Source organism: Chiloscyllium plagiosum, unplaced genomic scaffold (genome assembly GCF_037043375.1).
Source record: "Chiloscyllium plagiosum isolate Xiang-an unplaced genomic scaffold, Cpla_swu_hap1 HiC_scaffold_12, whole genome shotgun sequence".
In the NCBI taxonomy this organism is placed as follows: domain Eukaryota; kingdom Metazoa; phylum Chordata; class Chondrichthyes; order Orectolobiformes; family Hemiscylliidae; genus Chiloscyllium; species Chiloscyllium plagiosum.
Window position 1 is genome coordinate 34,249,661 of NW_028270150.1, and position 72,089 is coordinate 34,321,749.

Below are 72,089 nucleotides of genomic sequence, written 5' to 3' on the forward strand. Positions count from 1 at the left end.
AAGCAAGGAAGTCTGTTTCATTCGTTCCTTTTCATCTTAATGAATATGACCACCCACCATTCCCAACTACCACAAAGCTACTTGCTCGTCACTTGCCTGAGTGCAGAGTATGCAGGTATTCTGTGGGGTACTGTACTGCCAACATCATTTGGAGAACAGTTCCAGGGCCTGGGCTGCAACCTTTCAAAATCATACCATGAAGCGGGCAATACTAGTATGAGGAGTGAGAGCCCTTTTGCCAATATACCTGGATGTCAGACAGTACAATTGACTGTTCTAAGCCAAACTCTGTTGTCTGCTTTGGTTCAATCACCAATCACACTTTCCTCCCACAGGTGTGGTAGAAATGGTGTGACCAAAGTTGTGACATAGTTAGCATCCCAATCAATGAACTGTTTTTTTTTCGGTAGCCAATAGTGTCGTGTTTAGGAAGTGGCACATTTACAATCTGTACATTAACGGTATGGACAACCTCTCCAGTTTGAATTAGATCCAAATGTTATTGTAGCACAATTAGCAGTACAACATGTATATTTCTCTCCTACTATTTTCTTTGAACAGGTACTTATCAACTGTATTGATGACCAGAATAGTTTTTTTTTAAATTCACTTCTGGGATGCAGGTTTTGCTGACAAGGCCAGTTATCTGTTGGCAATCCATAATGTGGGAAGGTATTGACCCGCCACACTCTGTATGGACTATCACAGTTTGACCCAGTGATAATGAAGGAACAGCAAAATATCTCCAAGTCAAGATATGCGTGACCTGCATAGAAACCTGCAAATGAAATGCTTTCATGTGAGCATAAGAGGTATAATTAGTAAGTTTGCAGATGACACCAAAATTGGAGGTGTAGTGTACAGCAAAGTGGGTTACTTCAGATTACAACAGGATCTGGACCAGATGGGCCAATGGCTGAGAAGTGGCAATGGAGTTTAATTCAGATAAATGTGAGGTGCTGCATTTTGGGAAAGCAAATCTTAGCAGGACTTATACACTTAATGGTAACGTCCTAGGGAGTGTTGCTGAACAAAGAGAACTTGGAGTGCAGGTTCATAGCTCCTTGAAAGTGGAGTCACAGGTAGATAGGATAAGGAAGAAGGTGTTTGGTATGCTTTCCTTTATTGGTCAGAGTATTGAGTACAGGAGTTGGGAGGTCATGTCACGGCTGTACAGGACATTGGTTAGGCCACTGTTGGAATATTGTGTGCAGTTCTGGTCTCCTTCCTATCGGAAAGATGTTGTGAAACTTGAAAGGGTTCAGAAAAGATTTACAAGGATGTTGCCAGGGTTGAAGGATTTAAGCTATAGGGAGAGGCTAAACAGGCTGGAGTTGTTTTCCCTGGAGCGTCGGAGGCTGAGGGGTGACCTTATAGAGGTTTACAAAATCATGAGGGGCATGGATAGGATAAATAGACAAAGTCTTGTCCCTGGGATTGGGGAGTCCAGAACTAGAGGGCATAGATTTAAGGTGAGAGGGCAAAGATATAAAAGAGACCTAAGGGGCAACTTTTTCACGCAGAGGGTGGTACGTGTATGGAATGAGCTGCCAGAGGATGTGGTGGAGGCTGATACAACTGCAACATTTTAAGAGGCATTTGGATGGGTTTATGAATAGGAAGGGTTTGGAGGGATATGGGCCAGGTGCTGGCAGGTAGGACTACATTGGGTTGGGATATCTGGTTGGCGTAGACAGGTTGGACCGAAGGGTCTGTTTCCATGCTGTACATCTCTATGACTCTATGTGTTTGCTGAAGGTGGTAGAAAACTTTGTTTGGAATGTGCTGTCATGGACAATTGGTGAGTTGCTGCAGTGCATTTCGTTAATGGTACACACTGTTGTCACCATCCATTGGTGAAGAGACAGAAGATTTATATTAGTCGATGGGATACCAATCAAGCAAATGTTTTCTTCGATGGTGCCAAGCTTCTTAGAGTCATAAAGATGTACAGCATGGAAACAGACCCTTCGGTCCAACCCGTCCATGCCGACTAGATATCCCAACCCAATCTAGTCCCACCTGCCAGCACCTGGCCCATATCCCTCCAAACCCTTCCTATTCATATACCCATCCAAATGCCTCTTAAATGTTGCAATTGTAACAGCCTCCACCACTTCCTCTGGCAGCTTGAGTGTTTTTGGAGCTGCACTCAGCCAGGCAAGTGTTTCACCACACTCTTGCTTTGCAGATATGCAAAGACTTTTGGAAATCACAAACTGAACTACTTCCCGCAGAATGCTCAGCATCTGACCTGTACCCATAATATATATATGGCTGGTGCCATAAATGTTTGGTCACTGGTGATCTTCAGTACGTTGATGATGGGTGATTCAACCACATTACTTTTTGTGAAGGAAGTGGTTAGCTTCTTTACTTTTACTGGAGTTGGTCATAGCCTGGCACCCAGCTAGAAAATAGCATTACACTACACACCAGCCCAAGCGTGAATGTTGCCTAACTCTTGCTGCAAACAGGCACTCACTACTTCAGTAACTGAGGAGTTACAAACAAGCTGTGCAATGTGCAATTGTTAGTGAATATCCTTGGTTCTGACCTGATGAAGAAATGTTGCTGAAGGAGCAGAATGTGTTGTGGCTATCACACTACCCTAAGGAGGTCCTGTAACATTATTCTGGAGAAGGATAAAAATCACACAACACCAGGTTAGAGTCCAACAGGTTTATTTGGAAGCACTAGCTTTCAGAGCGCTAGTCATAGAGTCATAGAGATGTACCACACAGAAACAGACCCTTTGGTCCAACCCGTCCATGCTGACTAGATATCCCAACCAAACCTAGTCCCACCTGCCAGCACCCAGCCCATATCCTTCCAAACCCTTCCTATTCATATACCCATCTAATAAACCTGTTGGACAATAACCTGATGCTGTGTGATTTTTTAACTTTGTAGTTAACACCGGCACCTTCAAATCTGGAGAAGGAATGATTGACTCCAACAATTACAACATCTACCTTTGCACTAGATTTGTGAATAGTGAATAACACTGTGATTTTCATTGAGTTGAAATTTGCTTGGGTTCCTTAATGCTTCTGTAACTCAGAATGCTGGCTATGTAAAGAGGTTATTCTTCAGCTGAAATTCAGCTCTTTCATCCATATTGACCCCAAGTTTGTAGTAAGACTTGCCACTGTATTTTTGGCAGAAGCTAAATTGAGCATTGCTGAGGTTATTGTGGAGTATCAATAAAAACATACTCTGTCACTTTGGTGATGAGTGAGGGTGTACTGAAAGGGTGATCACTGGTCAAATTAAATTAGTTTGTTTTTCATGGACAGGCCTTGGCCATACAAATTTCCACATTGTTGTGTCAGTGCTATTGTGGTGGTTGTACTATAACAACTTGGCTGGAAATGTAAATAGTTCTGAAGAACAAGTTTTCAATCTTATATTCTGATAATATTCAATAATATACAGCACATGGACTGCAGCAGTTCAAGAAGGCAACTCACCATGACCTTCTCAAGGTCAACCAGTGATGCCCAAATCCTACAAGTGAATTAAAAAAAACATTGGATTATGAGTCCAGAGGGTTAGGCTAATACGTTGGGGCTATTGTAGGAAAATTGTTGTGAAAATCCATTTGGTTCACTTGTGGTCTTTACGGAAGAATCTGACCCAGTCACCATGTGTCCAAAGTAGACTACACCTCTCAACTGCCTCCTGAAATGACCTAGCAAACCACTCCAGGGCAAGAATTGTTGGCCTTGATAGTGATGCCCACATCCCATTAAAGAATAAAGACAAAAAGTGTTTTGGAATCCACAGGCATTGCCATTTCTGATGCTCTCAACTCTTGTTATCCCATGGGGTGAAATAAATTGGCTGAAGAATGAGGTTGAGATTGATGATCCATTCAACATCCTCCAAACACAGACATTAACGTGCTTGGGTTACTCTGTTGAACAAACTTGCACCCACATTACTGATTGTCTTTTCATTGATGGGATGCGGACATCACTGGCGAGGTCAGATATCATTGCTTATTGCTGCTTACCCTTCAGAAGGTCACAGTGAGCCATCATTTTGCATTGTTGTAGTCGATCAGTTTGGACAACACAAATTACTAGAAGGATGATCTTGCCAAATATACAATGTTAGAAGAAACTGAACATTATATATAAAAAAAGTTGTGTGTAGAAATAATCAAATGTAGCTGAGAACAGCAGCAGATGAAAAACAAGTTGACCAGATAAAACTATATGATGACATTCTTTTAAAGTTGTCTTAACATTTATAGACATTTTCTAACTGCTGGTTATGTCACACCTCTGGACTAGGTTAATTTGAATCCAGACCTCCTGGCCCAGGGGGGAGGGATACTACCACTGTGTCAAACAGGCCGTGTCTTAATTTTTTTGTATTCAAATTACCATTTTGGTACCTTATTAAACCAATAGAGCTTTTGACATTTCTTACTTGAGTGGAGTCAAAACCATCGTTTTATTTGCATTTTTTTCCACGGAGTCAGTAGTGTTCTTTGATTTGGGAAATGTAGTGACTTTTATGGGGTTTTTTTTCCCCTGAAGTGTTTATATTCAACTGATCGAACCCCAAAACTGTACATAACCTCAGCCCCTCTAAAACTCTGTGGAAGCTATACGGCCGCTTTGGAATATATTCGTTACCTTTAAGGCCTGAGTTTTAGCACTATCCATGTGCAGTCCGGTGCACGCAGTACTTGCCATTAATCATATGCCTTTAACAGTCTGCAGTAATGCCTCTATATGCACAGATGGGTTGGCTCCATGTTTGTACAAACTGCCTGACCACACGCTGAGTACGTCCTCGTGTCCTCTGGGTCATGGATTTGCCCCGATTCATCAGTCGGTCCTAAGCGAAGAATCTATCGTCATCGACCTCAAGCAGGAGTTCCGAAAAAAGAATAAAACAATTGAGGAGCCAGTTAGTCTGGATTCTCCAGAAATCAAAGAGTTGGAGCTGTTTGCGAATCAATTTAAAGTGAGAAGAATAAAGCTAGGTAAATGCTGGATTCAATGTCTTCATTGTTTGCGATATCTGTTACAAACTTAACAATTGAGAACATGAAGGATCAGAAATACTTTCCAAAACTTCTCAAAGGCTGGATTTGGATAGTAGACTGAGGTGGTCATTGATAGTGGTGTTTAAGATGGGGTTTCTAGAGGGAGAAAAATATTGGGGAATACATGAAGCGCTAATCGAACACCTCTTTGGTAATAAACGTAACGGGATTTAACGATGCGGTCTCCTCTACATTGGGGAGACTGGACGCCTACTTGCAGAGCGCTTTAGGGAACATCTCCGGGACACCCGCACTGATCAACCCCTTCGCCCGTTGCCCAACATTTTAACTCCTCCTCCCACGTGCAGGTCCTGAGCCTCTTCCACCGCCGCTCCCTCACCACCCGATGCCCGGAGGAAGAATGCCTCATCTTCCACCTTGGAACACTCCAACCCCAGGGCATCAATGTGGACTTCACTAGTTTCCTCATTTCCCCTCCCCCCACCTCACCCCAGTTCCAACTTTCCAGCTCAGCACCATCCTCATGTCCTGTCCTACCTGCCAATCTCCCTTCCCACCTATCTGCTCCACCCTCCTCTCTGACCTATCACCTTCATCCTACCCACATCCACCTATTGTACTCTTTGCTACCTACTCCCCACCCCCACCTCCCTCCCATTTATCTCTCTACCCTGCATGCTCCCTAACTCCAGTTCTGATGAAGGGCTTTTGCCCAAAATGTTGATTTTCCTACTCCTCGGATGTTGCCTGACCTGCTGTGCTTTTCCAGCACCACTCTAATCTAGACTCTGATTTCCAGCATCTGCAGTCCTCACTTTTGCCGAGTACCGTCAGAGCCAGCTCTGAAGGAAATGCATACTATCTTGATCCAGGAGATCTGAATCCTTCTGGAGTGAGGGCGTAAATTGATTCAGCAAATCCAACCTTTCTTGGGGACAGTATAGATTTTACTTCCAATTCATGTGCTAATTTGGAGAATAGTTTTTAAGTGTATCAATGATATCAATTAGAAATACACAGCAATCATGATTTGGAGGGAGAGGAAGGCGGCAGTTGTAGTTAAAATGTTCTGGTAACCGTATTTGTGCCGACCAAGTCATTAGAGCCATTGAAATCCCACTCCACTGCGAATGAATCTCTGCCAAACCCCCCTCACCTCCCCCCCTCCCCCAAATGTAACCTGGAGAGGTAGCAAAATCTCGACAGGAATAACTGTACCACACAATCATTTAATGCGAAGGGATATGTAGACTCCAACACACCCCAGCATCCCCAGTTCTTTGGGGGTTTGTTTTTTTAAGAAAAAAAATATTCTCACAAAGTGAAAAGGGGGCATTAGATTTAAACTGAAGTACATATTTTGCTCACTGCAAAATTGTTAGTGAAATTGTTAGCAATTCTAGTCATTTCAATTCGTTTAACATCAGAACACAGGACAAAACAAATGAAGCAATGTGGAACTGCAGTAATTCATCAAAAAAAGGTAGTTTATAATACAAGTACTCTCCCAGAAGCTCAGAACTTGCATCAGATGGATCTACAGCACTAAAAAAGATCCTTAGGTTCATCCAGTCTACTGTGAGTCAAAACAACCATTTATTCTCGGCCCATAATCCAGCATTTGGTCTATAGTCTCATACACCTTGGCATCACAAATATACATCTAAATACTTACTAAATGCTCTGAGGGTTTTTGCCTTTAGCAACATTACAGTTCCAGACTCTGTCCATCCTCTACATGAAAATTTTTTTTCTGATATCTCTAAATCCTCTGCCCCTTACCTTAGATCTACGCTCCCTAATCCCTCCATCAGGGAGAAACAAATCCTTCCTGTCTGCCCTATCTATGCCCCTCATAATTTCACACATCTCAATCATATCCCTTCTCAATCTCCTCTGCTCTAAGGAAAACCTATCCTCCTCATGTCATAGGTTGTGAAGAGCCTATATTGAATGTATTCATTTTTCAATAATCTTTAACTTCGTTCATGTGGTTCTGCAACACAACCCTGTCCACAAGTTGGTACCTACTGATGTTGAGGACGTGAGATGGAAAGTGGAATAATGAGGGCAGTCCTGAATTTGGAAATGACATGGCTGCAAAGCTGCATTGGCTAGAATAAAGGGGAAGGATTGATACAAACTTTGGATACAAAAAGTGGGCAACTGCTGTAGTTATCGGCACTGGTACATCATGGGAATTTACTTAAAAGTTCTTTCAATATAACATATTCCCAATTATTTCATTGCATAGCCCCGAGTTTTACTCCTGTAATCATTGATATAGCCAACCAATAGGAGGCTTTGCATTGCTCTAACGTAGGTAAGAATTTGAATAATATTTGTACTTTACCTCCTCCTACCTTGACTGGATTATACTGAGTAATGAAATCCAGATTCCATTGCAATTTACAGTGTAATTGTCACTGGCATTTAGCTGTGGGCTCCACAGTTTGAACCACTTATTTCTCAATGGTTATATTTGGCTCTGTTTATAAATAAAGAGGCAATAGAGTGTACAAAATTAAAAATTTGTGTAATGAAACAATGTCATTTCATTTCCAAAATGGATACCTTCTGAGTTAATTAAAAATTAAGCAGTTATTATGGTTTGTAAGAATAACCAGAATCAATTTCGACTGAACAAACCTCATAGTTCTGAAAGGATTACCAAGACCTTTTAAAATTGCTTTAAATGGCAGAACAGGCTTGAGGGGGTTGAATGGCCTTCACCTGTTTCCTACGTTCCTACATTCCTATGTATACACACCTTTTTTTTCTCTTTCCCTCTTTCTCATTACAGGTTATACTCAAACAAATGTTGGTGAGGCTCTTGCTGCTGTGCATGGCTCAGAGTTTAGTCAAACAACTATTTGTCGCTTTGAAAATTTACAGCTCAGTTTTAAAAATGCTTGTAAACTTAAATCAATCCTTTCCAAGTGGATAGATGAAGCAGAACAAGCAGGAGGTATGTAGCTATCAATCTTTACCAAAATTAATACTCCATCCAACATTTATGGACAGGTTCATCATATTCAATTTTATGGAAGACTTAAATTTCTATGTTGTATTTTGTAAACTAATTTCAGATAATCTTTACATTTTAAAACATTTGTTATAGAATCATTGAATCCCTACAGTGCAGAAAGTGGCCATTCAGCCCATTGAGTCTGCACCTCCAAAGAGCACCCCACCCAGACCCAAGACCTCTATATATCCCTACAGCCCCATATTTGCCATGGCGATCCCACCTAATCTGCATATCCCTGCGCACTGCAGGGCAATTTAACACAGTCAATCCATGTAAACTTTTATAGGAGCATCTGGAGGAAACTCCCAAGCTATGGGGAGAATATGCAAACTTCACACAGATGTTTGTTTATGGCTTTTGACAAGTCTTGAGTCTGTGGAAGTTATTGTATACTAACTTCTGTTCTTACCTTCATATTTGATTTCATTTATACTGTAGTATTTAGAGCGCAGAACCTGTCATGTGTGTTTATTTTCCACAGGAGGTTCCTTCTTCATCTAAACTTTTAAAAATATCATCCATTCCATTTCTCTTCACTTACTATTCTGGCTTCCTCTTAAATACATCCACATTATTCACCAATCTAGGCTCCTATCAAGGTTAGGAGTGCAACTGATACTTCAAATGTAAAATGGAGAAGTAGCAAAATACTAGATTTTTACCCAGATCAACAAATCACTCAATTTTTTTGAATTGAAATTTTCTCCCTATTGCCCTTATGACATCCTTTATTATTTGAGCTACTAGTCGGTTTTACTACAACATACATTTCTTCAGCGCAAATTAGTATAACGCAATTGAAGAATTTAGACCATTATTTGTAGAACATGAACTTTCCTTACCTGTATTGGTTATAACGTGATTCCAGTCCCATTAGTTTAAATAGTGCTGCTATTACATGATTTTCTTATAACACGAGGTTGCACAGGAACAGACCTTTATATCAGAACCGTTATATCAGAACCGACTGTATCTTGCTTCTTCCTCCATTTTGCCTATGCTTCCGAAAGTACAACAGATAGAAATAATGGGTTTCCAACCTTGTCACCATCCAACCACTACTCAGCAATGACTATTAGGCCAAACCCATTCATCATCTTTTGTGCCATTAATTTATCTTGTCACAGACTTTAAATTTGCAAAGTGACTTACTCAGAGCACACTAATAAATGGTCTGGAAGAGTAAAAAGGATATAAAATGGTGCATGTGCGGTTTTGCACTGGGGACAGAAAGATGGCCAATTTTGCACTTTATTTATGCAGAGTGATAAACTTTGCATTTAACCTATGCTGTATTGACATGGAGGTATTCTATGTAAATAACAGCAGCCAAAAGCAACAATATTAATATTTGAGTATTGCAGAGCATGAAGCAACGTTCTTTGTCTTGTACTCATTAGAACAGACATAAGAATATCAAATCTTAAAGGGAGAAACAGTTAATACTGCATGATAAAACAATACTGATTGTTTGAAATTCAACTCTGCTTGAGATTTTTGCATGGAGAATGCACAAATGGATCAAATCGAAAAAACTAAATAAATTTACACATCTCAGATCAAGCACAGTAGATTCATAAACATATTACCAATCTGTTCAATATCACCCTGCATTAACACTCACTCATTAATGAAATTGTGTCTCACTTGAACATTATTAATACACATGAAAATGAACACTGTCACAATCTTGGGCCTAATGTGCTCTTGGAGAAATTGAATAGATAACATATCTGTTCATACATAATGTGTGAATCAAACCATTTCTTAATATGCATGATCAAGTTCAAGCATTCATGCAGGATAAAATTGAACAGATGAGTTGTTGATGACAAATTTATGCCCTGACCTATATTCTGTTCTATCTGAGATGCACAAATTTCTTTCATTTCCTTTTATTTGAACAACCTGTACATTCACCATGGCAATGCCTTAAACAATCAGAATCAATGCCAACCAATCAACATCTTTTTTTCTCTTAAAGCACAAATTGTTCCTTCCATTCATATTTGGCATTCTTGCTTCTGTCCTGATAAGGACAAAACATAAAATTTCAATATCCTGTGTCTTTGTTTTCAGCAATACCACATTAATGCTTCTGCTTGCAAATAAAACCTTTCATTTCTATGCCCCAAAATTCCTGAGAAAACAAAGGACTAAACAGTGGTGCATTCTAATTAAGACAGCCTACATGGTCAAGCAGAAGATTCGTGTATAAACAGAAGTAGGTAAATTATCCCCTACTGTCTGCTCTGCCACTCTATTAGATCAGCCTCGGGCGACTGTGTGAAGTTTGCATGTTCTCCCCATGTCTGTGTGGGTTTCCTTCCACAGTTCAAAGATGTGCAGGTCAGGTGAATTGGCCATACTAAATTGCCCATAGTGTAAGGTGTATTAGTCAGATGGAAATGGGTCTGGGTGGGTTACTCTCTGGAGAGTTGGTGTGGACTGGTTGAGCTGAAGGTCCAATTTCCACACTGTAGGGGGGGAAAAAAAAAATTTAAAAAGTGGGCAGCACGGTGGCACAGTGGTTAGCATTGCTGCCTCACAGTACCAGAGACGTGGGTTCAATTCCCACCTCAGGCAACTGTCTGTGTGAAGTTTGCACATTCTCCCCGTGTCTGCATGGGTTTCCTCCGGGTGCTCTGGTTTCTTCCCACAGTCCAAAACCGTGTCATGCTAAATTGCCCATAGTGTTAGGTGAAGGGGTTAATGTAGGGGAATGGGTCTGGGTGGGTGTGGCCTTGTTGGGTTGAAGGACCTGTTTCCACACTAAGAAATGTAATCTAATCATCACTTCTTTCTACCTTCCTCCTTAACTTACAGTATTTTGCCTAACAATAATCTATTAATCTCAGTTTTGAAATTTTCATTTGACATTGTTTCAACAGTTTTCTTCAGGAAGAAAGTTCCACCGTTTGTGTGCAGAAGTCTTTATAACATTACCTGCTAAATGGCCTAATTCTAATTTTAATGCCTTGTCCACTTATTTTGGACTTCCTCACCAAAGGAAATTGTCTCTATCCACCCTATAAATGCTTTGATTATCTTAGAAAACGTCAATGAAATCATACTTGATTTTCTTCACTTAAGGTATTACAAAACCTGGTCAATGCAACCTGTCTTCATTGAACCCTTTTAGTTCCAGTATCGTTCTGCAGAATTTACAGTGCCCTCCTCCAAAACCAATCTATCCTTCTGAAGGTACAATACCTGAACTTAAAATTGAGGTTAAACCACAGCTTTATCTAACATTAATAATATTTGAACATATAGTAATTAAAAGTAAAAATATATGCTCTACAGCATTCTTGCAAGTTTGTTCCCTTATAGTGAAATAGATGACTAACTCAGGTAAATCCTTACTTAATTAAATACTTTTTAATGCAAAACACTAACTGAGGAACTGGAAAAAATTGCCATTTCATATGATGCATGTGATTTATATTTTGTAACTGCGTATTTCCTTGCAGCTTTAAATAATGAAAGAACTGGAACAAATGAAAGAAAAAGAAAGCGAAGAACTACAATCAGGTGTGTATGACAACAGCAGCTAAAAAATTAACATGGAAGGAAAGTGCCCATGTTCCAAGTAGTGAGAATAAAAGGATCTCCGTTGCAAGATTAGGGTCTTGCCAACTCTTGGTCCTAAATGGAACTCTTGCTGTGACAAGACAGTAATAATATTTTAGTCTTTACATGTGGGACAAGATAGATTAAACTTATGAATTCTGCAAACATACAAATTCAGAGCAAATATAGACAATCCAGTCCCTTGAGTCTGCTCCAGTATTTGATGGGCTGAGCTGATTATTGTCGAAACTCTACCTTCCTGTCCTACCCCCTATCCTTTGACTCCCTTGTCAATCAGAATCTAACTTATCCTTCAAAATATTTGATTGCCCTGTTTTCATTGCTCTTTGAGGAAGAAAACTCCAGATTCATGAATCCTCCAAGAAAAATAAAGTCTTCTCAGCTGCACTTTAAATGGAAGATCCTTTACTCTATCTGTTCTGTAAGGGGAAACATCCTCTCAGCTATTATCCTGACAAGTCCCTTCAAGGTCTTTTTTGTTTCAAAAAGATCACTTCTCATTTTTCTGAATTCCAACAGATGCAAGTTCAATCTGTCCAGTTTACCCTCCTAAGCCAACCTCTTCATTCCAGGAATCAATGGGTGAACCTGCCTTGCACTGCTTCTAATATAATCATATACATTTTTTCCTAAGTAAGGAGCCTAAACTTCTTTATAGGACCCCAGATATTGTCTAACTAAGGTCCTGAATGACTTTACTGAAACTTTACTAATTTTTTTTACTCCATTCTCCTTGCAATATGCAATAACATTTCATTTGTATTCCTAACCATTTGCTGTAGTTAAATATTTTTTATCTGTTATTCATGCACAAGGCTACCCAAATCCTCCTGCACAACTGAGTTCAGCAATCTCTCCGTCTCCATTTAAATAATATGCTGCCCTTTTAAAATTTTTCTTTCAAAGTGGACAAACTCACAATTTCCAGCATTGTACTTCATCAGCCAATTGTTTGATCAACTCACTTAACCTATCTAAATCCCTTTAAAGGCTTTATACCCTTTAACAACTTACTCCAACTTTGTATCAGCAAATTTAACAAACATACATTCAGTCCCTTCATTCAAGTCATTAATATATATTGTATTACAATCAATTCATTCCCCAACACGGATCCCTGTGGCATTACACAGATTATAGCTTACCAACCTAAAAATTACCTATTTATCCTCTCTGCAAGCTGTTAGACAACCAACTCTCTATCCATTCTGATATACTACCCCACACATCATTTGCCTATTTAATGTTGTAATCTTTGATATGGCTTTTTTGTTGTTGATGAGATTATGACAAAAAACATGCAAGTTTTCAATACAGTCTGGCACCTGACAAGACCAACACTGTATTGTCAGAGTGCTGTAGAAAACAGAAATGGTATTGCAGAGTCTTAGAGATGCAGAGCACGGAAACAGACCCTTCAGTCCAACTCTGACATATCTACTAGATAGGTAAAAACAATGACTGCTGATGCTGGAAACCAACAGATTTTACTGCTCCTCGGATGCTGCCTGAACTGCTGTGCTTTTCCAGCACCACTAATCCAGATATCTACCAGATATCCCAACCTAATCTAGTCCCATTTGCACCTGGCCCATATCCCTCTAAACTCTTCCTGTTCATTTACCCATCCAGATGCCTTTTAAATCTTGCAATTGCACCAGCCTGCGCTGCACCACTTCCTCTGGCAGGTTATTCCATACAAGCACGACTCTGCATGAAAATGCTGCCCCTTTGGTCCCTTTTATATCTTTCCCCTCTCACCCTAAACCTATGCCCTCCAGTTCATGACTCCCCCACCCCAAGGAAAAGACTTTGTCTATTCATCCTATCCATGCTCCTCATGAATTTATAAAACTCTATGACGTCACCCCTCAGCTTTCGATGCTCCATATAGCTCAAATCCTCCAACCCTGGCAATACCCTTGTAAACCTTGTCAAAATCCATATAGATCACATCTACTGCTCTGCCCTCATCAATCTTCTTTGTTACTTCATCAAAAAACTCAATCAAGTTTGTGAGATATGATTTCCCACACACAAAGCCATGTTGACTATCCCGAATCAGTCCTTGCCTTTCCAAATACATGTACATCCTGTCCCTCAGGATTCCCTCCAACAACTTGCCCACCATCGAGGTCAGGCTCACCAGTCTATAGTTCCCTGACTTGTCTTTACTGCCCTTCTTAAACAGTGGCACCACGTTTGCCAACCTCCAGTCTTCCAGCACCTCACCTGTGACTATCGATGATACAAATATCTCAGCAAGAGGCCCAGCAATCACTTCTCTAGCTTCCCACAGAGTTCTCGGATGCACCTGATCATGAAGGCTTCCACATTATCCAGCCGTCCCTTTACCTGCAAACATCTACCCCCCCCCCCCCTTCAGCTTTTGAAAGTTTTTGCTTAATACTATCAAAATTAGCCTTCCTTCAAATTTGAACTTTAACTGTTAGATCTTGTCTACCCTTTTCCATCACTATTTTAAAACTAATAGAATTATGGTCACTGGCCCCAAAATGCTCGCCCACTGACACCTCAGTCACCTGCCCTGCCTTATTTCCCAAGAGTAGGTCAAGCTTTGAACCTTCTCTCGTAGGTACATCCACATACTGAATCAGAAAATTTTCTTGCACACTCTTAACAAATTCCTGTCCTTCTAAACCCTTAACACAATGGCAGTCCCAGTCCATGTTTGGAAAGTTGAAAACCCTGCCATAACTACCCTATTATTCTTACAGATAACTGAAAATTTGTTTCTCAACTTCCTGCTGACTATTTGGGGGTCAATAATACAATCCCAATAAGGTGATCATCCCTTTCTTATTTCTCAGTTCCATTCAAATAACTTCCCTGGATGTATTTTTGGGAATATCCTCCCTAAGTACAGCTGTAATGCTATTGCTTCTCAAAAACACCACTCCCCCTCCCCTTCTTGCCTCCCTTTCTATCCTTCCTGTATCCTGGAAAATTAGGCTGCCAATCCTGTCCATCTCTGAACCACATTTCTGTAATTGCTATGATATCGCAGTCCTATGTTCCTAAACATGCCCCGAGTCCATCTGCCTTCCCTGTTAGGCCTTTTGCATTGAAATAAATGCAGTTTAATTTATCAGTCCTATCTTGTTCTCTGCTTTGTCCCTGCCTGGCCTGTTTGACTTGCTTCTTTTCTCAACTATACCAGTCTCAGATTGATCTCTTTCCCCACTATCTCCCTTGGTCCCAACCCACCTTCTTACTAGTTTAAATCCTCCTGAACAGCTTGAGCAAATCTCCCTGCCAATGTATTAGTCCCCTTCCAAGTCAGATGCAATCTGTCCTTGTACAGGTCACTTCTATCTCAGAAGAGATTCCAATTATCCAAAAATGTGAATCCTTCTCCCATACACCAGCTCTTCAGCAACGCATTCATCTGCTCTATCCTCCTATTCCTAAGTTCACTAGCTCGTGGCACCAGGAGTAATCAAGATAGTACTACCCTCAAGGACCTCTTTTTAAAAATATCCTGCTGAACTTTCTATATTTCCCTTTAGAATCTCATCCTTTTCCCTTCTGATGTCGTTGGTGTACAATGACCTCCTGCTGGTCACTCTCCCCTTTGAGAACATTCTGCACCCTCTCTGAGACATCCTTGATCCTGACACCAGGGAGGAAACACACCATTCTGATATTTCACTGCTAACACAATTGATCGCTTGGAACCCATGTACCCCTCATTACATTAGAGCCAGTCTTGATACCAAAAACTTGGCTGTTCATGCTACATTCCCCTGAAAGTCTATCACCCCTACATTTTCCAAAACAATATACTTGTTTGAAATGGCAATAACCACAGAAGACTCCTTTTCTAACCGCCTATCTCTAAACTTTCTTGGAGTTAACCCATCTACTGTACCTGTGGCTTTTCTCCCATCTTATAACTGCCATCCATCACACACCCCAGCTCTTGTAAATTTCTCATTGCCTTTAACTGTAACTCCAACTGATCCATTCGATCTGATAGGATTCATAACCAACATTTATTGAAGATATAATCTTCAGTAACCCTTAAACTCTCTTGAAACGCCCACATTCAACAAGAAGAGCATATCTTTCTACTAAAGGCCATTTTGCTCCTTCCAAACTACAGACCCAGAAAATAGCACTGTCTTACTGCTATACAAAACACTGCTCCAGGCTAACTTAATACTTATGGCTTATATTTTTAAAATTTAAATCACGAGACAGATCCCAATAAAAACATATAATCAAGAAAGAACTCTACGCATTATTGTAGATTTACAGCAAGGCTATACTTAAAAGTATTCACTTATCTGTTTCTGTGCTGCGTCCTCTCCCAAACAGGTTCCTTCAAGAATTTCACTGTTTGTTAAGTTTTCCTAGCCACACTCCAATGTCCAGCGATACATGAATTCAAACAGCAAAGGCTGTAACTGCGCAGATTCACTGCTGTGTCAGTTAGCAATGTGGGTTTCTTTCTCTCTCCCTTAAAGACCATGTGTTTGCTGCCTTTGTCTGTCTTTCTCCCTTTTAAAAAAGTGCTGTTGTTTTGACTTTTTTTCCAAAATTCGAAAACAATTGCAACAGCATAAAAAAAAAGTAATTGCTGCTCCTGGAATTCAAGGAAATCACCTCCAACACTTATAATACCTCAAAAAAATAAGCAGCCTGTTACAGCCAGAAATTTTTCCCGTCCTCCATCTTGGATTACCCGCGTAGTACATTGAAGTTAACAACTTGATGACATTAATTTTCTACAAAATATTAATAATTCAATATGAAATACCAATTAGCACAAAAACCTATTAATTCACCTCACCTCAACTAACACCACTACTCCATCTCCCTGTGCAGCAACCTTACCCTTGTGCTTTGCTCTTTTTGGTTACTTAAGAAATGCAACCTAGACAAATGGTGCAGAAAGAGCAACATGTGAGTAATGTTGAAGACTGCATGCAAGTAGTAGGCAACTCCATGAGCATAGTTTTGGCCCCAACCATGACGTAGCATTTAATGGCCAATGTCTCAGCTACCACTGCTGAAGCAGAAGCCATTCACACTCTGCATAATGAAACAGAAGCTCAAATGTCTGTCATGAAAGCTCAAATTGTTACCATCATGATTTTGGGTTACAGTATGCAAACGAGTGTGTAGGATATCACAGTGGTCTGACAATCACTAAGTGGCATATTATAGGGACTCTGAGAGGTGTCGATGATCTGCATGTGGTTCTTTGCTAAAGTGTTTTTTGTTCACAAGATGCAGTTGTTGCTGGCAATGCCAGCATTTACTGTCCATCACTAATTGTCTAGATAACATTGTGGGAACCACCTTCTTGAACTGCTGCAATGCATGGAGCAGGGAGGATTAACAGGTGCTCCTTTCCAGGATCATGAACCAGCAATAGTGATATAGTTCCAAGTCATGTGGCTTCTAAGCGATAGAAGCCGTGGGTTTGAAAGGTACAGTCAAAGAGCCTTTGGCAAATTGCTGCAGTGCAACTTGGTGTACACTGCTGCCACTGTGCATCAGAAGTGAAGGAAATGAACATTAAAGATGGTGAATAGGCTATGAATAAAGTTACTTGGTCTGTTCTGGATGATGTCAAGCTTCTCAAACATTATTGCAACTGCACTCATCAAGCAGGTGGAGACCATTCTCTTATGACGTATGCCTTCTAGATGATAGGCACATTGTGCAAAGTCAGAATGACTTACTCATTTCAGAGCTGCTAGTCCCACCTGGAGATCACATTTTGTTTCTGTTCAAAGGCAACCCCCAGGTTAAGAGAAATGCTTCCTGAACAGCACATCTTTCTCCAGAGACACCTTTCAACCCCTTTCCACTTCAAGCAGCTAGTCCTATTTGCATGCCTTCTGCTCACTCTCCAAGTCATACTCTATGCCAAGGAGAGTACGTAGCTTATCTAAAAGCAACTAGTTTGTGCAGAAGTTTTAAGTCAGCCACACCACTTCTTGTAGACTTTTGTAACATAATATTTCATAATTGCAGACAACATTCAGTGCTAGTGGGAACCAAAGCCATGTCAGAAGTAGTAAACCTACAACTAACTTGCAAATAGTGGGTGATCTTTTTAAAATAACACTGGCAATAGGTCCTACTTGATGAACATGGGTTCAAACCCTTGTGATTAAGAGACGTCAACTTGAACATTTAGCTCTGAAATGACTGCACTACTGATCAGCCTACTCTGCATACTTCAGTAGGCACAAATTGTGTGCCATGACTCATTTCATAAGTGTGTGTAGACCTCAAATGCTACTGTCATCATGAAATAGAGCCGAGATACTGCAGTTCAATTTTGTGCCACACTACAAAGTTGAGCAGAATTGCAAAGTTAAGCAATTGCTACAGAAACCTGGAGAATACCTACTTAAATATGTATCTCTCTCCTGTTGTACATTGCATTTTAAAATTAATATCATTTACAATCTGAAAAACTCATCCCATCAAAAAAAATATGCAAATTCACTTGATTCACAGATAATTGCTAAGAACAAACTAATTGTAGGTACTAGCTTAATTTAGTAAATAACAAATTAATTTAGTGTTGCACTTGTTTTGCATCATTAGCCTGCTTGCTAAAGAAGCGCTGGAGACACATTTCGGACATCAAAATAAACCTTCCTCACAGGAGATCATACAGATGGCAGATAATCTAAATCTGGAAAAAGAAGTTGTCAGAGTCTGGTTCTGTAACCGTCGGCAGAGAGAGAAACGAGTGAAGACAAACCTGCATCACAATTCATTTCAATATCCTTTCAAAGGACATCACGATTGCAGATAGCTATTAACTGAAGTATTGAAAACATCCAAAAACTTGTGAATCAGAATGTATTTATATTAAAAAAATAATTATTGCTCATTTCAGTCAAATGATGTTTCTTCCTTGGAGGAATTAGGTCACAAGATTTTGATGATTAATTTTTGGAGATTTTCAATGTTTATTTCAAGTACCTTGCCAAAGTGACATTAGCATGCGAGCATCTAAACAGAGTGCTGCTGAAACCTTCGCACGAAAGTTGGTGGTGAGAGCAGTGATGTTTTATTCTAGAGGTTAATCTTCTTTCATTCAGCAAAAACACCAAAGTTTCTAGAGTGGAGTTCCTGGCATAAAACACAAAAACCACTTGTGGCAGTTTTGTTGCCATTAGTTAACTCAATACTAAACAATTGTTCTGATCTGTGCATCTCAGCTATTCACCAACCAAGCCAGCTATGTTTTAGTCAATTTATCTTTAACCTGTTAGTTACTTGGTCACTTTCTCCTCATTTTAGAATTGTAAAGTTCATGTTATGAAAATCAATCGACAAAATCATGATTTCCCTAAATTATTCAAGGCAGTCATTTGAGTTTGATGGCAGTATTATTTATTGACTTGATGGTGAACGCATCAGAAGTGTGAATATTTTATTGTAAACTTCAAATATTAGTGACGAACAATGAATATTAATCTCTCTCAAATTGGGATCAAGGGAAAATAAAATACTCAGTGAAAATGAAAGAACTCCAAAAGAATGAATAATAGCGGTAAAGTTGATGAAATGTGCCCAGTTACTTATGATGTCTGCACAGTAATAGGAAAACAAAATATTAATTTACCTACAGAAGATAGGAAATATTAATTGTAATTTTTATATTACAGCTGAATGCTATATTGATATCTTAATTAATAATGTTCTATAACAATCCCCTTTTATGAGTCTTATTTAATTTTGATGAAATAAAATGTCAAATTTTACATTTTGTCAATTGATTAATAGCACCAATATTTGGACATGCAAATAAAAAGAAAGAGTGAACAAATGGAATAAGATAAGAGGAGCAGTACAGAGGAAATTAAAAAATCACAGAGAGACAAAAGAAACAAAAAGGAAGAATATCACTATGAACAGGAGTAGGCAATTCGGCCCTTGAGTCTACTGTGCCATTTGATACAATCGTGGTTAATCTTACCTAGGCCTCAACTTCACTTTCCTGCCTGCTCTCTATAACTCTCAAATCCATTATTGATTAAAGATCTGTCTCCTCCTCAAATTTACTCAAGGTCCCAGCACTCACTGCACTCGGGAATAGAAAATTCCACAAATTCATCACTCTTTGTGAGAAGCTATTTCTCATCTATTTTAAAGTTGCTACTCTTTATCCAAAAACTATGATCTATTGTTCTAGATTACCCCATATGAGGAAACTTTGTAAATCCTCTTTAGCATCTTATATACCTCAATTTGATCTCCTCTCATTCTTCTAAGCTCCAGAGAGTATCCCTGTTCGCAAGACAAATGTCTCAAAACTCTGCAATCAATCAAGTAAACCTCCTCTGAACTGATTCCAGTGCAACTACGTCCCTCCCCGAAAGGGATGCAATACTCCAGGTTCGATACTGTATAGCTGCAGCAGCAAGGTCCTATGTTTACACTCTATTTACTTAGCAATTAATGCCAAAATTCCATTTGTCTTAGTTCTTACCTGATGTACCTATATTCCAGTTTTAATTATACTAATATAGCACCTTTAACAATGAAACATCCCCAGGTGCTTCACAGGAGCATTTTTAACAAGAAGAAATTGTCAAGCTACTCAGAACATCAGGCAGGTGATCAAAAGTTCAGTTAGAGACAGGGTATAGCAAGATGGCAAGGAGAGAAGGCATAACAGCTAAGTAAATGGTGAATGAGATTGTGTGAAAGGGAAGAAAAAGTTGCAATTATAACAGCACTTTACATGACCACTGGACATCAAAATATTTTACAGCTAACATACTTCCAAAGTGCAATCACCAAGTGTGATAGCCAAGTTGCACTCAAGACAAAGCAATAATGAGGTTTTTTTGAGATGCTGATGAAGGGGAAAAAAGAAAATTGACTAAGACACCAGGGATAACTCCCATAGTCTTCCTCAAAATAATGTCCTGAGATTAATGTCTTATCTGGAAGGCTAAATCTTCAAAAAGGCAGAACCTCCTCAGTATTGAACTGGAGTGTCAACATTGGTATCTGCGTTCAAGCATTGAAGTTAGGGTGTGAACCTGGAATCATAGCTCAGGCAAGAGACTGCTATAAACTGAGCCACTGCTTATAAGTTTAAAATAAAACAAATGAAGAGAAATGAAGGAGTGAAAGGTACAATGCAAATTGTAAGTACAACACGATTGTGCAGGTTTCAAGATCTCTCACACTTTATTTTTGCAAATGAACCAGTGCACTAATTTTTAAGTTATGTACCTTTTGTCTAAATACAAAACTTCTGTTCCTTCTCTTGATCTTTGAAAACAGTTTTAAACAATCAGTAAATCAAGAGCCAAAAGAAAGGAAAACATTCCAACAGTACAAATGTATCATAATCCTTAAATACTGCTTTGAATGCTCCAATTATTGTATTACTGACGATGCATTTGTCAGTACTAGGAGAACAGTGCAGTATATGTTTAAAAACTCCATTATTTAAAGTTAAGCTGGAAATCATACAAATGTATGGTAATAAATGTTAACCTTTGCATAAAAGCGACAAAATCAGAATTATAAATTACTTTTCAAATACCCAATTTCATATATCTAAAAAATAGTTTAGTTAAACCTATTAGCTACCATTATCTCAAAAAAAACTTTTTGAATCACTTGAGAAAAATGCACAATTAATAAGAATACACCAAACACCACCTGCACAATCTTAAAACAAAATGTCTAAGGCTATAACTGAGAGTATTTGCTTTCTCCACTTCCCAATAGTTGTGACATATAATTTGCAGTAGTCTTCACTATGTTCAACTTTTAGTTTGAATGAACTTGAAAAATGCATCAGCACAGATTATCTCTATGCTCCCTTAAATGTTACAAAATATTGGCCATTGTTCTTGTATTAAGTTAGTTGGTAACTGAAATAAGCCACGGAGAAATCTATTAATTCTACTATACCTCTCAAAGAAAAAGTTGGTATTGTTGCTGTAATGTCATAAAACAACTACCTATACATGTATTAGTAGGCACTTGAGTAATCATATTGTTCTGAATTATATTCATCTGATCAGTATAATAGGTTATAGAATTAGGGCACCAGTTATCTTCTATACAAGTAAAGGTATCTGTAAAACTTAATATAGCACAATTGTTATCCTCCTTAAAAGGATACTCTACAATTCATCATAATGGCAAAAGGAAAAACTTAAGGGATTTCAGTTAAGTGAAAGTTAATGCCAGTTCAATTACTTATATTGAAATAACTTTAAATTAATCAAGTTTCAAATGACTTCCAAGAACAAATCCAAAAGTGAAAATAACTTAAAACCTGGGAATAAAAATTTGTGTTCACAAATATTTCATTATTCCAATGACTTCAACTAAGTTAGTTTTTTTTTCAAATGACAACTAAAACCTTTGAGGCAAGAATTTGCTAGAAGCTCTTTTGCAGCAGGCAAAAAAAAAAGCACAATTAATAGTGAATACAATATTGACATATTTACAGATCTATACAATAGACAAGTTTTGAATTCAGTGAAAATACAAGCCTAGAGAGTCAAAGATTTTTAAAAGCCATGAAGGAGATGTGGGTATTGCATTTATTGATCAGAGACAGTTAAGTTTCAACCACATTGCTGTGGGTCTGGAAGTCATACGTAGGCCAAACCAGGGGAGGCTGACAGATTTCCTTCCCTAAAGCTCATCAATAAACCAGATAGTTTAAAAAAATGGCAGTGGTGATGTGGTTGTCATTAGTTTAGCTTTTATTTTAAAAAAAAATCAAATTTCACCATTTGCCATGGTGGGATTTGAAATTTTGACTCCAGAACATTAACCTGGGGTTTTGGATTGCTAGCTCAGTGAAATTACCATGACACCACTACCTCCTCATGATCTGCCAGACCTGCTGAATATTTGCAACACTCTGTACTTATTCAGATTTCCCACATCCACAGTAGTTTAATTATTGCCAAGGAATGGTTTAAAGAAATTTAATTGGTTTTTCTTTACTGTCATTATACTACAGCGAAGTTATGTCTATTGACGGCAAGGATGTTGTGAAGTGTTAATTTGAATGTCTTGCAATGAGCTCCAGGTCATTACATAGATTGCTGTTACACCGTAGATACCAGGCTGTAGAATGTAAGATTCAATCAGTAAAGCTAAATTACTCTGCCAGCTGTATTTCGCTGTGGGCTACGTGCATCTACATATTTGAATATATGTTTAGATAATTTTTAATGCTAGAAAAAGCAGACAATGGTTTGTTTTCCCTGATTAAAGTAAATTAGCCTTGTTTATAAAGTGACAAGGACATGTTCTGTGGTCCATTATATTTTTGTAATATGGATTTACTGAAGCTTTATTATTCTACATGCAGCATTAAAAATCAGAATTACAGACTACCCACAAGAGTTTTGTACTACTAAGGTTCAATCCACACTAGAATCCAACTTTAGTAACAATGCTGATTTTTGCATTGTTCATATGCTACTAGAGCACATCAACCCAAAAATAGCATGTAACTTTCATGAATTAGATCTTAATGTAGCTTGTAGTAATAAATGGTTTGTTGTACAAGTAAAACCAAACAATCCAAATACACGTACCATGCTCGATATATACCTGTCAAAGCATCAAAAGACATTACTAACCATACATTGTTTATTTCCACTTCAAAAATCAAAACATCAGTTTAAAGCAGCAACAGATTATAGTGTTTGGCAGAGTGTGGCTTTAAATTCAAGTCTTGTAAAGAAGCACTTTTGTTAAAAGTTACAGAAGAATATCCACGATGCTTCCATTATTTATCTAATGGTGCCTTTAAGGTAGATCCATGTAGTCAAGGTAAAAGGCATTATTCACATATGATCAACTATTTCCTCCTCCCCCAATAACAGCCAAGTCAACTAGTCCACTCCCAAAGCTTTCAGCTGCCGTTCAATTTCTTCATCTGAGATGTGAGATTTAGATGTGGATGCTGTGGGTAGACCTTTGGCTGCTGATGGAGCATTAGCCATCTGTGGAGAAAACAAGTTTTACTCTCATACAGTGACAGAAATATTTCATCCAAAACCATCTAAAAATACAGCAACCAAAACAAACAAGATGCAAATCCACCAGCAACCAGCCAGAATTTCAGTGAAGAACAACAGGAAACATTTGGGTAGTGAGCCTTCACTGAAACTCCTCAATTTCTCCAAAATCTCATTATATTTCAAACTTTCTGTATACAGAGTGGGGTTATAAAAGAAGAGAGATTTGTGGTGGGTAAACCGGAGTGTCAGCACACCTCAGAAGAAGGGACAGGTTGAAAATGAAATTCTTTCATTGTAACCTCAGCCAGTGTGGAAACTGAACCCATGCTGTTGACATCACTCTGCATCGCAAACCAGCCATCCAATCAACTGAGCTAACTGTCCTTCACCAGCATGGTTAAAGTGCTTGGATCATAAGCTGTAAAAATTATATTGGTTCATTTTCAATCCACAAGCCATAATTTAATGGTGCAACAAGAGAGCTAACCAGCAGTCCCCTCTGCAACTACCGGGTCAGATCCACGCCCCCTAACAGCCCACCCTCTCTTCATAGCACCTTCCCATGCCACCACAGGAATTGCAAACCCCTACCTCCCCCCTCACCTCCATCCAAAGCCCCCAAAGGAACCTTCCACATCCATCAAAGCTTCAGCTGCACTTCCACACGTCAATTACTGTATCCGTTGCTCCCGATGCAGTCTCCGCTACAGTGGGGAGACTGGACGTTTACTCGCAGAGCGCTTCAGAGAACATCTCAGGGACACCCGCACCAACCAACCCCACCGCCCCGTGACCGAACATTTGAACTCCCTCTCCCACTCTGCTGAGGACATGCAGGTCCTCAGCCTCCTCCATTGCCACTCCCTTATCACCCGATACCTGGAGGAAGAACACCTCATCTTCCGCCTCGGAACCCTTCAAACCCATGACATCAATATGGACCACTAGTTTCCTCATCTTGACTTCCCCTCACCTTATCCAAGTTCCAACCTTCCAGCTCAGCACCGTCCTCATGACCTGTCCATCTTCCTTTCCACCTATCCGCTCCACCCTCGTCTCTGATCCATCACCTTTACCCCCACCTCCATCCACCTCGTGCACTCTCAGCTACCTTCCCCCCCCCCCCCCCCCCCCAGCCCCACCCCACTCCCATTTATCTCTCTACCCCCCCCCCCCCCCCCCCCCGAGGCTCCCAGCCTCATCCCTGAAGGGCTTTTGCCTGAAACGTCAATTTTCCTGTTCCCCAGGTTCTGCCTGACCTGCTGTGCTTTTCCAGCACCACTCTAATCTTGACTCAGCAGCTGGAAAAGTCCAATTAGACTCGCAATTAGGTTCTTGCCTTGTTTTTGTAGGACTGCTTGACTTGCATGACAAGAACCTGTCCCCAGAAATCCTGATATAGCCCCAATATCAGGCCTCTGACAACAATCTTAATCAGGCACAATACCCAGCAAGGAGGGTATGGAAAATATGAGGGTCCACGCCTACCCATCAATGTTCCTGGTGGGACACACATGAGGCACTCCAATACCAACCACTGGTTCAATCCCAGTAGTGGGAAGTTGACATGCATAAGTGAGCATGAAGGTTCTCAAGTGATCTCCAAGTAAGAAGACTGTCCTCAAGCTTCCATCATGAACTAAATTAGAAGGAGGCAGAAAGCTCTTAACCTCATTATCTCAATTTGTGAAACTGCTTTCAGAATTGAGTGGGATACTAAAATCCACAAATAGTACATGAAGATTACAGCAAAAAGGATCAAACTGGAAATTTTCCTAGAGTTCTTCTCTATTTCCTTTCAGGCAAGGCAGATATTCACTTTTTCTCCTTTTTTGCTCTGCTGCGTTAGTTTACAAATGAAGTCTAGCTTTAGTGACTGTTAGGGGAATATCCCAAATGATTGCTATGGGCATCAAATTATTATGGTAAGAATTTCAGTTGTCTAGCTGTGCTCCCTTTTCTTTCAACCTATACTCTTAAAATTGATGCTTTAAAGATAAACTTGTTCTTAAAATTTACATTTTAAAAAGTTATGCAGTAATATTATAACAATTTACTATTTGTATAACAGAAGCTGGAATTTATTCAGGGTAAATGTCACTATAAGTACTGGACTTGGGTATTTCCTTAATTACTTTTCGTAAATGCAAGGAATACACTGCTGCATTAGCTATAAAAAGATTATCAGGAGTATTTTTGACTAGATAAATTCTAAAAGTTTGAAGGAAGAAAACTGTGCAGGATTTAAAAATTTTAGTCCACCAGCTTCTCTGGGTGAAAAATATTCTGAATATCTTTATCCTTCTACCTTACATTCATGCCCAAGTTTCAAAACCTTATTCTTGAACCCAATTTCAATAATGCAAATTCTAGTTTTTCTATGGATTACATAGGTGCAACAATTTTCCAACCATATTTGGGCTTCAACTGGGAAAAAAAGCAATTAGTACCAACTCTTCTGAGAACTAGTGCTGGTGCTCCAAATGACAAATCTTAGGTGGAGAAAAAAAGATTACTTCCCTTTTTTGATTAATTCTACATCAAAAAAGAACATTTGAGTTACAGTTTACTTATTTTCAAACATTTTTTAGCACAATGCAAGTGATATAATTTAAATCTTAAATTGTAAACTTTCAGATGTTTTTAATCAAAGAAATTTGAAAGACGTTAAACCTCCTGTCCATGGGTTTACTAGAGCACTTCACAGGCAAAAAAAAAACTATGAGTCAGATAATGTTGGCAGCATAATGTGGTTAACATTACAGAAATTTTAGTAAAAAGACAAGAAATGTGTTTTTTTTAAAACTATGCGGCTATTTTGTACTCGGCCATGGATCGAGGACGTCGCTAGATGTCACAGTTGAGAGTCATTTCTGTGGGTCTAGTCACATGCAAGCCAGACCAGGTAAGGATGACTCTAAAGGACAATGGATTCACAATCATCATTAGACTCTTAGTTACAGAATTTTATTGAATTCAAATTGCACCATCTGCAATGGCAGGATCTGAACCTGGGTCTCCAGAACCTTACCTTGACCTCTGGATAATAGTCCAACGATAATACCACTAGTCTGCTGCCTCCCTATTGTACTGGAATTTTAAATTTCCAGTCTGATGCTATCTTAGGTGGATTTTCAGTTAGAACCAGTGAGGAGAACCAAATAATTGTTGAAAATCAACCTGCCTTGCAGTACCAGAGTGCTCCTCATGCAGTGAAAAAAGTACAATTATAAAGGAAAAATAGGGATCATTTTCCATTTTTATGCAACTTAAACAAGTAAAATTTTCTAGTTTTTTTGTTCAATGACAACATACGCAATCTTCAAATAGATACAATATCTCTAAAAAGGAAATAGGTAAATACCTTTCCAGAAATCTCAATTCCGATTTCATCCAACACCTGGTTCACAATATCTTGGCTTTCTTCTTCATCTCCAGACTCATCAAAAATGTCATCTAATGTATCATTCACTGGAAGAAACCATTGGTTTAATTATTTTACATGTGCTGTCAAATGAAACAAGAAAATCACAATTCTAATTGCAAACTGTAAGAACACAAGAAAAGTAATAGTAATCTAATGGAGCTTGCAGTCATTCAGTAAAATCATGTTGATTTCCTATTTTAACTCTACACCACGAACTTATCCTCTACAGATGCTTATCTGTAGATTCTTTCAGATACAACTATTTCTTATGCCGGAAACAAACGTTTAATACATTATTCTGGCATAGAAAATTCACTGGGTGAAGACTTCATATACAAAAGTACCAGTGTTGCACTTTATAAGCTAACTACTATTAATATAGCAATGCTGAGCTGCCCATTTCATTAAAACCAAATTTAATGTGGATATTTGGTATTTCATATTTATTCCTTGATTTGCTATCTTCTGGAGTTAGACACTTTTCTGAATTTATATAAACAACATTAAGAGAAGAAAGTTTATGGAATAAATCAAATCGCAAATGTCATAGAATGCAGTTGAAGCCAAAACACTGAACGTTTTCAAGAAGCTAGGTACAGTTCTTCGTGCTAAAGGGTTCATGGGTTTTGGGAGAAAATAGGAACATGGCACGGAGTTGGATGATCAGCCTTGATTATACTGAATGGTGCAGCAGGCCTGAAGGGCTGAATGGCCTATTCCTGCTCTTATTTTCTATGTTCTTACTCAAATTCTGAAATTGTTAATTGAGTATAAGTGATGTCAAGTATTCAAGAAATAAAGAGAGAGTAGAAATGCACACATACTAAAAGTAGTCTTGAACTCTCTAATTCTGGACAGCAGCTAAGCCTTTCATGTTGCTTAATGACATGTAACCACGTGTTCATTTAAACAAGACAGTCAAAGATATTTTGAAAGCTGAAAACACCTGGCAGGTCAGACTATATCCGTGCAGTTCTGATTAAAATCACTTACCTGGAACATTAACTCCTTTGGTCTACATATACAGATCTACCTGCTGTGTCTTTGCAGAATTTTCTGTTTTATTACAGCATCTCCTTTCTATTTCCTACCTCCCAGGCTCGGCCAAGCACTCCACACTAATTTCTTCCTAGCCTCAGGCGGCCAGAACACTAACTTCAAGTCGTCTTGCATAATGAGGGCCACATTGACTATTCCAGGTTTGACTTTTCAACACTAGAACACAGCAACCAGTTCTCTATCTAGCCCAGCTGAATGTTGCAGCTAATTCCCTGGCCAACTGGACACTAAGTGCTGCTGGCAACTTTCCAGACAATCTGAACCAAACAATCATGAAGCATTCAGCTCTCTTCCCAAATCTAAACTAAAACTCAATAAGCTTCATCGATTGCATTCAACTCTCAAGGCCTGAGATTAAGACAAGCATTAGTTAAGTATCTAAATGCCATTAACATTTTTAATTGTTTTATAAACTTACAAAATATGAGTTTATTTAGTACATTTGAGATAACATTTTGCCACAATACATTTAATGATTTATTCATGCATTTAAACTGTGTAAACATCAATTAATGCCAGCATATGTACAGTCAATTATTATTCCTAATTATTGTCAGATCTACTTCATCAATAGCAAGTACTGATGCATCATAATTCATGGCATTAATTCAGTTCCCAGCTCAACTAACATTCTGCGGCACTATGCCTGCCTAATCCTGGTTCCAAACGAGCTGCAACCTCATGGGCTGACCATCCAATTCTTTAGGAACCACCTCTAATGCTTCCAATCCCCAAACCCAGACTGCCCAATTTTCAGATTCCCATCAACCACTTTATCCCAATCTACCTCCCTATTTGACAGCAAAATGGTGCTGTACACCATAACATCCCATTCCCAAAATCTGACCTGACTACTTCTCCAAAGATTGGAGATTTTGATTTTAAACTCTGCCTCACAAATAGGCAACAGTTATGGACAAATAAAGAGGGTGATATTCAAAAGAAACTTATTTTGGATACAGCACATAATTTAACACTAATAAACATGAAAATTTGTCATCGCAAAATATGTTGAAAGCTAAATCCTTTCCTAATATAAAAATGCAGTTTCAGCAAAGACTCAATGTTACCTATTTGTTGAAAAAGGGATCATCAAGATTTAAAAATCAGACTAAATATATAAATGTATCATTTATTTTTATTATTTAATTAAAAGTTAGCACAAAACCAGAAGGGAGCAGGAAAACAATAGGAAATCCATTGACTAGGTTTAAATAAGTTTCTAACTTGGAAATTCAGCACTTACATAGTTCTTCCTCTGGCTCTAAGAACACTAGTACCACCAAACATTTTCTAGTAACTCCTCCATTTAGGAGCATATATTTTTGGTGTTTGGGTGGAAACAGAAAGGGAAAAGATGGAGCAAGATATCCTCAGATCTAGGGCAGAATGGTGGCTCAGTGGTTAGCACTGCTGCTGCACAGAGCCAGGGCCTCAGGTTTGATTCCAGCCTCGGGCGTCTGTTTGTGTAGAGTTTGCATATTTCCCCATGTCGGCGTGGATTTCCTCCGGGTGTTCCGGTTTCCTCCCACAGTCCAAACATGTGCAGGTCAGGTGAATTGGCCATGCTAAATTGCCCTTAGCGTTCAGGGATGTGTGGTTAGGTGCATTAGTCAGGGGTATATGTACAGTAATAGGGTTGGGGAATGGGTCTGGGCGTATTACTCTCTGGAGGGTCAGTGTGGACTTGTTAGGCCAAATGGCTTGCTTCTACATGATAGGGATTCTATTCTATTTGTCCCAAATGTAAAATGTTTCCCTTCGGTTTAAAATTCTTTAACATAACTTTTAATGGTATAGAAATCTTGAACTGCAAGAAACACTTATGTCTGAATATCCTTTGAATAAATGCTTCAGCAAAGCACCAGAAAGGGCAATTCTCTGCAGATTTACACCAATGGATACTTACTCATTTCTTCTGTCATTTCCATTTTCATGTTTTCTTTCTGGAAATCCTTCATAGTTTGTAAGGTTTTCTGTGGATCCATTTTCTTGTTCACAGTTTGCATGGTCTAAAATATAAAAAAGTGTTTTTTTTTCAAACAAATCTCAAATTATTTCAGTAGTACGTCAATTAATCAAAAGAGAGAAGCGCTAGCAATTTTAAATAATGTATTCCTTCTAAATCAGCTACAATGTTTATTCGAATGGATTGACAATGGACCAAAACCAATGAAAATTTACATTAGAAACCTTAATACTAACCTCTATTTTCCAAAACATTGCCCAAGTGACCAAAATGTCACTTTTGAACAATGTTCTCTTCATGGTATTTGCAGTGGCAAATTACTCAGGTGTGGTGCAATTCCTATACTCAATAGCAAAATAAATATTTACTGTATGTCAGATGGATGTCAATGTAATTTTAACACGTGTGTGTTTGCAACAATCCAAGTTTCAAGGGAAATGCCTAAAGTCCAAGGAGATGCATCCTATTGAAACGACAGGTAGCTGGGTAAAGGGAGCGGGATTGCCTTGTTGATAAGGAATGAAATTGATAGCAAGAAACTATATAGTTTCGGAAGGTGTAGAATCTGTGTGGGTAGAGTTAAAGAGCCATAAAGGAAAAAAGACCACAATAGGATTTATGTACAGGCCTCCTAGTCAGGATGTGGGGAAGAAAAACAAAAAAAAAAAATCAGGAGATAGAAAAGGCATGTAATAAAGACACTATTACTATAATCATGGAGGACTGGAAAAATCAGGTTGGTAATAGATCTCAAAGAAAAGGAAGCACACTAGCTTTCGGAGCGCTGCTCCTTCATCAGGTGATGATCACAACCACCTGATGAAGGAGCAGCGTTCCGAAAGCTAGTGTGCTTCCAATTAAATCTGTTGGACTATAACCTAGTGTTGTATGATTTTTAACTTTGTACACCCCAGTCCAACACCAGCATCTCCAAATCAAGAAAAGGAATTCATGAAATGTTTACAGTTTATGGTAAAGTGCACTATGAAACAAACAGTTCTGGATCTAATGTGTAATGAGGCAGACTTGATTAGAGGGCTGAAGATGAAGAAATGACTAATGGAGGCAGTGACCATAATATGGTAGAATTCACCCTACAGTTTGTGAGGGAGAAGACTGAATCAGATGTAGCAGTATTACAATGGAGTAGAGATAGCCACAAAAACATGAGGGAGGAGCTGGCTAGAACTGATTGGATAGGAAGCCTACCAGGGAAGACAATGGGGCAGTAATGGCAGGGGTTTCTGGGGATAATTCAGCAGGAACAGCAAAAATTCATCAAGGACAAAGAAACATACGAAGGGGAGGATGAGGCAACCATGGCTGACAAGACAAGTCAGGGAGAGCTAGGTAACAATACTGATGATTGCAGGGCTTTATTAAAGGTAAGAGAGACAGACAAGTCTGGACATCAGAATGCTGCAAAGTGAGGCTGGAGAAATTGTAATGGTGGAGAAAAGAAGAAATAGCAGAGAAACTGAATAGGTACTTTGCATCAGTTTTCACAGTGGAAAAATACCAGTAACATCCCGGAACACCAAGAGCATCGGGGGCAGAGGAGGATGCAGTGGTCATCGCTAAGGTGCTGGTGCTGGGAAGCTGAAAAGTCTGAAGGCAGCTAAGCCAATTGGACCAGATAGACTACATCCAGAGTTCTGAAGGAGATAGCTGAGGAGACATTGGTAGTGATCTTTCAGGAATCACTGGAGTCAGGGAGGGTCCCAGAGGATCAGATAGTAGCTAATGTAACAGCCCTGTTTAAGGGAGGAAGGGAGGTAAAAGACAGGAAACTATAGGCCAGTTAGCTTGACCTCAATCATTGGTAAGATTTTAACAGTCCATTATTAAGAATGAGATTGCAGAGTACTAGGACTTGTGTGGTAAAACAGGGCTAAATCGGCACGATTTTGTCAAAGGCAGGGCATGTTTGACAAACGTGTTAGAATTATTTGAGGAGAAAATGAGCAGTTTAGACAAAGGAGAACCAATGAATATAATCTATGTGGAGTTCCAGAAGGCCTTTGACATCGTGCTGCTAAGTAAGGCAAGACCTCATGGTGTTAGGAGCAAGGTACTGGCATGAAGAGAAGCTTGACTGACAGGCAGAAGGCAGAGAGTAGGGACAAACAGGTCTTTTGTAGGATAGCAGCTGGTGACTAGTGAAGTTTCTCAGGGGTCAGTATTGCAACAACTATTCAAGTTCTACATTACCAATCTGGATGAAGGAACTGAGGGCATCGTTTCTAAGTTTACAGGTGACACAGATAGGTGAAGAAACAGTTGGTGTTAAGGAAGTGGGGAATCTGCAGAAGGACTTGGATATGCTAGGTGAGTGGGGAAAGAAGCGGCATATAGAATGCGATGTGGCAAAGTATGAGGTTACATATTTTGGTCGGAAGAGTAGACAGGTAGACTATTTTATGAAGGGAAAGTGAGGTCTGCAGATGCTGGAGATCAAAGTTGAAACTTTATTGCTGGAACAGCACAGCAGGTCAGGCAGCATCCAGGGAACAGGAGATTCGACGTTTCGGGCACAGGCCCTTCTTCAGGAATGAGCAGAGAGTGTCTTGTCAGATCCACACCCCCCACCGACCCAACCTCCACTCCCGGCACCTTCCCTTGCAACCGCAGGAGGTGCAACACATGCGCCCACACCTCCCCCCTCACTTCTCTCCAAGGCCCCAAAGGAAACTTCCATATCCGCCACAGATTCACCTGCACCTCCACCCACATCATCTACTGCATCCGGTGTGGCCTCCTCTATATTGGGGAAACAGGCCGCCTACTTGCGGAGCGATTCAGAGAGCACCTCTGGGCCACCCGGACGAACCAACCCAACCAACCTGTAGCACAGCATTTCAACTCCCCCTCCCACTCCACCGAGGATATGCAGGTCATTGGACTCATCCACCGCCAAACCACAACAACCCGACGGTCGGAGGAGGAGCGTCTTATCTTCCGACTGGGAACCCTCCAACCGCAGGAGATGAACTTGGACTTCACCAGTTTCTTCATCCCCCCTCCCCCCACCTTGTCTCAGCCGGATCCCTCCAGCCCGGCACCGCCTTCCTGACCTGCAGTCTTCTTCTTGACCTCTCCGCCTCCATCCTACTCCGACCTATCACCCTCACCTTGACCTCTTTCCACCTATCACATTTCCAACGCCCCTCCTCCAAGTCCCTCCTCCCTACCTTTTATCTTCTCCTGCTGAACACTCTCTGCTCATTCCTGAAGAAGGGCCTGTGCCCGAAACGTCGAATCTCCTGTTCCCTGGATGCTGCCTGACCTGCTGTGCTGTTCCAGCAATAAAGTTTCAACTATTTTATGAAGGGGAAAGGTTTCAGAAATCTGAAGCACAAAGAGACTTACTTCAGGATTCCCTTAAGGATGGCGGTTAGGACAGCAAATGCAATGTTCGAGAACTATAAAATAAGAAGACATGTGTACTGCTGAAGCTGTATAACGCTTTGTTCAGACAGCATTTGGAGTATTGTGAACAGTTCTGTGGCCCCATATCCAAGGAAAGATGTGCTGGCATTGGAGGGGTCCAGAGGAGATTTACAAGAACGATCCTGGGGATGAAGGGCCTGTCATATGAGAACTCTGGATCCGCAGTCGATGGAGTTTAGAAGGATGATGAGGAATCTCATTGAAACTTACAGAATCCGAAGATGCCTGGATATAGTAGATGTGGAGGTGATGTTTCCACTAGGAGAGACTAGAACCCAGGGGCACTGCCTCAGGGTGAAGGGACGACCCTTTAGAACTAAAGATGAGAAGGAATTTCTCCTGCCAGACATGGTGACTGTGGAACTCATCACAGGGGACTGTGGAGGCCAAGTCATTGAGTGTATTTAAGACAAGAGATAGATAGGTTTTTGATTAGTAGGAGTTCAAGGGTTAAGGGGAGAAGACAAGAGAATGGGGTTGAGAAACATATCAGCCGATCGAATGGAAAAGCAGACTCTGTGGGTTGAATGGTCTTAAATCTAGAGATGCATAAGCATGATGGCACATTTTATGTCCCTCTTTCCTATATACATCTGTATAAAATAGAGAGCAGTTTATTGATGCTAGCAAACAAAATTTTGAAAATTTTATTTAAAAAGGCAGACAAAAGATTAAAATGAAGCATAATAACATTTCCTATTGGGATGTAAACTGTCTAAATAATATTTCACTTGTATGACAAAACTCTGTAGGGAAATTCTCGAAAAAAAAGAGATTCATCTATATTCCTAATTATATAATCAATCATTTGTTGATATTTCCCCAGGAGTATCCTCAACTCCATAATACCCAACATTTAGAAGCAGAGTCTAGTCCTTAAAAGAGACAAATTTCATTAAGTCAATTGCTCCTTAATTTGACTGGTTGGTTTTAGGGGTGGTAGTCAATAGACATTACAAAAATATGCACTGAATTTGACTTCCATTTTAATTCCTATAAAGTATCTGAACACATACAAAATGACACAAATGAATGCAAAATGAGATCACATTATGTTTTTCATTCGGTCTGATCTAATCTTCTGCAATATTAACTTCATTTAATATATGTTTCTCCTTCACACACAAATTGTACTTTTCCAGAGGGTCTGCTAACATCTGGTAAGATATTGAACATACTGCTAACACTCAATTATTTCCCGAAGGCCGTAGAAATGTAAGAGAATTGAACTCTTACATGCATCCAGGGAAAAACAGGATCACCACAAGCAGAATATTCAATGCGGACTTGAAATAATTTCGTTATTCTGTAAAGCCTATTTCCATAAGGAAGACATTTGGATGAGATGTGACAGAGCTCATTACAACTAGACCTTGAGAGCCAACAATTTTGACTTATTATAAGTTTAGTGAAACACAGGCATTCTTACCTAATGTTAAGTTTCTTCCTTTTGAAACCTAGTGAAAATTGAAAACGTTCTGCATCTTCCACAATTTCTTTTAAATCTGCATTACTTATTTAATTGGACATACACACTTTAGATTTCTTTATATCTGAAGTTGTTCAGTCAAACAAAAACCTAAATTCTGTTTTGATATCAGAGCTAGCTCCCAAAATTACAAAAGGAAAATATAAAGATGTTTGATTTTTTAATAGTAGTTGTTACCAACTTTAAAAGATTTTGTAAAATGTTTTAGCCCCTAATATTTAGTTTATATGCATTGGCTAGAATTTCTAAATACTACTATAAAGTGCAATATCTGCATGCGGCACAATGAAAGGTGCTTTAAAGTCCGTTTCATCTTCAATCTTCACTTGTTGCAGAGGTTTTGCCCAACAAGATACAAGACTGCACAAATCCTATTTGTGCACGGTGACACAGTGGTTAGCACTGCTGCCTCACAGCGCCAGAGGCCCGGGTTCAATTCCCGCCTCAGGCGACTGACTGTGTGGAGTTTGCACGTTCTCCCCGTGTCTGCGTGGGTTTCCTCCGGGTGCTCCGGTTTCCTCCCACAGTCCAAAGATGTGCAGGGTCAGGTGAATTGGCCAGACTAAATTGCCCGTAGTGTTAGGTAAGGGGTAAATGTAGGGGTATGGGTGGGTTTCGGGTCGGTGTGGACTTGTTGGGCCGAAGGGCCTGTTTCCACACTGTAATCTAATCTAATCTAATCTAATCTAATCTATTGTGTCCTCACATCAATCCAGACTGGATGGTCTTATGGGAGATCGATAGAATCATGCCATCAAATATCCACACATCAAAGTGAGGGCAAAGAACCCAAGGCTGCATGATAGAAATTACTAGCAAGACAAACCTGCAGAATTCCATTGTACTCACATGCATCCTTCTCCAAAGGAGTTAATCTCTTATTAATACCGTGTTAATAAAAGTCAACATTTATAGAGTCATAGATATGTACATTTACTTTAAATCATACACAAAGGATTTTCAAGGATATTTACTGACAAGTCAGTCATGCTTTTATCAATGTTTAAAAATTCAAGAATTTTTTTTAAAAATGTACCTTTGTTGTTGTGGCCATGGCCCCAGCCATTTTCATTTGAGAATTCATTAATTTAGCCTGGGTGGACATAGAAGTGACCTTTGAACTCACAGCATATGTACGGGTCTTCTGTTTCTGTAATTGCACAAGTTGTTTTGCAAGAACCTTGCAAGCATCTTTGTTACCAGCCTTGGCCATTTTCTTAATTTCCATTTCCTGACAAAGTCAAATAAATATCAAGTTTAAAAAGGGAAGAAAAAAATTCTATTGCAAGAAAATTAAAATGAAAATAGAAAACCTGTAACAAGCAAAATTAAGTTGGATTATGCAGATCTTTCAACTCAAAAATAGAAACATCAAGTAGTATTAGATCTGTCCAGTCTGTTTGACATCACCCCACTCCCAAAAAAACCCACTGTTGACCTCCCCATCTTTACAAACTGTCACTACATATCCAACTTTGCCTTCCTCTCCCAAAACTGGTAATATGCCATTGCTTCTGAAATCTTTGTTGATCTTGCCATAATTCAATGTTTAACCACCTTAGATCAGGTTCCAAGTTTTGAGCAACGGTAGTGAGGGAGTCAACTTTCATGAATGTGGTGCCAATCAAGCAGTTTCTTTGTCTTAGATAGTATTAGGCTTCCTGAGTACAGTTGGAGCTGCAGTCATTCAGGCATGTAGAGAATATCATATCATACTTTCGACATGTGCCTTTCAGATGGCAAAAAGCTTTTTGGGAAGACAGGAAGCGAGTTAATCCTCACAGGATTCCTAAACTTCTGACCTAGTCTTGTAGCCATTGTATTTTTACGACTAACAGTTCACTTTCTGGGGAGTGATAACCCCTGGACATTGACAATATGGTATTTAGTGATAACAGCACCACTGAATGCTAATGGACAAAGGGTACGTCCTAGGATGGGCCTTTAGTATTCCATATTTAGCACTTCCTGTGTAGCATGAGATTTCAAATAACTGTGTTACAGTGATAATTAGCTGCCTACCATATAAACAAAAAGATTTATCAAGTGCAGCATTAGCCTACTGAGTGCAGTGTTTTCAAAACTAAAGATGTTTTCTTCTTGAAAAGAATTAAAAACTAACCTTCAAATAGAGATGAACAAGGAGACAAGTCATCTGATGTCATGAGTAGCTGTCCTATGGTCACTGGCCAAAAGGCAGATTGATTGACAATGCAAATTATCTGCCACTAGAAACAAGGTAAGTTAATAAGCGTTCAGGAGCACTGGACGGTCCTCAGACAGACTTTGGAAGTAGCAATTCCCATTGCAAAAACCTTACAGAGCTGTCTTTTCCAAATTAAAGATGGACTAGAAGATGAGGAGGGGAGAGATCCCCAACACCTTTGCTAGAGGGCAGGATACGGCCTTCAAACTTTAACAAGACCATCACATTCCATTCCATTTGTCATTTGATTTCGGTGAACCATTCCTATTGTCAAGATTGTATACTTTATCTAATGAAAGAATGTGCATTTTCTAGATTGCTGCTTCTTAAAGTTAAAATACCAAACAAAATCAGCAATTTTCTATATTAAACATATGTTCAAAGTTTGTGAGAAGATTTGTAGCTCGGGTGCTCGTTGCTGTGGTTCTGTTCGCCGAGCTGGAAGTTTTTGTAGCAAACGTTTCATCCCCTGTCTAGGTGACATCCTCAATGCTTGGGAGCCTCCCGTGAAGCGCTTCTGTGGTGTTTGTTCCGGCATTTATAGTGGACCCAATAGACCTGGACCCAATATACCGGCCACTACAGCGGACAGCTGAAACTGACAACCGGAAGCGGCAGGGACAGGCCACTATAAATGCCGGAGGAAACACCACCACAGAAGCGCTTCACAGGAGGTTCCCAAGCACTGAGGATGTCACCTCGACAGGGGACGAAACGTTTGCAACAAAAACTTCCAGCTCAGCGAACAGAACCACAGCATTAAATATATGTGATGATGAACCCCCAAGTGAAAACAAGTTTCATTCCTTTGAAACCTTTTAAAGTGACTGATAAAACTGAGAGGCTTTTCATTTCAGCGTACAGTTAAGAATTAACCACAATATCTGGTATGGAGGAGTGCGAACACGTTGGAGGACCACCTCATGGATCCTGGGCCTGACCAAGTTGCCTATAAACAGGCTCAGGCGGCAGGCTGTATCGGGATAGTTGCCAACAGTATGCAACTCTTCCGTGATTACGATTGTGCTCAGATGTCCTTGGAGAGGAAGTAGGCATTGTCCACTAGTACTCTTGATGCTTTTACAGAAAGGTGGGCACCAGAGGAGTGGAGTGCTTCATCACCCTTCCAACTCCAGTGTGATTTAGCTCCCTCCCTCTCACCTTTGATGGTCTGCATTACTCTTAACAGGATCTTCATGTAAACTGATCAGAAAACACAGGTGATTTACTGATGATGGAAAAATACGTTGCTGTATCTAAGAGCGCTTCTGAATGTTAAAACGTAAACTACATTGCTGTGTGTCCAGAGTCACATATCTTTCTATGGTCTAGAGGACAGCAGATTTCCTTACCTAAAGAAAGGAAATTAGTGAACAGATGGGTTTTTTAAATGAAAATTGACAATGGATTTATGGTCATCATTAGATTTTTATTTCCATTTTTTAAATTGAATTAACCCAGGTCTCTAGAACATTGCCTCATTCTCTAGATTACAGTACTAGAGATCACTACACCATCCTTTGCCCACAAATGTCTCATTCCAAAGATACCAAACATGGTTGCTACAGGAAGCGAGGGAAGAGATTGCTGTGCCTTTGGTGATGACTTGTGTCTCCTCAATGTTCACTGGAGTAGTGTCAGATGATTGAAGGATGGCAAATGTTATTTCCTTGTTCAAGAAAGGAAATACGGATAATCCTGGGAACTATAGACCAATCAATCTTATATCTGTGGTAGGCAAATTATTCAATAGGATTTTGAGAAACAGGATTTATGAATACTTGGAAAACCATAGCTTTATTAGAGGTAGTCAGCATGGCTTTGAGGTGGGCGGCTCATGCCTCACAAACCTTACTGAATTTGAAAATGTGACAAAACACATAGATGAAGGCAGAGCAGTGGATGTGATGTACGTGGATGTTAGCTGGGCATTTGATAAGGTTTCCCATGGTCGGCTCATTCATAAAGTAAGGAGCCATGTGACACAGAAATCTGGCTGTCTAGATACAGAATTGGCTGGCCCATAGAAGACAGAGGGTGGTGGTAGATGTAAAGTATTCAGCCTGGAGCTTGGTGACTAGTGGTGTTCGACGGGGATTGGTTCTGGGACTCCTGCCCTTTGTGATTTTTATAAAATGGCTTGGATGAGGAAGTGGAAGGGTTGGATGGTAAATTTACCGATGACAGGAAGGTTGGTGGATAGTATGGAAGGCTGTTGTCAGTTGCAATGGGACATTGACAGGATGCAGAGCTGGGCTGATAAGTGGCAGATGGAGTTCAACCTGGAAAAGTGTGAAGTGATTCATTTTGGAAGGTCAAATTTTAATGCAGAATACAAGGTTAAAAGCAGGGTTCTTGGCAGTGTGAAGGGACAGAGGGATCTTGGGGTCCATGACCATAGATCCCTCAAAATTGTCACCCAAGTTAATAGAGTTGTTAAGAAGGCATATGTTATGTTGGCTTTCATTAGCAGGGGGATGGAGTTTAAGAGCCACGAGGTTATGCTGCAGGTGTATAGAGCCCTTGGAATACGGTATTCAGTTCTCGTCACCTCATTATAGGACAAATGTGGAAGCTTTAGACAGGGTTCAGAGGAGATTTACCAGGATACTGTCTGGACTGGAGGACATGTCTTATGAAGGAAGGTTGAGGGAGCTAGGGCTTTTCTCATTTGAGCAAAGAAAGATGAGAGGTGACTTGATAGAGGTGTACAATATGATGAGAGGCTCTTTACACAGAGTGGTGGATGCATGGAATGCACTGCCAGCGGTGGTAGTAGAGTCAGCCACATTAGGGACATTTTAGTGACTCTTGAATAGGCACACGGAAGATAGAAGGGTATGCAGGTTAGTTTGATCTTAGAGTAGGATAAAAGGTCGGCATAACATCGAGGGCGTGTACTGTGCTGTACTGTTCTATGACAATGGAATGATCCTCGTATTGCACTAAATAAAGCACTTACATCTTGCAGTGAAACAGATTGCTACTTGAAATGGAATGCCTCTCACGGAGCACCCAATTTACTCTCATCAGGGTCCTGGTCACTGGGGTCAGTTATAGAGTCAGAGATGTATAGCATGGAAACAGACCCTTCGGTCTAACCCATCCATGCCGACCAGATATCCCAACCCAATCTAGTCCCATCTGTCAGCACCCGGCCCATATCCCTCCAAACCCTTCCTATTCATATACACATCCAAATGCCTCTTAAATGCTGCAATTGTACCAGCCTCCACCACATCCTCTGGCAGCTCATTCCATACACGTACCACCCTCTGCATGAAAAAGTTGCCCCTTAGGTCTCTTTATATCTTTCTCCGCTCACCCTAAACCTATGGCCTCTAGTTCTGGACTCCCCGACCCCAGGGAAAAGACTTTGCCTATTTATCCTATCCATGCCACTCATAATTTTGTAAACCTCTATAAGGTCACCCTTCAGCCTCCGACGCTCCAGGGAAAACAGCCCCAGCCTGTTCAGCCTCTCCCTGTAGCTCAGATCCTCCAACCCTGGCAACATCCTTGTAAATCTATTCTGAACCCTTTCAAGTTTCACAATATCTTTCCAACACGAAGAAGACCAGAATTGCATGCAATATTCCAACAGTGGCCTAACCAATGTCCTGTACAGCCGCAACATGACCTCCCAACGCCTGTACTCAATATTCTGACCAATAAAGGAAAGCATACCAAATGCCTTCTTCACTAGCCTATCTACCTGCGACTCCACTTTCAAGAAGCTATGAACCTGCACTCCAAGGTCTCTTTGTTCAGCAACACTCCCTAGGACGTTACTATTAAGTGTATAAGTCCTAATCAGATTTGCTTTTCCTAAATGCAGCACCTCGCATTTATCTGAATTAAACTCCATCCGCCACTTCTCAGCCCATTGGCCTATCTAGTCCAGATCCTGTTGTAATCTGAGGTAACCCTCTTCGCTGTCCACTACACCTCCAATTTTAGTGTCATCTGCAAACTTATTAACTGTACCTCTTATGCTCGCATCCAAATCATTTCTGTAAATGACAAACAGTAGAGGGCCCAGCACCAGTGGCACTCCACTGGTCACAGGCCTCCAGTCTGAAAAACAACCCTCCACCACCACCCTCTGTCTTCTACCTTTGAGCCAGTTCTGTATCCAAATGGCTAGTTCTCCCTGTATTCCATGAGATCTAACCTTGCTAATCAAGGGGGAACCTTGTCAAACGCCTTACTGAAGTCCATATAGATCACATCTACTGCTCTGCCCTCATCAATCTTCTTTGTTACTTCATCAAAAAACTCAATCAAGTTTGTGAAACATGATTTCCCACGCACAAAGCCATGTTGACTATCCCGAATCAGTCCTTGCCTTTCCAAATACACGTACATCCTGTTCCTCAAGATTTCCTCCAACAACTTGCCCACCACCGAGGTCAGGCTCACTCGTCTATAGTTCCCTGGCTTGTCCTTACCACCCTTCTTAAACAGTAGCACGTTTGCCAACCTCCAGTCTTCCGGCACTTCACCTGTGACTATCGATGATAGAAATATCTCAGCAAGAGGCCCAGCAATCACTTATCTAGCTTCCCAGAGAGTTCTCAGGCACACCTGATCAGGTCCTGGGGATTTATCCATTTTTAACCTTTTCAAGACATCCAGCACTTCCTCCTCTGTAATCTGGACATTTTACAAGAGGTCAGCATTTATTTCCCTACAGTCTATATCTTCCACATCCTTTTCCACAGTAAATAATGATGCAAAATATTCATTTAATATCTCCCCCATTTTCTGTTGCTCCACACAAAGGCTGCCTTGATGTTCTTTGAGGGCCCCTATTCTCTCCCGAGTTACCCTTTTGTCCTTAATATATTTGTAAAACCCCTTTGGATTCTCCTTAATTCTATTTGCCAAAGCTATCTCATGTCCCCGTTTTGCCCTCCTGATTTCCCTCTCAAGTATACTCCTACTGCCTTTACACTCTTCTAAGGATTCACTCGATCTATCCCGTCTGTACCTGACATATGCTTCCTTCTTTTTCTTAACCAAACCCTCAATTTCTTTAGTCATCCAGCATTCCCCATATCTACCAGCCTTCCCTTTCACCCTGACAGGAATATATTTTCTCTGGATTCTCGTTATCTCATTTCTGAAGGCTTCCCATTTTCCAGCCGTCCCTTTACCTGCGAACATCTGCCTCCAATCAGCTTTTGAAAGTTCTTGCCTAATACCGTCAAAATTGGCCTTTCTCCAATTTAGAACTTCAGCTTTTAGATCTGGTCTATCCTTTTCCATCACTATTTTAAAATGAATCATGTTTCCCTTTCCACTTGCCTATCCCTCATCCATTTCGGTAATCACATACAGTCTCGACTTTAACTTACAGCTTCAGTGAATGTATAATCACTTCTATTTCCATCTGAGCAGTTCCAAAAGTAATTTTATTTATTTTATGGTACATACATGTTCTTTGCTTCCCTTTTTGTTCCATTCTTCTTTAAAAATACTTTAATGGATACTCTTTCAATTCTGCTGAAGGAGCATTATCTGAATCATATTGCCATTAAGTCTGCCTAAATGCTGAGTGTTTCCCACAAGTTCCAATTGTTTCAGATTTCCAGACTGTATAGTACAGTACAACACTAGATTTTTACTAACCACTGCCGTTCAAAGTACCAGATAGGAAATAGGAAGCAGCCATGAGTACACTTCAGCTTAGAATTTCATCAAGGTGACTTCTGACCTACTTACCAGCTGTTTTTGTTGTTTCTCTAAGCCCGCTCTATCTCTGGCTATAGATCGCTGAGTTCCCCTCAACTCTCGATTCTGTTCTTTTATTATATCTGGAAAGAAATTGAGAGTACTTAGAATAAAATAATCAGAATTATCAATATTGCATACCACCCTACTTGAAAGGAGAGTGAGATGGAAAAGATAACCAGCGGTATTCAGCTTAGGAATAGTTCCAGGAGGAAACATCCAATTGATGGCTGGATTTGAATCTCTGTGATTCAATCATGAATAATAAGACAAGTGAGCAGTATACCATGACATTAGAGATGGGACTGAGTATTAAGGGGGCTCTGCTTTTTCACATTTAGCTCCAGATAATCCTATAAACCAATGTCCGAAAAAATGGGATTTGTGGACAATTAATGGGAGAAGTAAAGCTGGCAACTGTAAAGTTAAACTCCGGCATTTTCTCTGCATATGTATGAAGTCATTAATAGTATTCCAAAATTTATTAGGTTCTGGAAAGGTTCAGTCAGACCACAAAAATAGTAAATGCACTCCTCTATTCAAGGAACAGAAAACCATAGGCCAGTTAGCTTGACGTCTGTTTTGGGGAAGGTATTTAAAATCGATCATTGAGGAGAATACAGCAGAGCACTTAGAAAACCTCAAGGTAATTGGGAAGAGTTGGCATTGCTGTGTGAAACTGACTTCTTAGGAGTATCATGCGCTGTTAAAGGAGAGTCTGTAGACGTATTGTACTTTGATTTCCAAGAGGTATTTAAATGCTCCATTAAAAAAGTGATTGTAAACTAGAATCTCATAGTATAGGGGTGACATACATAAGATAGAAGGTTACCTGGCTGCCAGAAACAGTAGACATGAGTGGGTCTTTTTTCTGATTAGCAGGATATGAAGAGTACAGCCCTGCCAGGGTCTGTGCTGGGCATTAGCTTTTCAATGTGTGTCAATTACTTAGAGGTCAGGAGTTAAAACACAGTAGTCAAATTTGTAGATGATATAAAGATAACGAGGTAAGCATACTGTGAAGAAAACACAAGGAAACAATCATTGATTGGTTAAGTGAGTGGGCATAGATTTGGTAGATGGAAAACTGGGAAAATAAGAAGTTGCTCACTTTGGTCGGAAGAATGGGACAAAAAGAATTTTATTTAAATGCAGAATTACTTCAGTACTCCAAAGTGCAGAGAAATCTAGGTGTTCATGTGCACACGTCACAAACATTTAGTACGCAAGCAATTAAAACTACAAGGTTACAATCCTTCATTACAAAAGGAACTGAACATAAAAGTAAGGATGATATGTTTCAGTTATGCAGGGCATTGATAAGACAACTTTGAATATTATGGGCAGTTTTGCTCTATTTAGAAGAAGGATGACAAGTTTAAGAGGTGGTTCAGAGGAAGGTTTATCAGACTGACATCTGGAATGAATGGGCTGTTGTGAGGAAAAGTGTGAACAAACAGGGTTTATTTCCACTGAAATTTAGAAGAATGAGGGGCGACTTGATTAAAGATTTAGACCAACCTACAGGAACTGTTATGTTTTTTAGTTCTATATCTAGGATCTAACTGGCAAAGGACAAGAATACTGGCCAGTCCAAGTCTTTATTCATTTTCCTTGCCACAAGGACACTGCCAGAACCATTGCTGGGGTTTTAGGCTTTGGATATGATCACTTTACCTTGAATGTGGAACGAGTTAAACAGTTGAACATTTGACAGGTTACTCGTGAGCTGAATTATACTTTAACCAAATGTTGCTCTGTTATATAGGGTTCCATGCCCTAGAACATCCCTGAGCCACATTGCTAATTGCTATGATATCCCAGTCCCATGCTCCCAACCATGCCCTGAGTTCATCGGCCTTACTTAGAGTCATAACGAAGTACAGCACGGAAACAGACTCTTGGAGCCAATTCATCCATGCCGACCAGATATCCCAACCTAATCTAGTCCCACTTGCCAACACTTGGCTCATATCCCTCCAAACCCTTCCTATCCAGATTTAAAAATCACACAACACCAAGTTATAGTCCAACAGGTTTAATTGGAAGCACACTAGCTTTCGGAGCACTGCTTCTTCATCAGGTGGTTGATGAAGGAGAGGCGCTCCGAAAGCTAATGCTTCCAATTAAACCTGTTGGACTATAACTTGATATTGTGTGATTTTTAACTTTGTACACCCCAGTCCAACACCAGCATCTCCAAATCATTCCTATCCAGATGCCTATTAAAATATTGCAATTGTACCAGCCTCCACCACTTCCTATGGCAGCTCATTCCAAACATGTACCACCCTGAGTGTGAAAAAGCTGCCCCTTACGTCTCTTTTATATCTTTCCCCTCTCACCCGAAACCTATGCCCTCTATTCTGGACTGTCCCACTCCAGGGAAAAGACTTTGTCTATTTATCCTATCCACGCCTCTCATGATTTTATAAACCTCTATAAAGGTCACCCCTCAGCCTCCAACGCTCCAGGGAAAACAGCCCCTGCCTATTCAACCTCCCCCTATAGCTCAAATCCTCCAACCCTGGCCACATCCTTGTAAATCTTTTCTGAATCCTTTCAAGTTTCACAACATCTTTCCGATAAGAAAGAGACCAGAATTGCACGCAATATTCCAACAGTGGCCTAACCAATGTCCTGTACAGCCGCAACATAATCTCCCAACTCCTCTACTCAATACTCTGACCAATAAAAAAAAGCATACCAAACACCTTCTTCACTATCCTATCTACCTGCGACTCCACTTTCAAAGAGCTATAAACCTGTACTCCAAAGTCTCTTTGTTCAGCAACACTCCCTCGGACCTTACCATTCAGCGTATAAGTCCTGCTTAGATTTGCTTTCCCAAAATGTAGCACCTCGCGTTTATCTGAATTAAATTCCACCTGCCACCTCTGAGCCCATTGGTCCATCTGATCAAGATCCCGATGTAATCTGAGGTAACCTTCTTCGCTGTCCACTACACCTCCAAACTTACTAACTATACCTCTTATGCTCGTATCCAAATCATTTATATAAATGATGAAATGTAGTGGACCCAGCACTGATCCTTGTGGCACTCCACTGGTCACAGCCTGAAAAACAACCCTCCACCACCACCCTCTGTCTTCCACCTTTGAGCCAGTTCTGTATCCAAATGGCTAGTTCTCCCTGTATTCCATGAGATCTAACCTTGCTAACCAGTGGGGAACCTTGTTGAATGTCTTACTGAAGTCCATATAGATCACATCTACTGCTCTGCCCTCAATCAATCCTCTTTGAGATTTTTTGAAAAAGAAACAATCAAGTTCAAAGCCATGTGGACTATCCCTAATCAGGCCTTGCCTTTCCAAATACACGTACATCTTGTCCCTCAGGATTCCCTCCAACAACTTGCCCACCACCAACGTCTATAGTTCCCTGACTTGTCCTTACCATCTTTCTTCAATCATGATACCAAATTCGCCAACCTCCAATCTACCGGCACCTCACCTGTGACTATCGATGATATAAATATCTCAGCAAGAGGCCCAGCAATCACTTCCCTAGAGTTCCCTGGAGTTCTAGGGGACACCTGATCCGTTCCGGGGGATTTATCCATCGTTATGTGTTTCAAGACGTCTAGCACTTCCTCCTCTGTAATATGTACATTTTTCAAGATGCCACCATCTATTTCCCCACATTCGCGATCTCCCATGTCCTTTTCCACAGTAAACACTAATGCAAAATACTCGTTTAGTATCTCCCCTACCTCCTGCGATTCCACACAAAGGACACCTTGCTGATCTTTGAGGGGCCCTATTCTCTCCCTTTTTACCCTCTTGTCATTAATGTATTTTTAAACACCCTTTGGATATTCCTTAACTGTAATTGCCATAGCTTTCTCATGTCCCCTTTTTGCCCTCCTGATTCCCCTCTTAAGTATATTCCTACTGCCTTTATACTCTAAGGATTCACTTGATCTCTCCTGTCTGTACCTTAGATATGCTTCCTTCTTTTTCTTAACCAAACCCGCAATTGCTTTAGTCATCCAGCATTCCCTATACTTACCAGCCTTTCCTCTCACCTTAACAGGAATATACGTTCTCTGGACTGTCGTTATCTCATTTCTGAAGGCTTCCCATTTTCCAGCCGTCCCTTTACCTGCGAACATCTGCCCCAATCAGCTTTGGAAAGTTCTTGCCTAATACCGTCAAAATTGGCCTTTCTCCAATTTAAAACTTCAACTTTTAGATCTGGTCTATCCTTTTCCATCACTATTTTAAAGCTAATAGAATTATGGTCGCTGGCCCTAAAGTGCTTCCCCACTGACACCCCAGTCACCTGCCCTGCCTTATATCCCAAGAGTAGGTCTATAATACAATCCCAATAAGGTAAACATCCCTTTATTTCTCAGTTCCACTCAAATAACTTCCCTGGATGTATTTCCAGGAATATCCTCCCTCAGTACAGCTGTAATGTTATCCCTTATCAAAAACACCATTCCCCCTCCTCTCTTGCCTCCCTTTCAATCCTTCCTGTAGCATTTGTATCCTGGAACATTAAGTTGCCAGTCCTATCCATCCCTGAGCCATGTTTTTGTAATTGCTTTAATATCCTAGTCCAATATTCCTAACCATGCCCCGGGTTCATCTGCCTTCCCTGTTAGGCCTCTTGCTCTGAAATAAATGCAGTTTAATTTTTCAGTCCTACCTTGTCCTGTCTGCCTTGACTGTTTGACTCACTTCTGTTCTCAACTGTACCAGTCTCAGACTGATCTCTTTCCTCACTATCTCCCTGGGTCCCATCCCCCTCAACCTTATTAGTTTAAATCCTCCTGAGCAACTCTAGCAAATTTCCCTGCCAGTATATTCGTCTCCTTCCAATTCAGGTGTAATCCGTCCTTCTTGTACAGGTCACTTCTACCCCAAAAGAGATTCCAATGATCCATAACGGTTAACCCTTCTCCCATGCACCAGCTCCTCAGCCACGCATTCAACTGCTCTGTCCTCCTATTCCTACCCTCACTATCTCGTAGCACCGGGAGTAATCCAGCTATTACTACTACCCTCGAGGAGGTCCTTTTTAAATTCCTACCTAACTTTCTATATTCTCCCTTCAGAATTTCATCCTTTTCCATTCCTATGTCATTGGTTCCAGTGTGTACAATGACCTCCTGCTGGCCCCTCTCTCCCTTGAGAGCATTCTGCACCCTCTCTGAGACATCCTTGATCCTGGCACCAGGGAGACAACCTACCATTCTGATTTTTTTTGCTGCTGGCCTTGTTAGGCCTTTTGCAGTGAAATAGACACAGTTTAATTTATCAGTTCTACCTCATTCGCCGCTTGATCCTGCTTGCGCCGCCTGCTGTCTTGCTTCTTTCCCCAACTGCCTAATTTCCTCTATTCTCTCCTCAGAACTTTGTCCTTTTCTCTTCATAGGTCATTTGCTCCAATGTGTGCAATGACCCCCTGCAGTTCCCTCTTACTTTTGAGAATATTCTTGACCCTGGCACCTGGGAGGCAACACATCATTCTGACATCTCTCTGCTGGCCACAAACGTGTCTGTCTGTGCCTCTGACTAGACAGTCCCCTATCGCAATTGATTACTTGGAACCTGATATACCCCTTGTTACAATAGAGCCAGACTTGGTACCAGAAACTTGGCAGTCAGTGCTACATTCCCCTGAGAGTCCATCACCCCCTACATTTTCCAAAACAGCATACTTGTTTGAATTGGGGATAGTCACAAGAGACTTCTGCACTACCTTCCTACATCTCCTAGAGGTAATCCATCTACCAGATTGTCCGGTTTTTCTACCTTTCCTAAAAGGGTCATCCATCACACCCCGACTCCTGTAAATTCCTGATTGCCTCAAACTGCCACTCCAACCAATCCAAGCGATCCAAAAGGATTTGCAATCCAACTCATGTCCTGCTGACATAATCATCAGGAACATTGAAATTCTCTCTAATCTCCCACATCTGACAGGAAGAGCACATCACTCAACCAGAAGCCATCTTTGCACCTTAATCTACAGACCCAGAAACAGCAGTCTTACTACTCTAAAGACATTGCTCCACGATAACTTAGTACCCATGTTTTATATATTAAAAAGTTTAATCAAGAGACAGATCTCAATCAAGCAATCAAAAAAAAAACCCCACTCTACTCACTATTGTAGGTTTACACAAACAAAGTGAGGTTACACTTTTTTAAAAAGCCGCTTAGCTGCTCCCAAGCTGTAAGCTCCCCCACGCTGGTTTCTCCAAGGTCAGCTGTGAATTTCATTGTCTACTTTTCTTAAAACAAATTCCAATGTCAGAGATACTTGAAACTAAACAGCAGAGTCAGTCAGCTGTGTAAGCTCACCGCCTGGTCAGACAGCTGTGCAGGTTCATTGATCCTTCTTTTTACACCTTCCATGTGGTACCTGCTCATTCTCGCTCTCCCTCCTTTGTTGGAGACTGCATTAATCTCCACCCAACCCAATTATGACATAAAGATTTAGGTGGGGAAAACAGGAAGAATCTTCCTAAGACTATTCAATGATTCAGTGCCAATATCAAATCAGTTGGTGTAACTTGTATAGAAATGCTTTCATGCAATAAACTATACCTTGATGAGGCTTACTATTATTCTTCCACCATTATAAACCAAATAGTGTTAATACAGTTACACAGTCAAGCAAAAATGAATGGTTGCAGCATCAATCTACCTACAAACACAGAGGAACCTCAATTATCCAAATATCAATTATCTGAATTTAGGATTATCCGAAGAAGATCTCAAGGTCCCAATAGAAACATTACACTGAAGATGTGATTCCAACACCGATCGCGTCTTTTGTTTACAGTGATTAAAAGTGAACTCTGTTTACTGACATGCTGCCGAGAACAGTCTTTGACATCGATGGGAGCTCAGGCAACACCTCCAAATGGCAGACCTCCCACTCTTTCTCTCTCCCCCTACACTTTTCCTGGAGTTCTACACAGGGTGAACCCTAAACCCTCCCCCCACCCCCCATAATCTCTCCAACATTGTCCTGTACAGGGAAAAGGTGAAGCCTGTCAAAATGTTGCAGTAAGAAGTTGTGTGTGAGAAAGAGTGCAAAGAGTGAGTGTGTGTGTGTCCAAAGGCAACAGCAGTCTTAATTTGGTGTCCAGTCTAGCCGCTGCAGAGGCAGTGCGGGGGGAAGACAGCGACTGGGTCAGACAAGGGGCGGGGGCACGGACAGGGGTTGGACAGTGGGTGGAGGCTGACGGGGGGCAGGGGTGTCGGTGTTGGATGGGGTTGAGGGGGGCAGGCAGGGGGTCAGGTGTGGGGTGGATGGGGGCGATGTTGGAGGGGCAGGCAGGGGGACAGGTGTGGGGTGGACAGGGGCGTTGTTGGATGGGGTTGGGGGGGCAGGCAGGGGCACAGGTGTGGGGTGGACAGGGTCGGTGTTGGATGGAGTTGGGAGTGGATGGGAGGGCAGTATTGGACAGGGTTGGAGGGCGGGCGGGGGCTTGCGCGTGATGTGCTGCTGCCTAGTCTCCTGAATGGGGAGCGGACTTAACAGAAAACTCCGAACCCCAGAAGAAAGGCATTGAATCAATTAGCCAAATAATTAATTATCCCCACCCATCTCGTTCGGGTAACCGTGGTTCCTCTGTATAGCATACGTTGCTTCAGACTTGTAATGGAAAGCTGTGTCAATGACCATTTACAATAATCTCAATTAAGTCACATGGTTGGGTGTATCAGCATGCCAGGGAGTCACCAACGATGAGTCATTCTTGTCAAATCAATACGGCACTGCACTACAGAGTGAAAAGAGAAACATTTGGAATCAAGTTTATATTCTATTGTTTTAGAGAAAGCAGGCCAGTTTCCAAAACGTATGTTACTCCATAACCTAAATTAAATTTGATATGGATTTCTAATTAAACCAGACATGATAAAAATATTTCCAAATAGTTTTCAGCTGATTCTCTTTATAAATGGGATCCACTGCTGGTATCATTCAGATAAATCTAAAACAATTATCTCAACCTTCCTCAGAAGTTATAATAATATCATTGGTTTCAAAGAAAGACAGAGCACAGTCAGGGATTACAGGTTAAAGTTTGGTCAAAAACATGGGCTTTGAGAAGGCTTTTAAAAGGAGAAATGTGGAATGATAGAGCAAGTGTATTTCAGGCAGTGACGAAATCTACTGACAAGAGAGAGAATGACTTTAGTTCAAACAAAAAAGTTAAAGTCAGAGCAACCAATCAGGATCACATATAAGATTGAGAAAGATTTCAATAATAGCTCTAATTAATAATAACCTTCCTGCAAAGGGAAAACAATGATTTAATTATTCTCCTTTCAAACAATGTAATTTTTTTTTCTGAAACTAAGGTCACAAATCTGAACAAAGGAAGCTATGAAGGGTATGGTAGATTGGGAAAATACCCAAAGATTTGACAGAAGACAGATAATGGCTGGCTTTGAAAGTATTACATCATCTATAAAATTATAGATTTCTCCAAGAAAAAAAATTAAAAGGTGAATCAACAATGGGTAACAAATGTTAAAGACTGCAGTGGTACAAATGAGATAATAATTTGAATGAGGACCAAATGGAATATTTCAAAATATATAAATGACACAAAACTAGGTGAGAATAAAAGTTTTGAGAAGGATGTAATGGGGCTTGAACAGGTAAGTGAATTCACAAAAACATGACAGATGTAACATAAATCTGAAGCAAATGTGAAGCAATTCATTTTTGCAGAAAACCGTATATCTTAAATAGCAAGTTTTTGCACAAAGGGACTTGGTATCCTTGTTTGTGAGTCACTGAAAGCTAGCATGTAGATGCAGCAATCAATTAAAGTAGCGAATACAATAGTGGCTTTCATCATGGTGGGGTGGGGGATTAAGTAGAGGTAAAGATGACTTGTTGTAATTGTACAGAGCCTTGGTGAGATCAGACCCAAGGCTGCGTACAGAGTTTTGGTCTCTATATCTAAGAAAGGATATATTTGTCATGAGGGAGTGCAATACATCAGACAAATGGAGTGGTGTGACTATCTTATGAAGATTTATTAAAGGACACTGGGCTTGTATTCACTAGAATTACTAAAATTTAAAGGTGACTTCACTGAGATTTACGAAATTCTTACGGGGTAAAACAGGGTAAACATAAATAGAATATTTCCCCTGGCTTTGAGTCTAGAACCCAAGGGACAGAGTATCAGAATCAAGAGTATTGGCATTTAAGACTGGTATGAGGAGGGATCATTTCATTCCACTTTGGAATTTTCTATTGAGTCCCTACAGCGTCAAAACAGCTATAGAAGCTCAACCATTGAGCAGACTCAGATTTCTAAGTATTAAAGACAAAGGATTTGGAGATAGTGCAAGAAAGCAGAGGTGCAGACATGACAGGATTATTCCTGCTCCTATGTTGCTTTGTTTCTAGGGCTGGGTAAGGCAAGATGAGAAGTTTAAAGCTATTACACGAGTGGGGTGAACGGGGAGGGAGTGTGAGAAGGTAGCTAATGTAGATCAGTGAAGATGGGTGATGGATGAACAGAATTTAACTCAGGGCAGAATACAGTAATTTTGTTCATGTATGGTATGAGACCCCAAAAGGCAGGTAGTAGTGCAAAGACAAGAAATACAGTAGTAGAAGGGCTGAAGAGTCTTTAACATTAAATACTTCCAGAACAGGTATCTTTTTCTGTATGTATGAAAAGGCCAGCCAGAGAAAACCCACACAGACACAGGAAGAACGTCCAAACTCCACACAGTTGCCAGAGTCTGGAATCGAATGGGGCTGTGAGGCAGCAGTGCTAACCACTAAGCCACCCTGATGTGGTGAAGCTGCTTAGACAGACAAGGGACGTGTGCTGTCATTTCCTACCGTGGTGAAAAAAATTGGATTGAGAAAGAAGGCTACACCCTAGATCAAATCTTCAAACTTGGATGAGACAGGTTTATATCGGGAGTGAATGCAATCCAGAGCCAACATTTCTAAAAACAAAGCACATGCTCCAGGTTTTAAGGTCACAAAGGACCATATGACTGTTTTGTTGGGTGCCAATGCTAGTTGAGACTTTAAGCTGAAGCCTGTGGTGGTGTACCACTTGACTAACCCACAAACCTTGAAACGTTACTTTAAGTCCACCCTAGGTGTTCACTTCAGGTCAAGCAAAAGAGGTTGGATGACAGAGCAATTTTTTTTCTGACCTTATTGATGATATTTGAGGATGTTTTGCGAAATTATTGCAGGAGAAAAATTTTGGATTTCAAGATTCACCTCATTCTGGACAATGCACCAAGCCATTCTCCTAACATTGAAAAGCTCAAAGTGCTATTTCTATCTCTGAACACAACCTCTCTCATTCATCCCATGGACCAAAGTTCAACAGCAGCTCTGATTTCCTCCCACAATCCAAAGATGTGCAGGTTTAGTGAACTGGACATGCTAAATTGCCCAGAGTTTTCAGCAGTGTGTAGGTTAGGTGCATTAATGAGGGAAAATGTAGAGTAGTAGGAGAATGAGTCTGGGTGGGTTACTCTTCGGAGGGTCGGTGTGGACTTGCTGTGCTGAAGGGCCTGTTTCCACACTGTAGGGATTCTATGAATACATATTTGGATCTCAAGATCTCCAAATTTAACTGCATCACAAAATTAGAGATAACTACAACTGGCAAAAACAAGATCCCAGATTCAGGATTCTAATAAATACAATTATGGCAACAAATGCAATCACTGCTGACCAAAACTACCAGGAAATGTTGACATTTAAAACTTATAAATCATAAAATTATAACAATGAAACTTTCTTTTAAATTGGCAGGAGAGGTTGTGCAGCTCCCAGCCCCCAGACCCAGGTAGACCCCAGCCCCCAGCCCCAAGACCCCGGGTAGCCCCCAGCCCCCAGACCCCGGGTAGCCCCTAGCCCCCAGACCCCGGGTAGCCCCTAGCCCCCAGACCCCGAGTAGCCCCTAGCCCCCAGGTAGACCCCAGTCCCGGGTAGACCCCAGCCCCCAGACCCCGGGTAGCCCCTAGCCCCCAGTCCCCAGCCCCCAGGTAGCCCCCAGACCCCGGGTAGCTCCCAGACCCCGGGTAGCTCCCAGACCCCGGGTAGCCCCCAGACCCCAGACCCCGGGTAGCCCCTAGCCCCCAGCCCCCTGACCCCAGATAGCCCCTATCCCCCAGACCCCGAATAGCCCCTAGCCCCCAGGTAGACCCCAGCCCCCAGACCCCAGGTAGCCCCTAGCCCCCAGTCCCCAGCCCCCGGGTAGCCCCCAGACCCCGGGTAGCTCCCAGACCCCGGGTAGCCCCCAGACCCCGGGTAGCTCCCAGACCCCGGGTAGCCCCCAGACCCCAGACCCCGGGTAGCCCCCAGACCCCAGCCCCCGGGTAGCCCCCTGACCCCAGCCCCCGGGTAGCCCCCCGGGTAGCCCCCTGACCCCAGCCCCCGGGTATCCCCCCGGGTAGCCCCCTGACCCCAGCCCCCGGGTAGCCCCCCGGGTAGCCCCCTGACCCCAGCCCCCGGGTAGCCCCCTGACCCCAGCCCCCGGGTAGCCCCCTGACCCCAGCCCCCGGGTAGCCCCCGGGTAGCCCCCCGGGTAGCCCCCTGACCCCAGCCCCCGGGTAGCCCCCGGGTAGCCCCCCGGGTAGCCCCCCGGGTAGCCCCCTGACCCCAGACCCCGGCCTGCCCTATGACAGGGATGTGCTGACACTCACCTTCCGCCGTCTTCTTCTTCCCGAACAGAGACATTTTCCGCCGCTACCCGCTATCAGCTTGGAACCTGCGGCCCGACCGTCAGTCACTCCGTCCCAGGCTCAGGGAAACGTTCTCCCTCTCTACCACCTATTTACGTAAACCCGCGCCTCTTCCTGTTTCTATATTTCTGTTTCCTTTTCCTTCACCTTTTGCTTCTTGATCTCCGAACTGTCGTTTCCATTGGCTTCGGGGAGCCGACATTACCGCGCCCCCTGCAGCTGCGGAGGACTAGAGACGGGAGCCGGCATTACTGCGCCCCCTGCTGCGGCGGAGGACCAGAGACGGGAGCCGGCATTACTGCGCCCCCTGCTGCTGCGGAGGACCAGAGACGGGAGCCGGCTTTACCGCGCCCCTTGGCGGTGCGGAGGACCAGAGACGGGAGTCGGCTTTACCGCGCCCCTTGGCGGTGCGGAGGACCAGAGACGGGAGCCGGCTTTACCGCGCCCCTTGGCGGTGCGGAGGACTGGGAGCAGAAGCAACGAGGTAAAAACAATAACTGCAGATGCTGGAAACCAGATTCTGGATTAGTGGTGCTGGAAGAACACAGCAGTTCAGGCAGCATCCGAGGAGCTTCGAAATCGACGTTTCGGGCAAAAGCCCTTCATCAGGAATAAAGGCAGAGAGCCTTGTGGGAGCAGAAGCAGGCGAGCTCCCTGACCGAGCGCACTGTGGGGGATACTGTACTACATTGAAATGTACCCAACCTATCAACACAAGCAGCCTCCACCTTGACCACTTTATGAAACCAGGAAGAGTCGCCCAGAGTTCAATTTTTTGCCTCAGCTGTTTGCTTTCCCAAATCTCTCGTTAAAACTTATTCTCTTTAAACATTTTGAACACCTGTTTTAACACAATATTTGATATTAAATGTTGTTTGAAAGCATTCCTGTGAAACACCTTGAGAAGCTTTGGTCCATTAAAGGTGCAATACAACTTTCCTTGGTTAATCTCATTACCCACCCCCATACCTTTTTTTATTCTCCATTCCCTACACAGTTTTCTTCAATCTGGTGCTTTTGTCCAGCAGGGTCACTGGTGTTTCCTTTACACTTGGCCTGGAACAGGTCAATTCCCTGGCAGAGCTTTACCAACTTGGACATTCATGCTCAGCTTCAGGTTTTTCAGGCTTTCTGGAAAACAACCTTAAGTCGTATTGCCAACTTTCTATATGATTATCCTCGAATCTCTTGAAATTAAACAGCAATCTCCTGCTCACTACTGCAAATGATTCAGGAAACGTTAGTAGGAATATTTAAATAATTTTTACACTTTGGACAACTGCTTTTGTTAGTTGTAAAGAAATTAGAGATTGGCTAACCTTTGAGCTTCCATTCAACACAACATTTCTCTTGGTATCAATCCTATCAGTCACACCCATACTCACATTCAGTTTTCATGCTTTTTGGCCTAGCAATGCTATCACTCTCTTTTATTCAAGCCAGCCTCAGCTTCATTCTCTGAAGTGATGAAAATTTGAATGTTCATGATGGAAAATTCTTTTAGCTACTCATCATAATGTCTTGTGTGGACATTACAGGTACAATCATGTTTTGACTTCTATTGCTAAACCTGTTGGCTATTCCAGGAGTTAACAACTGTATGGCTGTGTAAGGATCATATATGTCATTGAAACATTAGGATTCTTAAGGGTCTTGACAGGGCAAATACTGAGAGGTTGTTTCCTCCGTTGTAAATGGAATGGCACGGTGGCTCAGTGGTTAGCACTGCTGCCTCACAACACCAGCGTCCCAGGTTCAATTCCAGCCTTGGGCGACTGTCTGTGTGGAGTTTGCACATTCTCCCTGTGTCTGCATGGATTTCCTCCGGATACTCTGGTTTCCTCCCACAGTCCAAAGATGTGCAGGTTAGGTGAATCGGCCCTGCTAAATTGCCCAAAGTGTTAGGTGCGTTAGTCAGAGGGAGATGGGACTGGGTGGGTTACTCTTAGGAGGGTCAGTGTGGACTTGTTGGGCTGAAGGGCTTGTTTCCACACTGTAGGGAATCTAATCTAATATAAAATCTAGGACCAGAGGGCCTAGGATCAGAATAAAGAGCCACCAATTTAAGACTGAGATGAGAAGGAATTTCTTCTCTTAGCAGATCATGAGTTCCTTGCCATAGAGAGTTGTGAGGCAGAGTCCTTGTTTATTATTAAAGCTGTGATAGATAGATTCTTCAACAGTAAGGAAACCAAAGGGTATGGGATCCTATTGAATGGCAAAGCAAGCTCGAAGAGCCAAACTGCCTACTCCTGTTCCTATTTCTTTTGTTTGGATGGTCTTATGGGAGAGATGTTTCTTTCATTTCTAAACTTATGAAATGTAGAATAATGAATAGCACAGGAACTGGCTCTTCGGCCCGCCATGTTTGTGCTAACTATGATGCCATTCTAAACTAAACCCATTGGCTCATACATGGTCCGTACTCCTCTATTTTCTGCCTTTTCTGATGTCTGTCTAAATTACTCTTAACTGTTGCTATCTTATGGAATGCCTCCTAACATCTCTTCTAAACAGTCTAACCCTAACTTCAGACTATGCCTCCTAGTTCTAGAATTCCCAACCAGTGGAAATTGTTTATCTTTATCCAGTCTGTCTTGTCCTAGTAATATCTTGGAGACTTCAATCAGATCACTCTAAACCTTCTAAATTCTAGAGAAGGAAAAAGTGAGGACTGCAGATGCTGGAGAGTCAGAATTGCTAAAGCATGATGCTAGAAAAAGCACAGCAGGTCAGGCAGCATCTGAGGAGCAAGGCAGTCAGTGTTTTGGGCATAACTCTTCTTCAGGACTGAGGAGGGGGAAGGAGGCTGAGAGATAAATGGGAGGGAGGGGTGGTTGGGCTCAGGGAAAGGTAGTTGGGATGTGACAGGTTGGTGGGAAGTGTGGAGCGCAGAGGTGGGAAGGAAGATGGACAAGTAGGTAAGGTTTAGAGGCCAGATTTAAATTGGAGGGTTGGATCTGGGACTGGGTGGGGTAGGGGTGATTTGGAAGCTGGTGAATTCAACATTCATGCGGTGTGGTTGTAGGTTCCCAAGGTGGAAGATGAGGTGTTCTTCCTCCAGATTGCAGGTGGCCTTGTGTGTGCAGTGGAAGAGGTCCAGGATGGAAATGTCCTCAGGGGATTGGGAGGGGGTGTTAAATTGGATGGCCACAGGAAGGTGGAGCTAGTTGGTGTGAATGGACCAGAGATGTTCTGTGAACCATTCTGTGAGTTTGTGCTTGGTCTCTCTGAAGTAAGGGAATCACGAGAACACCGTATATAATAAATGAGTTTGGAGGATGTACAAGTAAATCCCTGCCAGATTTGGTCTGTACACACCAACCAACCCCACCTTCCTGTGGTCATCCATTTCAACTCTCCCTCCCACTCCCCTGAGGACATATTCATTCTGGATCTCCTCCACCGCCTACACAAGGCCACCCACAACCTGGAGGAGGAACACCCCATCTTCCATCTTGGGAACCTACAACCACTTGACATGAACATTGAATTCACCAGATTCCAAATCTCACTTCTCCCTGCCCCATCCCATATCCAAACCTCTGACTCAGATCCACCCTCTTGACCTGACCTACCTGTCCATCTTCCTTGCCACCTATCTGCTTCACACTTCCCACTGACCTATCACCATCACCTCCTACCTTTGCCCATTATCGCCATCCTACCCACCTTTCCCCCACCCCAAAGCCCCATTTGTTTCTCAGTCCCCTTCCCCCTCCCCAGTCCTGAGGAGGAGTTGTGCCTGAAATGTTAAATGTCTTGGTCCTGGGTGCTGTCTGATCTGTTGTATTTTTTGAGCATCACACTTTATCAAATTCTGAAAAGAACATGTCAAATTTGTATTTATATTTCATCATAACTTAATCCAAAACAGCTGGAACACTACAGAAAGGGTGGGGTGAATGTAGTTTCAGAGGATTACACATGATGCTTTTTCATAGATTAATGGCTTTGCAATTAATAGTATTATTTGCAAACACAAGTGCTACAATTTTCAGCAATATTCACTTTACAACTGCCTATGAAGCAGACTGAATAGTCCCAAACCTGTGGTTACTCTTAATCTTCCAAATTACTTGGGTCTTGAATTGAAAGTGCTGAAAATGTGTTGCTGGAAAAGCGCAGCAGGTCAGGTCCCTTGGATGCTGCCTGACCTGCTGTGCTTTTCCAGCAACACATTTTCAGCTCTGATCTCCAGCATCTGGTAGTCCTCACTTTCTCCTCTTGAATTGAAAGTGTTGACCTCACAAAATAACCCACAATAAATGCAGTATCGTTTTAAGAGACACTTTCCAATTCTCTGATGAAGGGCTTTTGCCCGAATCGTCGATTTTCCTGCTCCTCAGATGCCGCCTGACCTACTGTGCTTTTCCAGCACCACTCTAATCTAGTTTCCAATTCTTTCTGTCTACCACTTTCAACTGCATTATCTACAAACCACCCAGAGGTGGCAGCATTTTCCCTCTGTTATTCATTGGATTCTATCACAATCAAGAAAAAAACCCAGCATAGCCGATATAAGGGTAGGTCCAGGTTCAAGTCCCACCTGCTCCAGAAATGTCCATGAATATCTCATTATGGTTGATTAGAAAATATCTAATGTAAAACAAGTTATTTTAAAGGAGTTTGTGCATCTGTTTTAAAGAACCAAGAACTTAATATAGTAATCAGAAAAATAACAGCAAAGTATTGATTAAAATTTGATCACAGTTGCCCGATCTATTTGATGAAGACTGGTGAAGACAAGTTTAGGTCCCTTGAGTTAGAATCAGGTGAATTCCCAATGGACAACAAAGAGATGGCAGACCAGTCGAACAAATGCTTTTGCTTCTGCCTTCAGTAAGAAGGACGCAAATAACCTTTCGGAAATGCTAGGGGACAAAGGGTCAAACATGAAGGAGGAACTGAAGGAAATCCTTATTAGTCAGGAAATGGTAATGGGAAAATTGATGGGATTAAAACCTAATAAGTCCCCAGGGCCTGCGAGTGGAGGCACTGGTGATCATTTTCTATAGATTCTGGAAGAGTTCCAATGGACTGGAGGCTAGCTAATGTAACCTCACTTTTTAAAAATGGAGGGAGAGAGAAAATGGGTTAGCCTGACATCAGTGGTAGGGAAAATGCTGGAGTCAATTAAAGGGAAATCACTCTTGACAAATCTTCTGGAAATGTTTTGAGGATCTGACCAGTGGAGCGGACATGGGTGAATCAGTGAATGTTGTGTATCTGAAGTTAGATTAGATTCCCCACAGTATGGAAACAGGCCCTTTGGCCCAACAAGCCCACACTGACCCTCCAAAGAGTAACCCACCCAGACCCATTCCCCTACCCTATATTTACCCCTGACTATGGGCAATTTAGTACGGCCATTCCACCTGACCTGCACATCTTTGAATTGTGAGAGGAAACTGGAGCATCCGGAGGAAACCCACGCAGACACGGGGAGAAAGTGCAAACTCCACACAGACAGTCAACTGAGGCACGAATCGAACTCAGGTCCCTGATGCTGTGGGGCAGCAGTGCCAGCCACTGTGCCACCCCAAAAAGGCTTTTGTCAAGGTTTGACAGAAGAGATTAGTAAGGGAAATTAATGGTCGTGGTATCCGAGGTAATGTGTTTACGTGGATAGAGAACTAGTTGGAAGACAGAGAGCAGAGAGTTGAAATAAACAGGTCCTTTTCAGAGTGGCAGGCAGTGATGAGCGGGGTGCCACAGGGTTAAGTGCTGGGACCCTAGCTGTTCACAATATACATTAAGGATTTGGACAAAGGAACTGAATGCAATATCTTCAAATTTGCAGATGGCACCAAACTGGATGGTAGTGTGTGCTGTGAAGAGGATGCTAAGAGGCTGCAGGGTGATGAACAGACTGGCTGAGTGAGCAAATACTTGGCAAATGCAATGTATAGGTGGCAAAACAGGAAGGCAGATTATTATCTGAATGGTGACAGTTTAGGAAGAGGTGAGGTGCAGTGAGACCAGGGTGGTCATAGTGGAACAGTCACTGAAGGCTGGCCTACAGGTGAGCCGGCGGTGAGGAAAGCTAATGGCATGCTGGCCTTCATACCGAGAAGATTTAAGTTTCAGAGTGAGGATGTCTTGCTGCAGTTATACAGGGCCTTGGTGAGGCCACACCTTGAGTATTGTGTGCAGTTTTGGTCTCCTAGTCTGAGGAAGGACATTCTTGCTATTGAGGGAGACCAGCAAATGTTCACCAGACTAATACCCGGGATGGCAGGACTGACATATGAGGAAAGACTGGATCGACTGGGCTTGTATTCACTGGAATTTAGGAGAATGAGAAGGATCTCATAGAAGCATATCAAATCCTGAAGGGACTGGACAGGCTAGATGTGGGAAGAATGTTCCCAATGTGGGGAAAGTCCAGAACTAGGGGTCACAGTCGAAGAATAAAGGGTAAGCCATTCAGATGAGCAAGACCTTTTTCATTCAGAGAATTGTGAACCTGCAGATTTCTTTACCACAGAAAGCTGTTGGGGCCAATTCGTTAGATATATTCAAGAGGGAGCTGGACGCAGCCCTTGCAGTTAAAGCAATCAAGGGATCTGGAGAGAAAGCAGGAATGGGATACTGAAATTGCATATGGTGCTCAAAGGGCCAAATGGCCTACTCTTGCACCTATTTTCTATGTTTCTATTTTTTATTTGACCCAAATGTTTTACATGTTACCATGAATACTGAACTTTATAAGATGCTTATACTGTGTGAAATTTACCTTTAAATCCAAGTAGCCTTTTTGGAAAAGAGTTTAAAGTGGTATCTACGAATATTGTCATTAGACACATCCTTATTCAATATATGGTGCAAGTGGGACTCTTGTCACCGAGAGGCATTGTCCTTACCTCTGAGCCAGGAGGCCCCGTTTCAAGTCCCACCTGTTCTAGCGGTTTGTAGCAGCATCTCTCAACAGGTTGGTTTGAAAAATTCTGCAGGGTGCAAGAGCAGGGGATCCAGGCCATTTAACTTAACTTCAGTCGTGTAAGGTTTGAAAATTAAACAGGGAAAAACGTTGACAGGCACTTGGAGAGGTTTGGGTTTTGTAAGGTGCATCATTGTATAGGTGTAATTTTTGAAGTTTGGATTTCCAATAAGTAAGATATGAGCATCAGTTACTTCTGTGAATGGTTTCCTTTCAAAAATAGCAAGGTCAGAATTATTTCAAGAACCCTGACCGAATCCTGTCTCTGTCAAAGAGCAGTTGAGTGCAAACTTCTCTGCTGTTAATTTTAAAAATGCATATATGGTTTTTATAACAGAGTAAGCCTGTAACGTCATCAGATTTGTTATCAGTTTAGAAGGATATAAGATTAGCACTTCCTTAAAAATACAGATTAGAAGATTTATTCCAGTTTGGAAGATGTTCAGTTCAAAGGTAAATTTAACACCTCCACCAGAGGAAACAAAAGGGAATAAATAACCTCCCAGGAGATTGGTTAGAAATCTGTACATTATTATAACTGAGAAGGTTCAACTCTCAAGTTTGTGGAAAAGTTTATTTTTAGCAGATTTGGAAAGGACTCATCGAATTGTCTTCATTTTTTTATAGCAAGGAAACTCTCAGGAATCAGTTAAGCAAAAAAGTAAAGAGTTGAGATACAATAGTATGTTCTCTGGACTTCAATCTCCATAACAGATAGTGTGACAAAATCGATTCAAACTTTGTTTTGCTGTATATTTTGAGATCAAAGTGATTTTGGTGTATATATAGATAACTTTGAGCAAAACCAATGTGGTGTACAAAATCCCATGCAAGGACTGCACAAAACACTACATAGGACAAACAGAAAGACAGCTAACGGTCCGCATCCATGAACACCAACTAGCCACGAAACAACATGACCAGCTTTCCTTAGTAGCCACACACTCAGATGACAGGCAATATGAGTTTGACTGGGACAACACTACTATTATAGGACAAGCCAAACAGAGAACAGCCAGGGAATTCCAAGAGGCATGGCACTCATCCACAGATTCAATCAATAAGCACATCGACCTGGACCCTATATACCAGCCACTGCAGCGGACAGCTGGAACTGACAACCGGAAGCGGCAGATACAAATCACTATAAATACCGGAGGAAACAGAACTAGCTCAAAGGTAGAAGACAGAGGGTGGTGGTGGAGGGTTGTTTTTCAGACTGGAGGCCTGTGACCAGTGGAGTGCCACTGGTGATGGGCCCTCTACTGTTTGTCATTTACAGAAATGATTTGGATGCGAGCATAAGAGGTACAGTTAGTAAGTTTGCAGATGACACTAAAATTAGAGGTGTAGTGGACAGCGAAGAGGGTTACCTCAGATTACAACAGGATCTGGACTAGATAGGCCAATGGGCTGAGAAGTGGCGGATGGAGTTTAATTCAGATAAATGCGAGGACCTGCAGTTCGGGAAAGCAAATCTGATTAGGACTTATACACTTAATAGTAACGTCCTAGGGAGTGTTGCTGAACAAAGAGACCTTGGAGTGCAGGTTCATAGCTTCTTGAAAGTGGAGTCGCAGGTAGATAGGCTAGTGAAGAAGGCATTTGGTATGCTTTCCTTTATTGGTCAGAATATTGAGTACAGGCATTAGGAGGTCATGTTGCGCTGTACAGGACATTGGTTAGGCCACTGTTGGAATATTGCATGCAATTCTGGTCTTCTTCGTGTTGGAAAGATATTGTGAAACTTGAAAGGGTTCAGAATAGATTTACAAGGATGTTGCCAGGGTTGGAGGATCTGAGCTACAGGGAGAGGCTGAACAGGCTGGGGCTGTTTTCCCTGGAGCGTCGGAGGCTGAAGGGTGACCTTATAGAGGTTTACAAAATTATGAGTGGCATGGATAGGATAAATAGGCAAAGTCTTTTCCCTGGGGTCGGGGAGTCCAGAACTAGAGGCCATAGGTTTAGGGTGAGCGGGGAAAGATATAAAGAGACCTAAGGGGCAACTTTTTCATGCAGAGGGTGGTACGTGTATGGAATGAGCTGCCAGAGGATGTGGTGGAGGCTGGTACAATTGCAGCATTTAAGAGGCATTTGGATGTGTATATGAATAGGAAAGGTTTGGAGGGCTAAGGGCCGGGTGCTGACAGGTGGGACTAGATTGGTTGGGATATCTGGTCGGCATGGATGGGTTAGACCGAAGGGTCTGTTTCCATGCTGTACATCTCTGACTCTATAACTGACCCCAGTGACCAGGACCCTGATGAGAGTAAATTGGGTGCTCCGTGAGAGGCATTCCATTTCAAGTAGCAATCTGTTTCACTGCAAGATGTAAGTGCTTTATTTAGTGCAGTACGAGGATCATTCCATTGTCATAGAACAGTACAGCACAGTACACGCCCTCGATGTTATGCCGACCTTTTATCCTACTCTAAGATCAAACTAACCTGCATACCCTTCTATCTTCCGTGTGCCTATCCAAGAGTCACTAAAATGTCCCTAATGTGGCTGACTCTACTACCACCGCTGGCAGTGCATTCCATGCATCCACCACTCTGTGTAAAGAGCCTCTCATCATATTGTACACCTCTATCAAGTCACCTCTCATCTTTCTTTGCTCAAATGAGAAAAGCCCTAGCTCCCTCAACCTTCCTTCATAAGACATGTCCTCCAGTCCAGACAGTATCCTGGTAAATTTCCTCTGAACCCTGTCTAAAGCTTCCACATTTGTCCTATAATGAGGTGACGAGAACTGAATACCGTATTCCAAGTGTGGCCTAACCAGGGCTCTATACAGCTGCAGTATAACCTCGTGGCTCTTAAACTCAATCCCCCTGCTAATGAAAGCCAACATAACATATCCCTTCTTAACAACTCTATTAACTTGGGTGACAATTTTGAGGGATCTATGGTCATGGACCCCAAGATCCCTCTGTCCCTTCACACTGCCAAGAACCCTGCTTTTAACCTTGTATTCTGCATTAAAATTTGACCTTCCAAAATGAATCACTTCACACTTTTCCAGGTTGAACTCCATCTGCCATTTATCAGCCCAGCTCTGCATCCTGTCAATGTCCCATTGCAACTGACAACAGCCTTCCATACTATCCACCAACCTTCCTGTCATCGGTAAATTTACCATCCAACCCTTCCACTTCCTCATCCAAGCCATTTTATAAAAATCACAAAGGGCAGGAGTCCCAGAACCAATCCCCGTCGAACACCACTAGTCACCAAGCTCCAGGCTGAATACTTTACATCTACCACCACCCTCTGTCTTCTATGGGCCAGCCAATTCTGTATCCAGACAGCCAGATTTCTGTGTCACATGGCTCCTTACTTTATGAATGAGCCTACCATGGGAAACCTTATCAAATGCCCAGCTAACATCCACGTACATCACATCCACTGCTCTGCCTTCATCTATGTGTTTTGTCACATTTTCAAATTCAGTAAGGTTTGTGAGGCATGAGCCGCCCACCTCAAAGCCATGCTGACTACCTCTAATAAAGCTATGGTTTTCCAAGTATTCATAAATCCTGTTTCTCAAAATCCTATTGAATAATTTGCCTACCACAGATATAAGATTGATTGGTCTATAGTTCCCAGGATTATCCGTATTTCCTTTCTTGAACAAGGAAATAACATTTGCCATCCTTCAATCATCTGACACTACTCCAGTGAACATTGAGGAGACACAGGTCATCACCAAAGGCACAGCAATCTCTTCCCTCGCTTCCTGTAGCAACCATGTTTGGTATCTTTGGAATGAGACATTTGTGGGCAAAGGATGGTGTAGTGATCTCTAGTACTGTAATCTAGAGAATGAGGCAATGTTCTAGAGACCTGGGTTAATTCAATTTAAAAAATGGAAATAAAAATCTAATGATGACCATAAATCCATTGTCAACTAATTTCCTTTCTTTAGGTAAGGAAATCTGCTGTCCTCTAGACCATAGAAAGATATGTGACTCTGGACACACAGCAATGTAGTTTACTTTTTAACATTCAGAAGCGCTCTTAGATACAGCAACGTATTTTTCCATCATCAGTAAATCACCTGTGTTTTCTGATCAGTTTACATGAAGATCCTGTTAAGAGTAATGCAGACCATCAAAGGTGAGAGGGAGGGAGCTAAATCACACTGGAGTTGGAAGGGTGATGAAGCACTCCACTCCTCTGGTGCCCACCTTTCTGTAAAAGCATCAAGAGTACTAGTGGACAATGCCTACTTCCTCTCCAAGGACATCTGAGCACAATCGTAATCACGGAAGAGTTGCATACTGTTGGCAACTATCCCGATACAGCCTGCCGCCTGAGCCTGTTTATAAACAACTTGGTCAGGCCCAGGATCCATGAGGTGGTCCTCCAACGTGTTCGCACTCCTCCATACCAGATATTGTGGTTAATTCTTAACTGTATGCTGAAATGAAAAGCCTCTCAGTTTTATCAGTCACTTTAAAAGGTTTCAAAGGAATGAAACTTGTTTTCACTTGGGAGTTCATCATCACATATATTTAATGCTGTGGTTCTGTTCGCCGAGCTGGAAGTTTTTGTTGCAAACGTTTCGTCCCCTGTCGAGGTGACATCCTCAGTGCTTGGGAGCCTCCTGTGAAGCGCTTCTGTGGTGGTGTTTCCTCCGGCATTTATAGTGGCCTGTCCCTGCCGCTTCCGGTTGTCAGTTTCAGCTGTCCGCTGTAGTGGCCGGTATATTGGGTCCAGGTCTATTGGGTCCACTATAAATGCCGGAGCAAACACCACAGAAGCGCTTCACAGGAGGCTCCCAAGCACTGAGGATGTCACTGAGACAGGGGACGAATTGTCTGCAACACAAATTCCCAGCTTGGTGAACAGAACCACAACATAGATAACTTTGCTTGAGTTTTTGAAGTTTCTTCTGTTGTACAATAAATTTTTGTTCTGTTGTTAAAGAGATTCTGCAGCTTTGTGCGAATATGTGTCAGCGATTAACTGAACAAAACTGAACAAAATCTATCAAGCCAGAAGATATTTGGACCGCTTGCCTTCATCACTCAAACATTGAGTGCAGGAGTTGGGTTGTCATGTTACAGCTGTAACAAGACATTGGTTAGGCCACATTTGGAGTACTGCATACAATTCTGATCACACTGGTATAGAAAGGATGTTGTTAAAGTGAAAAGAGTGCAAGAAAGTTTTACAAGGATGTTACCAAGACTGGACCATTTATGATAAAAGGAAAGGCTACATAGGCTGGGACTTTATTCCCTGGAGCATAGGAAGCTGAGGGGTGACCTTCTAGAGGTTAACTCACAAGGGTCATAGGTAAGCTGAATAGCCAAGATCCTTTCCCTTGGGTAGGGGAATCCAAAACTAGAAGACATAGGTTTAAATTGAGAGGAGAAAGATTTAAAGGAACCTGAGGCAAAGTTTTGTTTCAGCGGGTGGTGCATTTATGGATCGAGCTGCCAGAGGAAGTAGCAGGGGAGTGTACAATTACAACATTTAAAAGACATTTGGACAGGTGCTTTGATAGGAAAAGTTTTTAGAGGGATATGGGCCAATCATAGGGAAAGGGGTGTAGTTCAGTTGGCAAGCGTGGTCAGCATGGACATGCTGGGTTGAAAGGTCTGTTTCCTTGCTGTATGACTCTATCATATTTGTGCAGTAGTATCATCAGGTGAGATTATAATAATGGTGAACTGGTATTTGTAAAAGGCAAATCTAATCTAATTGATTTTTTTGTGAAACTACAGGGATGAACGATGTAGGGAATTTAGTTGTTGTCTGTGTGGATGTTAAGAAAACATTTGATAAAGTACCACTCAAAAGGCTTTTTAACAAAATTGAGGCCTATAGAATAGAAGTTTCAATATCCCATTGGTTTCAAAACTTAATGACAGAAAGCAGCAAGTTCGGTAGATGGTTCTCCTTTAGACTGGAAGCTAGAAGACTGTGGAACATAAGATAAAGGTATAGAAGGAAGTTGATACCAGCTATGGAAGAACTATCTTATGAGAAGAAGTTATACAGACTGGGCCAGTATTCATTGCAGTAAAGAATGAAAGGCAACCATCTTGAAACCTATAAGATTCTCAGAGGATTCGAGAGGGTAGATATGGAAGAGTTGTTTTCCCTTTGTGGGAGAGTCTAAGACCAACGGACATAATCTGAGAATAAGAGCCATGCATTTAAGACAGAAATTTCTCCTTTCAGTGGGAGCAAATGTATGGAATTCTTTACCACAGAGGGCAGGTGAGGCTGGATCATATGTAAATTTGAACCTAACATCGTCAGATCTTTTGTCAGTCAGGGAATCATGGATTTTGTCTATTAAGTCTGAACTACCATTCAGTAAGATCTCAACCAACCTAATAATCATCAACCCCACTTTCCTGCCTTCTCCCAATAACCCTTGATTCAGCAAACATTCTATTTTTGAGTTCTGTCATCACTTAAATACTGATATAATTGGACACTTAACAACCTTGAAAGCATTTTAAAATAATTCATGTTGTGAAATATTTGCAAACATTTTGACATGATAAAATTTATGTAACAATGCAAACAATTTTATATAAAATATCAAGTAAAAATATCTCGTTACCAAGTGTCTCGAGAAACCAGCAGTTAGGAAAATCCATTTAGCCGTTGAAGCCTGCTTTTTCCAAACCATATTCAATGTATCCAACTGGGAATTCTACTCCGCAATAATTATTTAAAAACTTGGAGATCAGCTCCAGAAGATTAATTTGAATTCACTTCAGCATTCTGTATATACAAATAAGTTATGCAACAATTCCATTGCGGATCACTTCCTCTGACAAGTTTAAACTGAGGATATCACTAATAGTCTGGAAGCATAGCGTTTTTTAGATAGATATTTGCACATTTTAAGATGGAACGACCCATCAAATGTGATTAATTAATAATAATAGATTACAGATATTGTTTTGCTTGGTAAAAATAACCAGAATTTTATTTTTGCATGTCCCATTTCTGCATGAAGAATGAACACGTATGTACATAAATGTATATACAAGGAAAAATAAGAAGGCAAATACTTGCTAGTAGAAATAGCCACTTGTTTCAACCATTTCAGCATGCAGTAAGTTGAGTACTAGGTGCAATTCAGCAGTGTAAAGTCTATTTTAGGCTCACTTGCTGCAATTGCTTTGAATTGAATGCAGAAGTCGGTTCTCCTTTGCTTGGGATTGTTGAACAGTTGGTATGGCCTAAGTCATAGGCAAAACTGAAGACTGCAGATGCTGGAACCCAGAGTTTAGATCAGAGTGGTGCTGGAAAAGCACAACAAGTCAGACAGCATTCGAGGAGCAGAAAAATTGACGTTTCGGGCAAAAGCCCTTCATCAGAAATAGAGGCAGGAAGCCTCCAGGGTGGAGAGATAAATGGGGGGGTTGGGGCTGGGAAGAAGGTAGCAAAGAGTTCAATAGGTGAAAGGGGGTGGGGATGGAGGTGATAGGTCAGAAGGGAGGGTGGAGCAGATAGTTGGGAAGGGAGGTTGGCAGGTAGGACAGGTGATGAGGACAGTGCTGAGCTGGAAGGTTGGAAATGGCGTAAGGTGGGGGGAGGGGAAATGAGGAAAATGCCTAAGTCATGATCAGTACAAAATGTTAAAATTTTGAAAACGAGTTGAAGAATTGCCTGAATCTCATGATCATGAACCCTTGTTGCTTGTCCAGTCTCCCTCCCTCTTGACAATTAGCTTATGACTACTTCTTAGTTAAAAAGCACAAGTTATCTCAGGTTGAAAGATGCATTTTATGATGGTCATTGATCTCCCAGCTGAAGCAACAGGCACATGGGAACACCATCCCTAAATTCCCTCCAAATCTCCACTATCCTGACTTAGAAAGATTTGTTACTATTCCTTGTCATCACATATCCAAAACCCCTGAAACATGGTGGTTGGTGTACCTAAGCATTCCCCAGCCCACAGTGTTTAAGGAGGCAGCCCACCACTACTTTCTCAAAAGCAGTTACAAATGGGCAGTGAATGCTGGCCTGCCAGTTTCATGTACTTAATGTGAATGAATAAAAACACCGTGGTTTTTCAATGGTTTACATTCTTACTTTACAGAAAGGCTGAATTGCTTTAGCTTCACCAGTGTTCATTCCTGTTGTTTCATAATTCATGTAACCTGAAGGCAGAAAAAATTGTCAGATTCTCATTTTGATTGAATGATGAATTTGTAAAACAGCTTCTTCAAGTACTACCTAACCTTTGTTTTAGAGATTTCTAACTCAGTTCTGGAAACACAAACTAATTTTACTCCTGGAAGCAGGGACTCAAGAGATCAGATTGAGGGAAACAATGGTTTTGGGAGGGAAAGGGAGAATTGCAGGGATGCTAAAGCATATGGAGACAGTGGGAGAAAAATGCCATGAAAGAATTTAAACACGGGGATGAGAAATTTGAGGTTTGGGGTTGCAAGAACAAATGTCGGTCAGGAAAGAACTAGAGTGATGCGTGAGCAGGACTTGCTGTGGAATAAGAAGCAGCATAATTTTAATGATTTTAAGTTTATGGAGAGAGTTAAATCACACAATATCAGGTTATAGACCAACAGGTTTATTTGGAAGACTGCTGCTCTTTCATTGTAGCTACCTGATGAAGGAGCAGCATTCCGAAGGCTTGTATTTCCAAATAAACCTGTTGGACTATAAGCTGGTGTTGTGTGATTTTTAACTTTGTACACCCCAGTCCAACACTAGCACCTCCACTTTATAGAGGGAGAGAGATGAATAAGAAACCAGTCAGGAGAATGCAAGAATAGTCCAGTGTTGAGGAGATGAGCGCATGGGTAAAGGTTCAGTGTCAGATGTGCTGAAATAGGTGAATTCCTGCAGCAGAAGATTCCCACAGGGATAATGGAAATGCTTTATAGATGCCCCCAAAGCATCACTGAAGAGATCAAACATGCCCATTGACTTATGGGAGTTCTTGGCTTGTGACTGACCAAAATGAAACAGATCATTAAGGAAGGCACCAAACACCTCGGAAAACTTCATCAAGAACCCATTTGAGGCAAAGATGAGGCATCAGAGAGAGAACATAAACATCCAACAACTCCTCTACCCAACTCTCCAACACCACCTACTACTCCCAATGTAGCAGAGTCTGTAAATTTGGTATTGGCTTTGTCAACTATCTCAGGACCCTTCAAACTGGAATGGAACCATGGCATCCTCAATTCTTTATTGGGGATTGAAAACTCAGCTCAGTGTCAAAGAGAGTACTAAGACTGTGAACAGTGTGCTTCAGCTTAAGAGAAGTGCTATGTAAGGGAAGAATTGATAACAAGTACAAAATCTGAGAAAGAGACCTCGAGCAATTATGGTTTTAATCCTTCTGACAAAGTAACTGGAGAGAACTGTAGTACATCCAAGGAAAGATTGTGGGCAAATGAAGAGACAATGGATGTATGAAGAGAAATGTTGGAGAGATAGAGTTATCATCAGTGTTTATGTGGAAACGGATCCCAATATTGTGAACTTTGCCAACAAAGGGCATTGTATACTTAAGGGAGAGGCAAGAGCCAAGGAAAGATTCTGTGGTGAATCCAGATGTAACGAAAAAGGAATGGGGAATAGAAGACATTTCTGGAGATAGTCTGGCTGTGTTTGAATCATTAAAAGCAGAACCAGGTGAGGACAATACCACTAAGATAAGCGATAGAGAAAAGGCATTGGAAAAGGGTACAATGCTCTGTTATGTCGATGGCTGTAATAAAGTCAAAGATGAAAAGAAGGGGTAATATGCCAGTGTCATAGTACATAGAATGTTATTTATGACATTGGTGAAGGATGTTTTTGTGTTGTATAAGGCACATAAATCTGATTGGAGGAATTCTAAAATCGAGCTGTGTGAAAGATGGACATGTATTCTTTGTGATAGTATGAGGCAGGGCAGCTTGCATAGTGGACTTACTGGGGAGCGGGGTGCTGATGGCAGTAACTCTGGAGAAGGTACAACAGGTTCATTAGTGAGCCGCAAATAAATGTGGCCGCATGTGCTGCCAGCTGAGCTGTAGGAGACTCACTCACTACCCATACAGTCACAGTTCCTGTGACATCACTGTAAATAATGCTGCAGGTACCTCTCTGTTTCAGTGACCAAGGAAAATCCTCAATTAGCCCCCAGGGGATGTCACTGAAGCTCAGTCTGCATATTTCCAACCAGATTTCTCTGCAGGACTGTTGTGCTGAAAGCAGCAGGTTAAAATAACGTCATACATGTAGGCTTCATGAATGGAGAGTTGCTCCCACGGTGTGAACAATCAGCCCACCTAGGTTAAAGATAAGGGTTGAAAATTCAAGTAGAAAACATAGAACTGTTTTATTTTCCAGTCCTGAAGCAACAGTAGGGAGGTGGAAGGGCTGTCAATATTATGGATAAAAGACACTAGGAGGAGA

General features: G+C 41.5%; 2 protein-coding genes across 2 annotated transcripts in view; one reads left to right on the forward strand and one right to left on the reverse strand.

Annotated features, from left to right (window-relative positions):
• The window catches only part of pou1f1 (POU class 1 homeobox 1), a 20,842-nt gene extending 2,386 nt beyond the window's left edge, over positions 1-18,456 (forward strand). The window contains exons 3-6 of the mRNA XM_043701182.2: positions 4,757-5,002; positions 7,830-7,994; positions 11,531-11,591; positions 18,243-18,456. Coding sequence (XP_043557117.2) covers positions 4,757-5,002; positions 7,830-7,994; positions 11,531-11,591; positions 18,243-18,456 — 686 coding nt within the window. The remainder of the gene's footprint in view (positions 1-4,756; positions 5,003-7,829; positions 7,995-11,530; positions 11,592-18,242) is intronic.
• A 2,365-nt stretch (positions 18,457-20,821) lies between these two features.
• LOC122555315 (charged multivesicular body protein 2b) lies at positions 20,822-54,911 on the reverse strand. Its single transcript, XM_087992609.1, has 6 exons — positions 54,692-54,911; positions 42,993-43,084; positions 36,096-36,290; positions 30,061-30,163; positions 27,030-27,136; positions 20,822-23,647 (listed from the first exon to the last, which is right to left on the reverse strand). Exons 1-6 carry the CDS (start codon positions 54,723-54,725, stop codon positions 23,537-23,539), a joined length of 642 nt encoding a protein of 213 aa, XP_087848735.1. The 5' UTR covers positions 54,726-54,911; the 3' UTR covers positions 20,822-23,536.
• Positions 54,912-72,089: the final 17,178 nt, after the last annotated feature.

Coding starts and splice junctions, on each gene's coding strand:
- LOC122555315 (XM_087992609.1), bottom strand. CDS start 54,725: ATGTCTCTGTTCGGGAAGAAGAAGACGGCGGAAG. Junction 43,085..54,691: donor GAAGAAGAAGACGGCGGAAG/GTGAGTGTCAGC, acceptor ATTTCTTTCCAG/ATATAATAAAAGAACAGAAT. Junction 30,164..36,095: donor CCATGGCCACAACAACAAAG/GTACATTTTTAA, acceptor TTTATATTTTAG/ACCATGCAAACTGTGAACAA.